The 70,279-nt window shown below is 46.8% G+C and overlaps 4 protein-coding genes across 15 annotated transcripts; all 4 read left to right on the top strand.

Annotated features, from left to right (window-relative positions):
* Positions 1-19,437: 19,437 nt before the first annotated feature.
* LOC135249807 (hepatitis A virus cellular receptor 1 homolog) lies at positions 19,438-22,057 on the top strand. Of its 2 annotated transcripts, XM_064325388.1 has the most exons (6): positions 19,438-19,582; positions 19,763-20,104; positions 20,584-20,652; positions 21,086-21,156; positions 21,338-21,422; positions 21,737-22,057. In XM_064325388.1, exons 1-6 carry the CDS (start codon positions 19,531-19,533, stop codon positions 21,817-21,819), a joined length of 702 nt encoding a protein of 233 aa, XP_064181458.1. In that variant the 5' UTR covers positions 19,438-19,530; the 3' UTR covers positions 21,820-22,057. The 2 variants fall into 2 exon arrangements, with proteins under 2 accessions (XP_064181458.1, XP_064181459.1); XM_064325389.1 differs by lacking the exon at positions 20,584-20,652.
* A 798-nt stretch (positions 22,058-22,855) lies between these two features.
* LOC135249808 (T-cell immunoglobulin and mucin domain-containing protein 4-like) lies at positions 22,856-29,213 on the top strand. 3 transcript variants are annotated; one of them, XM_064325390.1, is made up of 6 exons: positions 23,325-23,483; positions 24,101-24,442; positions 24,946-25,005; positions 26,678-26,736; positions 26,916-27,000; positions 27,552-29,213. In XM_064325390.1, exons 1-6 carry the CDS (start codon positions 23,426-23,428, stop codon positions 27,632-27,634), a joined length of 687 nt encoding a protein of 228 aa, XP_064181460.1. In that variant the 5' UTR covers positions 23,325-23,425; the 3' UTR covers positions 27,635-29,213. The 3 variants fall into 3 exon arrangements, with proteins under 3 accessions (XP_064181462.1, XP_064181460.1, XP_064181461.1); XM_064325391.1 differs by lacking the exon at positions 24,946-25,005 and having other exon boundaries at positions 23,326-23,483; XM_064325392.1 differs by lacking the exons at positions 26,678-26,736; positions 26,916-27,000; positions 27,552-29,213 and adding an exon at positions 25,285-25,371 and having other exon boundaries at positions 22,856-23,483.
* Positions 29,214-29,990: 777 nt separating this feature from the next.
* Positions 29,991-32,638, top strand: LOC135252008 (hepatitis A virus cellular receptor 1 homolog). The gene is made up of 4 exons (XM_064329910.1): positions 29,991-30,141; positions 30,823-31,164; positions 31,592-31,651; positions 32,487-32,638. Exons 1-4 carry the CDS (start codon positions 30,084-30,086, stop codon positions 32,636-32,638), a joined length of 612 nt encoding a protein of 203 aa, XP_064185980.1. The 5' UTR covers positions 29,991-30,083.
* A 3,789-nt stretch (positions 32,639-36,427) lies between these two features.
* Positions 36,428-47,480, top strand: LOC135249805 (hepatitis A virus cellular receptor 1 homolog). 9 transcript variants are annotated; one of them, XM_064325378.1, is made up of 14 exons: positions 36,428-36,603; positions 37,557-37,730; positions 38,441-38,779; positions 39,186-39,248; positions 39,820-39,882; positions 40,451-40,513; positions 41,037-41,102; positions 42,356-42,430; positions 42,950-43,024; positions 43,647-43,760; positions 44,404-44,477; positions 45,094-45,184; positions 45,387-45,417; positions 45,864-47,480. In XM_064325378.1, the coding sequence occupies exons 2-14, from the start codon at positions 37,637-37,639 to the stop codon at positions 45,988-45,990; spliced, it is 1,275 nt and encodes a 424-aa protein (XP_064181448.1). In that variant the 5' UTR covers positions 36,428-36,603; positions 37,557-37,636; the 3' UTR covers positions 45,991-47,480. The 9 variants fall into 9 exon arrangements, with proteins under 9 accessions (XP_064181448.1, XP_064181454.1, XP_064181453.1 ...); XM_064325379.1 differs by lacking the exon at positions 36,428-36,603 and having other exon boundaries at positions 37,449-37,730; positions 45,100-45,184; XM_064325384.1 differs by lacking the exons at positions 36,428-36,603; positions 43,647-43,760 and having other exon boundaries at positions 37,436-37,730; positions 45,100-45,184.
* Positions 47,481-70,279: the final 22,799 nt, after the last annotated feature.

Below are 70,279 nucleotides of genomic sequence, written 5' to 3'. Positions count from 1 at the left end.
ACAATAATCCATCTTATTTATGCAATGCTTTGCTCGTGAGCAAAGAGCTACATTTGAAAGCAAGCATGAAGTACATAACTCACAATTTTAAAAAAAACGTCTAACTGCACCACCCCACCCCTCTGGATCTGCATATTAATATACATTCCTTTGGTGGGAAATTGAATTTCATCAGCCAGTTTAACACATACGGCCATAATCTGTCCAACCACTCAGTCTCTTTACTCCAATCCCATTACCTGTCTATTGCCATGTAGTTTATCCTTTGACTGTTGACTGACTAACTGCTGACAACTGACACACAGCCAGCGGAAAATGAACTCTGTCACGTTAATTTACAGGCATGTAGCAGATGTTATCCAGTGCGAGTTACACAACGTCTTGCATTTTACACGGTAGTCATTTATGCACACTGAAGCAGTTCACGTTAAGCATCTTGCTCAAGGGTACAAAGACCCGGCTGGGAATCGAACCTGCAACCTTCAGGTTACCACCCTCGGTTTTCTAACCATTACAACCTCGAGGGGGGTGGGTTGCGGGTACAGGCTTGATCTTGCTTAATACTTCCTATTTCAATATGTTCATATGTAATGGAACCGGATTTATAAAGTTTCGTATGGTAAAGTTTATGACCTGTTCATTGACTATGAAGATGTCCTGTGCTACCTAGAATTCTCCTGGCATTTACAAGAATACAAGCAAATAATCAGTCAGTGTAAGGAAATGTAAATGTATTCTGTTTGAACATCAAGCCTGGGATTTGTTCCCTGAGCTCTATAATATTGACAGAGCCTGATGTGAGTTCTGAACGAATCCCAGAATCAATTACGCCACGTGCGGCGCGATCGCCCAATCGGTTCGCAGGTAATCGTCAAATCTGTCTGTGCTCCGCAGATAAAGACTACGTTATCTTCCCTACTCCCCCACTTTTGCTCTGGTTATAATTTTAGCTGGAAATCAACACACTGGCCTGTTTCAAGAACAACATCAAACACAACGTGTTGCCTGTGTAGGACACTCATTTCTCCTTTCCGGTGTAATGGAGCGCTTTCAAGTAAACGCAGCCGGGGCAGGTTCTCTGAAACAACATAACGAGATTCACCCCGGGTCTTGGGAACACGGATAATGTGCAAAAACCCCCCAGCGCGAGGAGAACATTCGGTTAATGTACTCCGAGTTAAGCTTCGCTTCAGATCTACGTGCGTCAAGAAAAATACACAATGCACAGGCACAGCTTGAGTAAATGGAATAAACGGCTGGTTTCTACTGTGGCCATCTCATTATCAAAAAGAAAGAAATAAATAACAGGAGACCAAACTGAATGCCAGTTAGCTGAGGAGCATTTCTTTTTATAATGGGAGCTGCTATACGTACGTTTTGCATTAGCTCAGGTTAGGCGTTTTTATTAAATAAAAATTTAAACATTTTTTTAGGCTTTCAGATTTTTCTTTTTGGGGATTGTTGTGGACTTAATATGGATTGTTTTTTTGTTATTGCTTAGCCATACTTCACTTGAACCTGTGCTTTACTGAAGCAGAATCTTTTCTCGCGTGACTGGGTATGCTGTTATCCAGGTCTGGTACGGATTGCTCATACTAATCAGGTGGCTGCACTCACGTTTTGTCCCGCACTGTAAATCAGTCTGGATATGAGAGTCTGCCAAACGAATGTAAGGTAATGTAATATATGCTGTGTTAGCTCTTAAGACGTACGTCCTTTCGTTTTTTGTCTGTGGTTTGGTTCAAAAAGAACATTTTTTAAGAAAAGATCGGTTTTCGTGAAAGTCTAAGTAAGGGTTAGCCGTGGCCTGGGATATCCACACAGTGAGTGGGCTAAAAACAACAGCCAAGACTATCACTGAACCCAATAGAGCTACGAAGCAGAAAGCATAAGTAGATTTTTATAAGTCTCATAAAAGGCACTTTTTCTCTCTCTCTCTCTCCGCAAAGGTTTACAAGCTCCCGAAACACAGCCTCTGCTGTATCAGGCCAGTGTGGAAATCCGTTACTGTTGTACATGGACTTTCATCACACAAATTTTACGAGACAGGACCATAAAATCGCGCCCCTCCCCTCTCATTTTCCTCCGTCTGGCACTCTGAACCTTATCTACTATTCCAACAGAAAGGTCCCGCAAGCCAAACCGTTTGCAGCTTGTGACAGTTAACGTCTGACAGGCTTATTTAAAAGACGGCTCGCGGACGTTATCGCATTAAATGCAATGCTGCCTCCACGCACAGAGTACGATGGCGGGGTCATAACTGTGTTATGACAGTAAAATGACAGTCGATTTCTCAATGATGAATCTACTGATACTTTGAACGCACTGCTTCCCATTTTAGCAAATACACGAGCCGTGTGATTTTTGTTGAAATATATAATAACTGAGGGACATATTTTTAGAGAGCCCTCTTGGGGTCGATTGCTTGTTTGTGGCTAGAATGTTATTAGAATATTATGAAAATGTGCTCCGGCAGTTTCTTACGTTCATTGTAAATTGCTCTGAATATGAGTGTCTGTTAAATTAAAGTAATGGAAAATAGAATAACGGCAAGCTAGTGGGTGGGCTCGTGCCATTAAGAGACCTGTGTGAATGGGCCCCATGGTTCCAAGTATCAAACGCACTGTGCTAGCGCTAACTGTACTAGTGTTGTCTGAGCCAGTGCAAACTGTGCTACCTCTTGTTGTGCCAATGCTAACTGTGCTAGCTCTAGCTGTGTCTGTGCTGGCTGTGGTACTGTGGACTGTGCTAGCACTGACTGTACTAGCCTTGTCTGTGCTAGTGGTAATTTTACTGGTGCTGGCTATGCTAGCACTAACTGTACTAGCACTGACTGTGCTAATGCTAAATGTAACAGAACTGTCTGTGCTAGCGCTAACTGTACTAGTTATGGCTGTGCTGGCACTGACTGTGCTAATGCTAACTGTGATATCACGGATGGTGCTACAGCTAACTGTACTAATGCTGACTGTGCTAGTGTGCTGGCTCCGCTGGTGCTAACTGGACTAGCGCTGACTGTTGCCAGAACCTCCACGGTGTGATACAGGGAGGGCGGGATCCAGTCAGCTGGGATGACCGTTTCACCACTCACTAATGACCCCTACTGGCCAACCTGACGTCCGCGGAAGCAACGATGAGCAGAGCTGATTAATAGCGGGGCGGGCAGTGTAGGATAGTTTAGGGATCTGGGCTGGTGCAGCTGTATAAATGGATTGCAGTGTGATCCATTAGAAAAATCACACACACACACACACACACACACACACACAATAACTAGATGCACTAAACAACTAAGCAATACAACAAAACAAAATTAAACGGTAGGCGGGCACATTCCGTGAGGTGTTCCACCTGTCACCTGTCGGCCGCCCTGCTTGCCATCTCTGTTCCGTCGTCAGGATGCAGTCGTTCGCTGTGAGGACCGACGTTCCCCACGGGAAAACCTTCCCTGGCTCGGTGAATGAAGATGCTGGCACAGCCGCCGGGCCTGGCAGGAGCTGGAGACACCACAGGCCTGGGGACGGCTCCCCCGAATGCTAAACACTGTGCAGGAGAACCGGCCTCTTTCTGCCGAAGAACAGGAGCCCAGAATACCACATCACTGCACCGCTGTGCGTGTGTGTGTCCGTGTGTCTGCGTGTGTGTGTGCGTGCGTTTGTGTGTGTATGTGTGTGCATGTGTGTGTGCGTGCGTGCATGCTTGTGTGTGTGTGTGTCCGTGCGTGTGTCTGTGTGTATGCGTGTGTGTGTCTGCATATATATTTGTGTGTGTGGGTGTGTGTGTGAATATATGTGTGTGTGTTTGTGTGCCTGTGCATGCGTCTGTGAGTGTGTGCGTGTGTGTGTGTGTTTCTCTTTTTCTTTGTTTATTTTGGGAGGGGGGTGCTTATGAACAATATATACAAGAAACACAAAAGCACAGAAAGAAAATCAAATTTTAAAAAGACATTTTCATTCCGATTCGGCGCTGGCCTTGCAGTCCCTCTCCCTTGAATGGATTAATTGCACCGGGTGCGCGGGGGGGCGCGCACCAGCGTGCCACAGCGCCACAAAGCACCGTTCAGCCTCTGCCAGGCTCGCTCACTCAAAAGGCGAGAAAACACAAAAACCCCCCGAAGGCGAGAGGAACATTATTCACTAAAAAACACGCCTCAGTCCCCTGGGCTGCGTCTGTTTACTGTACTTTCAGAAGTAGAATTAATCAGCGAGACTGAACCGATCAGGAGCAGGGTCTGCGAGCAGCAGCCAGACTCCCTCATCAGGAAGTACTCGTTCACTGGCACACCCTGGCCGTGCAGACACGTAAATGGTAAATGGTAAATGGACTGCATTTATATAGCGCTTTTATCCAATTTCTTTACAATTGATGCCTCTCATTCACCCATTCACACAAACACCAACGGTGAAAGGCTGCCATGCAAGGTACCAATCAGCTCGTTGGGAGCAATTAGGGGTTAGGTGTCTTGCTCAGGGACACTTCGACACACCCAGGGCAGGGACTCGAACCGGCAACCCTCCGACTGCCAGACAACCGCTCTTACCTCCTGAGCTGTCGCCCCATACGTGATGTGAACGAACATTCATTTTGAAACATCTCAATTACTGGAGGAGACTTCAACAAGTCAGACATAAAACTGTTGACACACTTTCTCTCCCCCCCCCACCCCCCTTGAGATTATGTTTAATAAACAACAGGGAACAACTCCACTGTGTCCTTGGAGACAGAATGAAGCTTGAAATCTGTCCAAGGAATGACAGCATCTCACTGCAATGACCTCATGTACTATCCCACAATCCACGTGCTTCAATACCATTTTTAATAGTATGGGATTTGGCGTATAAGGTACTCAAGCTATGTACATTTACCGTTTGACCTTTACAGCCTACAGATTTGTTAAATATATAAGCGGTTTCCATCGAACTGTAGATGGACAGCATTTTTTACTTGATTTTTTGTTTTATTAGATTTTGGGTTGCAGACGTCCCGTGGCAGACCAACGAATAAAAGATGTCTTTTGTGCTGTGTGTAAAGATAACTCAATATCGACATCGTACGCTAAAGCTGGGGTCTCAGACGCTGGTCCTGGAGGGACGCAGCATCTGCTGGTTTCTGTGGTTTCCTTTCAATCAGCAGCCAATCAGCAGCCTCAGAAAACAGGGTGTGCAGACTCTTCAGCCAATCAGTTACTTAGATCAAGCACTTAAGTGCAGGAACACATCAGAAACCAGGAAACACAGTGGCCCTCCAGGATTTGAGACGGCAACCCCTGCCCTAAAGAGGAAACTGTGGTAAACCGGCACTCAGTGAGCAGCAAGGAGGCTGAGTGTGGTACAGCCACCAAACCCAGCGCTCCCAAAGACAACCTCACATCATCTCATCATCTCATTTTACACATTTAAAATATAATAACAAAAACAGAAACAATAACAACAACAATAATAACAACTCTACTACTACTACTAATGATAATAATAGTAAATAGAGCACCTTTCATACAACCATGGAACAACTGGAGATATAGGTCTAGAACTGCTGCATGCCACTAATACATAGTATATAAAGATCGATTTATTGGCAGACTGATGCTGTATTTCATAGAAACGTAAGTGTTTTCATGCAGAAGTTTAATCATAGCTGGTATGCAATTAGACCAGCAGTAATCAGCTCCTTTACACCTGTCCACACACAGAGAGCTGTGCCGCAGGTGTGCAGACGGCTCTGTTCCCCTGTGCAAACGTGAGGCACACTGCGTAAACACGCACAGCTACGCACTGCTGGGGGGCCCGAGAAGGAGCGCTAGCGCTAGCCCTAACGCTAACACACCTGGCCCCCGGATTACAGACGGCCAGCTTCAACCTGGACGACATCCAAACAGGACAGAATCGTGACTAATACTAAGCTGAGCCCAGACTGTTCCCTCCCTCTCTCCCTCTCTCCTTCCCTCCTTCTCTCCCTCTCTCTTTCCCTCTCCCTCGCTCCCTCTGGTCTCAGCGGTGTGAAGATATCGAGTTCCCCCGCGGTCGCTGTGCGCTGTGAGAGCTGGCTGAAGAGCCCTCTTGTTCTGCAGGAGGAAATGATTGTAGACAAATGGTAACAAAAAAAATATCAAATTTCCCCCCCCCCCCCAAAAAAAAGCCAATAAACCCGGGCGTCCCGCTGCACGGGGTTCAAAGCGGAGAGTGTTCCCAGACAGGAGGGAAAACAGCCGCGGCGGCCATCGCTGTGCGGGCGCAGACGCGCTCCACGGGCGGGAACCCGCGCCCCCTGATATTTTGGGAAGTGAGTCGTGGTTCTGCGGTTTCAGCCCGTGGCCAGCGGCTGACCCCCCCCCCACCCCACCCCACCCCACCCCCAAGGAGGGGGGCGGGGGCGGTACATTGTGTGCAACCAGTGTCCCCTTTGCCTTAGAGATGGACAAAAGCCTGTTTGCCATGACAACGGGGGCCCGGAAAGCCAGGGGCGGAGAGGCTGGTGGGCGGTGGGGGAGGGGGGGGGTGGTTGGGTTGGGGGATCGGGGTGGTGAGGTTCATTGCCCCAAATTCAAAAAAGGAGGTAACCGCGCATCAGCCAGTCAAAAGGCCAGGCCGGTTCTTTTCAGATACAGGACAAAAAATGAGCCCTTCAATGGTGCAAAATAAAACTGATGATTTTCAACGCAACTGCGTCTTCATCAAAGTCATTGTCCAGAATTGGGAGGGGGGGAGTAGAATAGTTTGGGGTCTCAAGCCCCTTTTCTCATTGCTGCTGCTGGGGGTGGGGGGTGGAGTGGGGCGCTGAGGTTTATTGGGCAGAATTGGGAGGGGGGAGTGGTGGAATAGTTTGGGGTCTCAAACCCCCCTCCTCAATGGTGGTGGAGGAGGGGCAGGCTTGTGGTTGCCAAGACACTGTAGCAGCGATATTAGGCTATTTCCCTCTATTCACTGAAAGTGTATTACGGTGCTCATTCAAAGGGGGGGTCTGTAAATTGGACAACATGACTGATTTATCCCTGGAGGTCCAAAACACAAAAAGACCTCCAGTGGCCCTCTCTGCTCAGGCCCGGGGTGGGGGGGGGGGGGGGGGGCTTGTTCATTACATAAACCGTCAGTAGGCACAGGTCCAACACTCCCCCCTCACAAATTCACCCCCCCCCCCATCTGAGCAGTTTCCCTAAAATTTAGACCATAATTAAACTGAACATAAATTGAAACGATTTAAGGATTTAAAACCTTGTTTCCTACTACAGCTGGTAGAAACTCGTTACTGTCAAGATAAGCCTTTCCCTGCACATTTTCCCCCCCCATGCAAATGTGTTTTACAATTGCGTTTTAGGACCATTAATTGAACTGGGGCCAAATGGACTCAATACTTTTCTTTCGGGAAATTTGACGGGGCTACTGTGGACATCTCAAGGGAACCAGTGACACAAAGGGGGGTGGGGTAGGGGGGCAACGAGGGGGGGGGGGGTTGGTGGTATAAAAGCTACATTGCAGCAAACGTTTTTCATAATGAATGCTATACAGAGTGCCCATAAAGCTAATTAAATAATAAGGCTAGCAGGCCATAACTAGATTGCCTCGATGTGTCCGGACGGAGTGCATCCCATTTGGCGCTAGTTTGATTACCCAGAATTCTATTCCTCGTCATTCGAGCATCAGTGGCCTTCTGGCTGCCATGGTGACCACTCCTACTTTGAAGGCAACCGCAAGGTAAAGAAGATGTGCGGGTAGGAATGGAAACATTAGTCTGTGACTGGCCCCTAACAGGTCACACAGTATCACCTTAACACTGGACTTGCAAATGAATTAAATTTAAAAATAATTTTTTAAAAATTCAGTCTATTGAGTTCTGAAATGATGAGGAAAACAGGAGGATGTGTTGCACTGAAACATCTGCAAGCAAGGTGCTCAACTTGAGTTCCATTTCATCCATTCCCTTTTTATTTTCATTTTGCAGGAATAAAAACGGTGTTTCAAAAAGACAAAAAAAAAAAACGCGGTCTGATTTTCCACTGCGTTCCTCTCCAGAAAGAGCGAGGAAAAGGGAAGACGTGGAGTAGGAACAAGAAGGGATGAATAAGAAAGAAGAAAGAGAGAAAATTAAGTAAAAAAAAGAGAAGAGGGGGAGTGAAGAAGAGTGCGTGTGAGAGAGAGAGAAAAAGACTTTCAGCCGAGAGGTGCATTTGAGTTCATCAACCGGCCCTTTCCTGGCTCTCCGTTTCCAACGCCGTCTTCACACCCATCTGCTTTCAGGCCTCTCTTTAGTGGCAATTTCTCCCGCTTTCATAGCCAGCTGAGGTCTCCAGTTTACCTGCTCTCCCCCTCCTCCTCCCCCTCCTCCTCCTCCTCTCTGCGCGTGAACGCTCTATGGAGCCGAGGACACTTAGCGATAAATTCACTCGCTAATCAAGGGAGGCTCTGATTGGTCCTCTATGAGTATTTTCTGCGAGGGCCTCTCTCTCTCTGCCGCTGGCGCGCCATTATTCAGATTGTATCTCGATATCTCACACTGATTGAATCTGATTGGCCGCTCAATGCATTTCAGCTGCCTGCTATTGGCGGACAATAATAATTTGGGGGGGGGGGGGAGGGGGGTAATGAGGGGGTGATTTCAGGTTACCGTAATGAAGGCGATACAGTCCTGATCCAACCATTTTTGACAGGTGACATCACAGCGAGCGTGTGCTATGGGTGCGGCCAGTTTAGGCATGTGCTCATAATTAAACCAATCAGCTTTCAGCTCTCAGATCCAAGTGGGAGGGGCTTCAATCGGAAGCCCTGTCCGAGTGTCGTGGCTTAGATATTTCTTCGTTTTCTTATGCAGAGTGACGTAGATTTGTCACCTCTGGCATGTTCTCCATTCATAATACACCTGAACACGCGCTGAAGAGAGTGAGATTAAAATCACTGCTCACAGGAACGTCTGCTCGACCTCACGGCTACAAGTCAAATCGCCTCAGGAAACAAGCGCAGCGCCCACTATAGTACCCAGCCACCACCGCTTTGCCTGGAAACCATGGCGATCCCACAGGAAGGGTCGGCCGGCAGGGCCCAATCGGTGCATGAATCAGCTCAGCTGCCCCATAACCGTGTTTGGAGCGATCGAGGCGGTCGGGACGTGTCTAAACCCTCGCCTTTCGGCCAGCACCGAAAGCGAAGGGGAAATGACGAGCGTCTGTGAGCCCGCCCGGGGGGGGGGGGGGGGGTGGAGGGGGGCGGCGGTGAGACCTGACCTCGCGAACAGAAAAGCATTTAGGGCTCATTTCGCATTGAACGGCAGGTCAAGCCCGGTCTTTTGTGCAAGGTGTTGACGCAGATTTTTCACTCTAATAAAAACTAGATTTGTGTTCAAAATACAGAACTGAACTCATCGGCAGCGCTGTAGAACTGGCACGCTAGACTTGACTTCTCCCATTCTCCCTCATCCAAATGATCTTTTAAAACACTTCTCTGTGTCTTTAACATCCATTTTACTGTATTAAATGAAGCATAAGGATCATTAAAGGATCAGGTCAACAAATGCAACTGTCCCCGGTCACTCAGTAGCTTGGCTCAGGTAACAGACACAAAAAATATGCCTATAGATCCATCAGTACATTTTGGTTGCCATTCTATCTCTCTTTACTATTACAGCAAAGTACTGAGCTCCCCCTCTATAGCCAGGTTCTTCCCAAGATTTCTTCCCACTGGGGGAGTTTTTGGCCACGATTACAGAGTGTTTTACTTCACACTGAGGAGTTTTTTTTTTACCTCAACAGCTCACATTTTCGGAAGGGGTGGGGGAAGGGGGGGTGGGTTGCCCAGTTGTCTTGTCCATTTCCCCAAAAAAAGCATCTTTGTGACAGTGCTGCTGTAGGAACCACCATACAAATAAAACAAAATGGAGAACCTTCTTATTTCCTGGAAATCTCAGTTTGTGATGAGTGTCATTAACGGAGGCTCTCTCTTCTCTCGCCGTCTCTGCTGGTTTTTTAACATTTAATTTCAATCAGCAGCCAATTCAAGCCTTGGAAACGAGGCGCGCAGAGACTCATTAACCAATCAAAGAGCTGAATGAACCGCTCTAAGTGCGGGAACGAATCAGAAACCAGCAGACGACCCCCCCGGGATCAGAGTTTGAGATTCCCGCCTTACGTAACCTCTTCCACTTCCTGACTTGTTTTTTGGCAAACGCGGCCAATAATGATGGACAAAGAAAAAAAAAATTGGCAAATTTGTTTAAGCGAGTCAAGAAAACATCTATAAATCACTGACACAAGTTGTTTACAGTCTTAGGGGACAGATGCTTGTTAAATCACGATGCAAAACAGTTCTACATTTTTATTAACAGCTTGTCCCTGATTAAAAGGGGGGGGGGCTCTGAACCGTGGTCACGGTGGGAAGTTCATACCACCAGGACAGGACATCGCAGCTGGGAAGAGAAACCATGTGGGGGGGGGGGGGATTTGAGCTCCAATGATGTGGTTAACGGTGGCTGCTGTCACACAAACGGAGTGAAAACCGTTGGGAAGAGGACAGGAGGAACCAGCATGAAGCTGGCTGGCCTGGATGGACGAAATTTTTCATTTCTGAATCCTGAACAGGAAAGAGAAACAGGCAGCGGAGTTACACTAAGGTCAAATCAACAGGAAGATACTCTGAAAGCCAAATTAGACAGAGGAGCACACACGCAGATTTCACGTTACTGACACAAGAGTTGTGTGAAACACACTTTGGAGGGACTTTTTTTTGCCCCATTGGTCATTAAACAAAAAACAGCAGCGCATAGTATTTAGTCGCTAAAAAACGGATTCCTGGGGCCGCTGGTGCTGGGGGCCATCATGTCCGCCTGTACGTAGTGACTAGTGTCCAGGGTTTCGTCAGGTCCAGCGCCTCCCTGATAAACGGAGATGCCTGTTTCACTGCACGAGGGCTGCTTGCCTGTTGCGCGGTTCATAATTACGTGCCTCTTCGCACAAGCAAGCCGTGGCCGGTTTCAGCTGAAGGATCTTCAATAAATAATAAATAAAACGTGTTTATGTTTTATGTTTACAGGACAGACTGGGTCGGAGGCACTGAGAAGCAGTTCAGCTCGTGAGAGTTCAGAGGCAGAAAGTGCATCCCAGTTCATTCCCACCATCGCGCGTTCGAGTGCGCTTCTTAAGCCTCAGCCTTCTGAGGTCACTTCCTGTCTGAATTTTGACCCCCCTGGGTACACAGCCTCAGGTTCTGTCATCTAGCCGGGGGCCACCGCACGCCCTCCTCGCTCCCTGATGGAGTAACCCCCCTGGCTGAGGGTTCGACTGCACTCCTCATATCAATAACACTAAATATTCCATCAATATTTGTCCTCAAATTTATCTCCCATTTACACGTTTAGTTTTTTTGGTAGTAAAGGAGTTCGAGGAGTTGCAATGACCCAAATTAATTTTATTTAGCATATTTTCTCCACATTTGACTCATGATAGAGAAAAACACAACTATAATTAACTGCACTTTCTACCTGACCTCACGTAACTTCCCTCTTTTCACATACTTGCTTCATTTAAAACTATGCCACAAAAAGACAATTAATTGCAGGTGAGTGTGCATGTGTGTGTGTGTGTGTGTGTGTGTGTGTGTGTGTGTGTGTGTGTGTGTGTGTGTGTGTGTGTTTGTGTAACACTGGCACAATGTCTGTGCACATACCTGTGGGCTCCATGTGACCCCACCCAGTCGACTCCAGGTGACTCCGCCCTGTGGGCCGCAGGTGACCCCGCCCAGTCGACTCCAGGTGACCCCGCCCAGTCGACTCCAGGTGACCCCGCCCTGTGGCCCCAGGTGACCCCGTCCTGGCGGTGAAGGCCGCAGGTGACCCCGCCCAGTCGACCCCAGGTGACCCTGCCCATTCCACCCCAGGTGACCCCGCCCTGTGGTCCCCAGGTGACCCCGCCCAGTCGACCCCAGGTGACCCCGTCCTGGCGGTGAAGGCCGCAGTGTGCGCGTGGAATGCGTCTGGACGGGACGTCCAGACTTTTGCCACAGTGACTGTGTGAGAAACAGGGATCTGGGTCTGTTCCCAGCGGAAAACAGGCCCGAATCGGATCTGGAGCGCTCTCTCCCACCCGTCCTCGTTATCCAGCTTGTTTTGAGACCTTGTTTACTTTACCACATTTTTTCCCGTCCGATAATCACAGGCAGGAGGCTGACCCTCTGAGAACATCTCATTTGTCAAGGGTTTTTTTTTTTTTTTTTTACATGTCTTTATTTATTTATTTATTAATTTTTATTTTTGGTTGCTCGGTTTGTGGATGTATGCATTTTGTAATATTCACAGAGCTCTAAAATTGGTCCAAAGATGCCCCTTTATTTAGACTGTCAAACTCCAGCTGAGATTTGATGAGCAAACCAGGTCCTGCTGGCGACGTGACCTTGCTGCTGAAACATCAGCATGTCTCACAGACCAGACCACATCCTACAGGTACAACCGGCCTACAGGTACAGCAGCTCTACAGGTACAACCGGCCTACAGGTACAGCAGGTCTACAGGTACAGCAACCCTACAGGTACAGCAGCTCCTCAGGTACAACCGGCCTACAGGTACAGCAACTCTACAGGTACACCAGCGCTACAAGTGCAGCAGCTCTACAGGTACAGGAGCTCTACAGGTCATGACTCCCCTGCCCTGTTTAAATCTCCTGGTGACCAGATGGCGGAGCAGAGACACAGATCATGGTCTGCAGAGAGAGGGCCCTGAACCTCACTGGCCAGCCAATCAGAATGCCCCCTGCTCCTGAGACGATGCCCCCTGTGAATCCCTCTCTTTCTCCTGCTGTCCTACGTATTATCCCCTCTCCCAAAAAAACCTGTTCCCCGCCCGTCAGAAACCCCTCGCCCCCCCCTCCCCCCCCCCACCATGTGCTAATAACAGAACCCAGGCTGTGTGTTCCATCTCTGGGGGGAACCTGGCAAACAAGGGAAAGAGGAACACGCAAACCTTCACGTAGAGCCCTGCCCCCCCATCCCATCCCATCCCATCCCATCCCATCCCATCCCATCCCATAAATGCTCATTCAGACACAGATAAGCACCCCCCCCCGACTCTTTTCCGGGGTCTCGTGCGTGAGACAGGGTGCCGCGCAACCACAGGGGGAATGGGGGACGCTGAATATTCATGTTGGGGCGTGTGGGAGGGGGTCCATTCAGGCGAAGGCTGTCGGGGTCCATTGTGAGCACCTCTCTAACACACTGAGTCATTACAATAGAACAGTGAACGCTTTGTAATCAGCGGTCTTGACATTTCATGAAGCAAATGGAGGTTGTTTTTTTTTCTTCTTAGCCTCACTGCAAACATATTAGGATGTGCAAGCATGAAGAATAACCTCCAGGAGCGTTGCTTTAAGATCTCAACTAAGAACAAAGACAAAAACAATAACAACAACAAAAAACATCTTATGTTCTTTTTTTCTACTTTTTCCCCCATTTAAGCAACACATTTGAGTTTCTTCTTAAAAAAAAAAAAGAAGAACTATACACTGTATTGAGGAAGATGACACGCTAATGATTGTGTTGATTCGATTGGCCGTCCTCACAACTACGTTTCCCAAGAAGCAGATGCTTCCCGTACCACGAGGGCTGAGCTGTCCACGTGGAATGTTCTGGAAGCCAAGGTCAACAAAGAGATTTAAAAAATAATAAAAAAATCTGTCAGGATACATTTTATAATGGGCCGATTCAGGCCAAAATTCTGAGCTGCACGTGTTCTCCATTCATATCACGTGAACCTGCTTTTCTTCCTCAGGCCCGGTCCGATTTCAAATACGAATTTCACCTTCAGCGTTTCCAATATTTTCATTATTTCTTAATTTCGTTCATACCCAGGTCAGATGTTGTCCTTAAAGAGCTGCACTCATCAACACCCACAGCCCAGAACGATCTCGAAATCTTGATTTGTTTTTGTGTGAAAGGTTAAAGATGAATCTATCAGACCTACAGCTCTCCCATTTAGAAATGACAATATTTGCCACAAAAAGACATTTTACCTTTTTCCTGTTTGGAAAATTTGCATTTTCACCGTTTGGTGTAATGAACATTGGAAATACAAGAGGACAGATTAAGAGAGTAGGTTTCCAGTATGATTTCCCTACAGGTGCACAGTATGAAGTGTCTTATGAGAACAGACATATTTAGACTCAGTATGGTCCACTACAGTTCCAAAGGTGTTGTAGAATTATTATTTCCCTGTAAGTAATAGTGTCCTGAACAGAGGTATACCCAAGGTTGCCAGATGCAAATTATTTGTGCAGGTCTGGTCTTGTGGTCTCGACCGGACGGTATAAATGTACGGACTGAATAACTTATTGAAATGCAACCTCTAGTCTGCAATGAATCCTTCCATTTGCACTGTTAAAGTTTTTTCCTTCTTGAACACCTCCCAGGTTCGCAAATGGTTTCAACGGCATCCAAAAAAAAAACCCAAACCCCTGGCAGTTCTTTTGAGAGGCTGACCACCAATGAAGTTGGTAAAGTTTCAGACAGATTTAGTTTGGGAATGTTGGTCCATTTCTTTTCCTGCATTAAAAGCTTTTAATTCACAACGTAGGCATTTAGCAGATTATCTAACCCAAATTGGTTTACGCACTGAACATGCTCTAAAAAACCTCTAGAGCTAGGCTTTAGAATGGCATTGGTCCGTTTCTATAGTAACAACATTTTTAACTGCCCGACAAATATGATCATATTTCTGTTATGTTAAAGGTTAAAGTCCAATTTATCCCATTCTGCTGCATGAAAAACCTTCTCCAACCAACCCACGTCACACAACCACGTCACATAATGAAATTCATGGTTGCTTTGGACAATCATTTCTTCCAAATCTTACAAATACGCAGAAGACTTCATTTGGAGAGTCGGGCCAACAGTGACTTCAGCGTCCTGACCGCTAACCCCGACCGCTAACCCGGCCGCTGCCTGTGATCGCTGCCACAAAGTAGCCTAACATGAAATTACTCTTTCCCCATCTATATTTAATTTATTTATTTATTTATTTTTACAGTTCCTGTCAGATAGAAAACAACAACCACTAATCTCTCCCTGTCCCCACCCCCAAATAATCTTGAGTCCTGCCTGTTCTCAAACACTGGATGCTTCATCACAACGGTGGTCTCACAACCCCAGTGTCCGACAGCTTATCTCCCCGGGCTTCTCCGAAGGACGCTGAGAACAAACGGAGGAAAGGTTGGCCGAACATCGGGGAAATGTTGAGCAAGCATTCTGATACGGGTGTAAAATCCTCTGTGGGGGAAGTCTGTTCTCGACGAATAATGCCAAAACGGCAAAAATAAAAAAAGTTATTTAAAAAAACAGGAGAAGCAAAATAGATTAAGCTGCCAGACAAGTGTCGACGACAGCTCCAGTAGTGAACTCTCTGCAGAGTTTTAATGAATTAAATACGGACTTCATTGTATCCTGGAAAACAAGGAGTAAGAAGAGGGACGTCTCCTTACACTCCAACTCTCTGCTAATCAAATTGCGCCCTCTCCTGTGCCAAGGTGATAATGCCGTGTGCATAAAAAAGTAACACTCTCCATTTCGTTTTACTATACACAGAGCCCAAACCTATTCAAACGGTCTTAAATAATAATAAAATAATAATAATAATAATATTGAGGACAACCACATAGAGGATATCATAGAGGCCACCTGAGTACCAACATTTAAAAACCGCCTTAAACAATTATGACAGAAATGGATTTGGGATGAGTATACTGAAATTATGGAGGCATCTACGCCGCCACTCTTACACCACCAGAAACATCCGCCACATTTAAACCTACAACATATGGAGACGAAAAAAACCTTGGCTAAATGAACATACCTCCACGCAAACAAACGAGCCAATGCAAGGAGAGATGCCACAAAGAACAACCAGCTCACTGGCATTGGGCTAGACATCATCACAGTGAATGCGATGCAAAACAACCTCCCACCTGTCAGAGAGAGCTTTAGCACCTGCACGAGAAGACCAAAATACTGATAACACCTGGGACATTACACCTGAAAGCACGGACCCGACCCAAAAGAGATCGCAGACCCGCACCGGAGTGCTAACAGTGAACACTGGAAAACAGAGAAAATGGGAACTGGTGAAAGAACAGCAAACAGCCGAGCGGTCATTCTGGCCAAAGATGAAGAAAGGACATCGCCATGCCTGTGATGCAACTGACACTGTTAGCAAAACTATTTTAAAAAACTTGCCCTCGCACCACTGAGCTCACTAATAAACGAAGCACCTACGGTTATGAAAATCTGGGTAAAGAAAAGTTCCACGTGGATAACTCAGAAACCTGTGCCAAAAAAAGGCAATACACAGACTGGCTTAATTAATTCATAAATTTAGCAACAACATCAAAATGGAGTTTGGGTTCGACAAGTGTGCCAAAGCAACATTGAAAGGAGGAAGGAAGAGAGACGGAGGACTAAAAGCAGAACCAGAAGGGTTTTTATAATCGCTGCCGGACGCCAAAGTCTGGCTGTTAGATCGTATCACGCCACAACTATCAAAGATGGCACTTACCCATGAAGCAGGACATGCAACACACACACACACACACACAAAAGAAGTTGACCATATTTTGTCATTGTGGTTGCCCCAGACTTCCCAAAATAGAACACAGAAAATATATTTTTTAAATGCCCTGGAGCTAAATACTCTTCTGGTGTGGCTCAACTTTCTCATTATTATTGTCCACACCTTGTGCTGGCCCTGCGATAGATTGGCGGCCTGTCCAGGGTGTATTTCTGCCTCTCGCGCAATGCATGCTGGGATAGGCTCCAGCACCCCCTGCGACCCTGCCCAGGATAAGCGGGCATAGATAATGGATGGACTCTGGCCAGGATAAGCAGTTATAGATAATGGATGGACTCTGGCCAGGATAAGCAGTTATAGATAATGGATGGACTCTGGCCAGGATAAGCAGGTATAGATAATGGATGGACCCTGCCCAGGATAAGCGGGTATAGATAATGGATGGATGGGTGGACATCTTGTGCTGCAGACTCAGTCACCCATCAGAAGCAGCCTCTAAATTGTGGAAGTAAGTATTAGTTACGCATTACACAACTTGTTCAGCTCAAATTATAGCATTTTCCAAATCTTCCCCTAAATGAAAAATCCACTTTCAGCTTCTGCTTTTCTGCATATTACTCCTACACAGTAACTGTGGTTTATGCCTGCGTCTTTGCCGGTAAGACCAACAAAACCCAAAAGACGTAAGCGTTTCTGGAGAAGACAAAGTGGTCTTCAAATTCCCTGGTGCAAGGGAAATGTATTTCTGGCCATATATAGAGATTTATTGCCATTCTTCATTTGTCTTTTTTTGTTGCAGTAGAAGGCTCTTTCATCATTTAACCACACATACCAATGGTCTCAATATGCAACAAAGACTTTATTTAGGAAATGAGACTACCCCAAGCTATTGTCATTTTTACCCAGAAATATTTTTAACAATACATGGAAATATATTGCAAAATATCCCAAATTATTTCCACTGTGTTCTCATTGGCATATATCTGAATGTGGCCATAAATATTCAAATGTAATGTAGTATATATTGCAGAACATTCCTCACTATATGGCAATGAATGTTTCTTGCATTAGGCTTCCATGGGCTAAGAGAGCAGCAGCTTCAGCAGCAGTGGCCAAGCGTCTGATCATAAGCAAGCCCGAAAGCCGCTTACTCAACCAGTTCTCCGGTCTGTACCTCGGCAAGTCTGTCGTCATTCAGACTAACATTCAGCCACAGGCTGGAAGCCACAATAAACTTCTTTCAAGCGCAGGGAACACGCGGAGTCTGTGTGTCACTCTTTCCGCATGCTACAAAAACCCACTGCAAAGGAAAAGAAAAAAGAGTTGAGAATGGTGGGACTGAATGACTTAGAGCAGCGGTAACCAACCCTGTTCCTGGAGATCCACCATCCTCTGCAGGTTTTCGCTCCAGCCCTGACAAAGCACACACACCTAGTCAACAGCCAGAGATCTTGTTGAGCCAGTAATTAGTAGTAGTAGTCGGGTGTGCCAAATTTGGGTTAAAATGAAAACCCCCAGGACAGTAGATTTCCAAGAACAAAGCTGGTTACCACTTTTTGCAGTTTAATAAAATAAAAAATAAAAAAATATATTTAAAAAAAGATTTTTAAAAGATACAATTTTAAAAGATACTGGAAAGTGTGTCTGTATATGCTATACACACAGACTGGGGGAGAGTTTTACAATTTAGCTCTTTAGCAAACACTTTCAGTGGAAGAGACTTACAGACGGTGGTTTTAGCACACATAGAAAACCACCATCTGACCTACAAATAAGTAGAGCTACAGTTCAACTGGCGCTATCATTGAGACCTAAATAAGGAGAAACAAAGGTGGGGGTTGTTTCCAAAATAAAACATGAACTCAGCTGTAGTCTGCAACGGTGGGTTTTTTAGCCTCTTGAGTAAAATACAAAATTAGAAGCCCCCAAACACTGCTTTTGACAGCTGCAGTCTTGTGGAGACAGGAAGTGGGCGCCATGTCCACAGGAAGTGTGCGAATGTCCACAGGAAATATGACCGTGTGTCTGTACCCATGTTTACATAGGCCTATACGTGGTCTGGCACCCACGCCCTGTCAGTGAGGCACAGGACATATTCAGATTCAGATTCAGATTCAGATTCAGATTCAGATTCAGATTCAGCCAAGGCTGGTGGAATTTGTGAGCGGTACAGAATCATATAAACAGCAGGGTCCCAACATTTAATGCCAACATCACAGTAATTTCTAACACAATACAACATGGGACATCCCAGACAATTTAACACAATACAATATGAGACATCGTAGACACAGAGCAGGACAGACAGCAGACAGGGGAACAGGTGATCAGCAGGAGTTCAGAGTTCTCATGGGATAGAAACTTTTTGAAACGGGTTGTTTTTGTGGGCAATGTTCAGGTGCCTTCCTGAGGGCAACAACTGAAAGGCGCCATAGACCATTGCCCACAAAAAAGCCGTTTGAAAAAATAAAAATTATCTTCAAGTGGTCAGTTCTGTACAGTTGCCCATCTATGGAGTTGTGTTGCAGTATCTTGTTAATATATTTGCAGCACATTCCTTACGAAGGGCAGTAAATGTCCATTGAATGCCACACATAAAATAATGACTTGATACAGTATCAAGTTTTTAAGCTTTAAACTTCGAGATATGTCCGTCTTGACCATACGGCACTTGCATTCCGTTGTTTTTTGGCCTTCCGTCAAACACATTATCAACTTTCAGGTTAGAACGTAAAACCGGGATGTGAGCCACCGTCGATTTCAGTAATCTCCCACAAAGTGTAGTTCCATTTCACGTTTTCTGATTAGACTATGTTCGACATTAAGTTTTGCACTTTAATGGAGCCCATTTGGAATATGCTCATACCTAACGAAAAGAGGAAGTGTTTAAAAAACAAAGCATTGCTGCTTCTGTTTTTTTTTTTTTTTGGTTAGAAGAACTTACCGTGGGCAGTAGTTAAAGACATCTCTGCCTTTGTCTACCTCTGCATTTGACTACTGGGGAGAATGCGTCGTCTGTGCGCAGTATTTTATTGTACTACTTTGTCCGTATTGTCAGGTAAGTCCTAACACTGAAAAACTCGTCTGTTACACGTGCAGGGTTTGCGAATAATCAAAGACGAATCTGAAAACTGCAGTGGGGGGAATAGTCAAACTGTGATTTTTTTTTTTATTGAATTATTACTATTTTTATTAAATATGAGCCACTAAGCGTCTGCTACCCTGCTTGTTTTTCCAGTGTGCGCGGGATCGATGCTGACGCTGATCGGTAAAACCGGAGAGTCGGTTACTCTGCCCTGCTGCTATGACATCATAGCTAACGGGCTCACGGACATGTGCTGGGGGAGAGGCGAGGTTCCCACGTCCAAATGCAGCAACACAATCGTTTCAACCGACGGAGAAAAAGTGACCTTCAGCGAATCGGACAGATACCGGTTACAGAGCGGGGTTCAGGAGGGAAACGTGTCGCTGACCATCATCAACTTGACGGAGAACGACTCCGGGATCTACGGGTGCAGGGTGGAGATTCCAGGCTGGTTCAACGACCTGAAACTCAACTTTTATTTGATTACTGTGAAAGGTAAGGGCGCTACAGGGTACCGTTTCCCTTATAGCAGGATGAAAGTATGCTTGTACTGTTTTTAAGTAATTTCAGAGCTGTGGTAAGTGAATAGGCTGTGTTTTAACCCAGGACATTGCTGGAACTTTAAAGCAATGTAAAAATAAACAACAATCAATATATATTATTCTCATCTTAATTCCAAGCAAAACAGCACATATAGTTAATGGTTGCAATTTATCTATGCTTGATCACTCTGAACAACTGAAGGATCGTTCATTTTTTGTGAATATAAAAAAATTACTATAATGAAGGCACACGGGGGCAAAATTTTAAAACAATGTGTAAATATTAAAATAAAACAAAGGACGTTTAGTTCCTTAACCTTTCCATCTGAAAACATTTCCGTAACATTTCATTGCATTACATTTATTTGGCAGGTGAGAGGTTTGGGATTTAAGAGGTACAGGTGTAAAAACTGACAGGAGCATGTTTTCCAGGTGTACCTGAATCCAACACACCCCTAAACACCACCGAACTACCTGTGTTTTATTCTGATGCTCAACGAGGTCAGTTCCTCCAGCAGTGCTTGTGTGTGTATGTGTGTGTGTGTGTGCGTGCGTGTGTGTGCGTGTGCATGCGTGTGTGTGCGTGCAGTGCAGTTCATATATATTTGGCCAGCGTCACAATTATTGCTGTTTTCCAGCTGTACTCCAGCATATTGGACTTGAACTGAAACAATGAATATGAGGTCAAAGTGTCTGTCAGTTTTAATTTAAGGGCATTTACAGCCACATCCTGTGATACGCAGTGTTTTTTATGCATAGTCCCCCCACTTCAGAAACATTCCACACAGTGATGGAATTACTGCACACCTGAGAACGTGCCTTTCAGGCTTTGAGCATGCTGTACTGTGCTGTACTGGTGATACAGATACTACATGGTTTCCTGCACCTGTAGGCTTTCATTCACCCAGAGCACTCAATTGCTTGTATTGAACAGGGGAGAGGACAACTCCACCTGCAGACACGGGGAACTCGGACGTCCCGGTGCTGGTTTCGGTCCAAGCTGAGGTAAGGGTTGTGCCCAGAGAACGCAGCTTTACCTAGTCAGCAGGAACGTCTCACCTGAGACCGAGCAACAAAAGTTATGCTTGTCATTTCAGTTTCGCTTACCATTTAATATCTCCAAAAACTGAGAATTTCAGTTGGTCTCCTGTACATTTACACTCCCCATTTTTCTGTGTGATTTCAGGAGATTTCTCAAACGTTCAGCGGAAACGTCATTCGAATAGGAGCAGCGATATTCATCCCAGGCCTGATAATCATTGTAATTCTTGGTAGGTACTGAGGAAATGTATTAAATATCAGCAAATACCCAACGGGTCGGACTGCACACTGCCTGAAGCCAACATGGCTGCTAATGTGACCAATGGCTTGCGGGTTTTAGGAACGCTCGTTTAGGATTTCAGTGTAATCCTATGATTTCTTCCTCCCGATTGCGGTTGAATCCACCCCTCTGTCCTCAGCGTATTTTCAAAATGGGGAAGCAGACTGTTGGTTGTGGGTGACTCAGAGTCTCAGGGATCGTGGAGTGGAAGTTAAGCTCTATAAATTCCTGTACCTCCTTTTTTTTTTTGTTTTGTGCGCACAGAACTGAGGTCCCGTCAGGAGAAGCGGCGCAGAAGTGCCAAGCAGTTGGACCACAGCGCCCCCACTGTCCAGATCAGAAACTGAGCCTCCCGTGGGTGTGGGAAGTCCCCATATCTCAGCATCAACAGAAAGTGTGAAAGGGAACCGACCCAAAAAAAAAAGAACAATAAACAGGAGAGTTGCAAACTTTCCCCAAACCCCTCAGCGCCCCCGCTCCTCAGCCGGGGCCGTTCCCCTCTGAGTTTAGGGTTATAAACAGGCCCTGAGCCACGCTGGCGTCTGCCCCCCCAGAGGGAGGAATTCGGTCAGCTGCAACACGACTGCAGCCTGGCTCGGCTCCCTGCTGGTCGTCGGGTGAACTGGACTGAGGCTGCTTCCTCAGTCCGGGCAGCGCCGCCCTCATACGGACGGGTGTGTGCGGCGGGAGCGCTCGACGGCCGCGGCGTCACAGGAAGTGGCGGTTTGACGTCGCGCGTGTCAAAGGAGAGCGAGCGCACGACCGCACTCTCCCAATCTGAGGACGGTCGGTGAATATGATTGGACGCTCCAAATTGGGAGGGAAAAAAAAACAATGGCAAGCAGGACACAAAATGGCGTGGCATTCGCCATCCCGTGGGCATCCGTCACAGTGGGAACCCCGAGTCAGAGCTGCCCCAGAAGCACACCCCCCAAGCCACGAGACCCGTTTCTCTGACCCCAGTGCCTGTTGCCATGGAGACAGCAAACTGTATATTCTGTAAATACTGTAGAGGTGTACGATACCCTTTGTAAGCTGTAAATTTGTTCAATGCAAACATTAAAATATGACACAAAACTGCTGCGTGCTCCTGCTGGTGTGTCTGTACTGTGCTGGCTTGTCAGAAACAGCATCGGCTTTGGACAAGAGAAAATAGACAAAGCTGCATGTTCCCTGAAATTTACCAAATACAGTTAAAATGTAAATGTAAAATACCAGTATAGTAAAATGCCTATATCAAACTGTATGTATATAAAGAGAAGAAATCACTCATTTGTAGATATAGCGTTCTAGTCAATTATAATAGGAGCCATTTCTAGGTTACAGTCTAACAACTTATTTTAATTGCATTTAGCAACAAACACCAGGATCCAAATGTAATGCCATTGCAGACATAATAATGACATCCTGCTAGCTCTGGATTTAGTAATTATCCGGGCAGATTGGTTTACAGTGCGGTCCCATATGAACCCTTTCCACGCACGGCACAGCGGTTCAGAGTGGCCTAGTCGCCTCGCAGCAAGAAGGCACAGAGTTTGAGTCCTGGCCGAGAGCCTTTCTGTGTCTTTGCATGAAATAAATAAAGTCAGGCAAAGAACTCAAGCAGCGGTCTACTGCGCAGTGGAAACCAAGCAGTAAAGGTCCCACCGCACCCTGTTCTGAGTGTGTGAGAGGCCAAAACAAAATACCCCCACAGGCCCGAGGCCTTGTCAAAAATCAGTGGTTCAGAGATGCTGAGTCAAAGTTAATGTTAAATAAAGATTAATCAAAAAAAGAAAGAAAATAGCATCATGGTTTTAGCACTGAACACAGAACACAAAAAGGAAGTTATGTCACTGAAAGAGGAAGGGTCCACAGCAGACCACAGGGCTAGCGTACAGCTCATTGTGCGCTTGCATCCGTGTTCTCACGCCTAGCTGCGAGCGCAGCGTCTCCGCGATCACTCACGCCGCCATGAACGCACTCTACAGCTCTATCCTCCTGAACCAGATGCTCTTCCACCTGGTCCCAGGTAAGCTCTCAAACACGCCCTGAAGTGCGAAGACACGCTCCGTGTGCAGCAAGCGCTCGAGCAACGTAGCGATTCCTGTAATGCAACTGTATTCCTTTCCAATCGAGCAGGGCACCATTACAAACCGCCCTGTTTAATTAAATCCAACAGCACAGTCATACTGATTAAGCCTGCAGAAATGCCTAAAAGTAAAAAACAGGAATATTCAACTGACGTGCTGTATGAGATGACTCATCGTGCACCCCTGCTACCTACATCGGCCTGTTATTGGTCTAAATACTGAATTTTAAAAAATAGAATTCTACTGTGAGCACATCCCAAAGCCTCATCTGACAAACGGCAATCAAAAGTTAGCGATAAACTCTTCAGATGTTCCTGTAAGTTAAGGTAATGACAAGGAACTGATTGCACAAAACAAAAATGGGATTGTATTCAACTTCACAATATTGTAATAGATGCAAAAAGGGAAAAAATTAAAACAATTCTTTCAGATGTTAGTTTAAAAAAAAATCTCTGTTCACAACCAATGGAAGAAATTTGTAAGAAAGTATTTGCAGAAAGAACACTTTATAAAGCTGAGCTCCTGTTTGTTCTCCCTCCTCTCCTCACATCTCCAGTGTGCGAGGGCTCGATGCAGACGCTGATCGGTAAAACCGGAGAGTCGGTTACTCTGCCCTGCCGCTATGACATCATAGCTAACGGGCCCACGCACATGTGCTGGGGGAGAGGCGAGGTTCCCTGGTCCAAATGCAGCAACACAATCGTTTCCACCGACGGAGAAAAAGTGACCTTCAGCGAATCGGACAGATACCGGTTACAGAGCGGGGTTCAGGAGGGAGACGTGTCGCTGACCATCATCAACGTGACGGAGAACGACTCCGGGATCTACGGGTGCAGGGTGAAGATTCCAGGCCAGTTCAACGACCTGAAACACAACATCTATTTGAATATTGTGAAAGGTAGGCAGATCTTTGGATATGAGTTTTTATTTTATAAATAATGCTACACAGGCAATTCATCAGAATTTAAAATTATAATTTTTTAATTTTTTATCTTAATCTTTTTCATATCATAGGAAAACATTTGTCAGATGAATTACATTCACCCTTTACTCTGTGTGCATTGTGTGTGTGTGTGTGGACATGTATTAATATCTTTGTGAGAGCCAATTTCCCCACATGAATAGAAAGATGAGGAAAATTATGCAAGGTGGGGACCTTTAGCTGATCCCCACAAGTTCATGAGGCTGTTTTAGGGTTAGGACTTAGGTTGGGTTAGTTAGAATTAGTGTTAGGGTTGGATTAGACTGTTAGCGCTATGCTAGTGTGCTTGGGGTTAGGGTTAGGGTTAGTGCTTGCCAGGAACTGAATGGTGAAGCAATGCTGCAACAGTCCTCCTACTATGGGTTTATAAGTGCAATAACCAATGTAGCTACAATGTGTGTGTGTCAATCATGTTACAGGAAATCAAGGGACAATTCAGTTTACAACCACTGAGAATGCTCCTGACAGGACAACAGCAGGTACAGCCATTTTAGTACTGTGTGTGTCTCTTCACTGACAATATAACACTGCGTTAACACTCTAAAAATAATAATAAAAAGGTTTTCCCCAAATGCATCGATACCACAATGGCATCGTTATATTTCTCAGGGTAATTATGTCAGAAAGGATGTATGAATATTTTGTGGATGTGTTACCCATTAAAAAGTAAACACAAAGATTACATTCTGTATTTCCAAAATAAACCAATCAGCACTTGTGTGACTCCCCTGTGTTCAGATTTTCCGTTTGCCCTCCAGGACCGGAGTTCCACACCTGTGCTACGTTTGAGCCTTCTCCGTGACAGTTACATAGTTTTGTGTTATGTAGTATTACTGGGATAATGGGTTCGGGTACAGGTTGGGCATACGGTAGCAGTTTAAGTCTGATCCCAGAAAGCCAGGGGTGTATAACTCCGGTCCTTGGGGGGGGGGGGGGTTTGTTCCAACCGATTACCTTAGCTTCAGTTTTCTGACAGCTCTATAAACGATGCTGCTTCGCTCCTGTACTTGAGCTCAGTAAAATCTTTAGGATGCACCTGCAGTCTGCATAGTCTAGCTCCCTGCTACTCAAATCATGGCCCTCGAGGTCCAAGAACTGCTGGCTTTCCACCCTCCCTTTACCTGGGAGTCAGGTGTGAACAGTCTGGCCAATCAGTGGCACTAAATGTTCAGTTAATTGCCTGTGGGAAAGGAAAACCAGGGCTGGATTTGGATTCGAGGTCCAGATTTGAGTACCCATGGGACTCTAGCTTGTTCAACAACCTTTAATTTGACTATTCTAAAAGGTAAGGGCGCTACAGGGTGCCGTTTTCCTCATAGCAGGATGAAAGTATGCTTGTACTGTTTTTAAGTAATTTCAGAGCTGTGGTAAGTGAATAGGCTGTGTTTTAACCCAGGACATTGCTGGAACTTTAAAGCAATATAAAAATAAATTTTAAGCAAAAACAATCAATATATGTCATCCTCACCTTAATTCCAAGCAAAACAGCACATGTAGTTAATGACTGCAATTTACCTATGCTTGATCACTTTGAACAATTAATTGAAGTATCGTTCATTTTTTGTGAAGATGTAATTTATATTAAAAAATTACTATAATGAAGGCACACGGGGCAAAATTAAAATAAAACAAAGGACGTTCATTTCCTTAACCTTTCCATCTGAAAACATTTCCGTAACATTTCATTACATTACATTTATTTGGCAGGTGAGAGGTATTTGGCATAAAAACTGACAGGAGCATGTTTTCTCCAGCAGTGCTTGTGTGTGTGTGTGTGTGTGTGTGTGTGTGTGTGTGCGTGCAGTGCAGTTCATATATATCTGGCCAGCGTCACAATTATTGCTGTTTTCCAGCTGTACTCCAGCACATTGGACTTGAAATGAAACAGTGAATATGAGGTCAAGGTGCAGACTGTCAGTTTTAATTTAAGGGCATTTACAGCTACATCCTGTGATACACGGTGTTTTCATACATAGTCCCCCCACTTCAGAAACATTCCACACAGTGATGGAATTACTGCACACCTGGGAACGTGCGTTTCAGGCTTTGAGCATGCTGTACTGTGCTGTACTGGTGATACAGATACTACATGGTTTCCTGCACCTGTAGGCTTTCATTCACCCCGAAAACTCAATTACTTCTATTTAACAGGGGAGGGGACAACTCCACCTGCAGACACGGGGAACTCAGACGTCCCGGTCCAAGCTCAGGTAAGGGTTGTGCCGAGAGAACGCAGCTTTACTAAGTCAGCAAGAACATCTCGCTTGAGACCGAGCAACAAGTTATGCTTGTTATTTCAGTTTCGCTTATCATTTAATATCTCCAAAAACTGAGAATTTCAGTTGGTCTCCTCTACATTTACACTCCCCATTTTTCTGTTTGATTTCAGGATATTTCTCAAACATTCAACGGAAATGTCATTCGAATTGGAGCAGTGATATTCATCCCAGGCCTGATCGTCATTGTAATTCTTGGTAGGTACTGAGGAAATGTATTAAATATCAGCAAATACCAAACGGGTCGGACTGCACACTGCCTGAAGCCAACATGGCTGCTAATTTGACCAATGGCTTGCGGGTTTTAGGAAAGCTCGTTTAGGGTTTCAGTTTAATCCTATGAATTCTTCCTGCCGACTGCGATTGAATCCGCCCCTCTGTCCTCAGTGTATTTAAAAAATGCGGAAGCAGACTGTTGGTTGTGGGTGACTCAAGCCGGACACCCACCGCACGCGTAGCGGCCGCGAGCGCACGACGCGCGTACGTGAAGCGTAGTTGAAGTACTGTTATTACACCAGCTGCGAACGCGGCGCGAACCGGGTGCGAAACTTGTGCAACACAAGCGAACTGAAGCGTAGTTCAGTTATATTTTTCTGCTTGCCGCGCATCATGATGACCTGTTTATACACAGAAATATGCTCTAAAATGCTAGGTATACATGCTCTGATTCATATTTCATCCTTAGAGTCGGGATCGTGGAGTGGAAGTTAAGCTCTAATTCCTGTATCTCCTTTTTTTTGTGCGCACAGTACTGAGGTCCCGTCAGCAGAAGCAGCGCAGAAGTGTTGTGCAGTATGACCACAGCGCCCCCACTGTCCAGATCAGAAACTGAGCCTCCCGTGGGTGTGGGAAGTCCCCATATCTCAGCATCAACAGAAAGTGTTAAAGGAGTAACATGGTGGTTGAACGTGACACTTCCCAGTTGTCTTTAGGCAACAACAAAACAAATGTGCATATTTTTTTTATTATTCAGTCATTTCAATGTACTTTAAAACGTATTTTTCTAAGCCTAAATTTCCCACTATAAAAGTACACCCGAACGGTCTGGGCGTGGTAATGAGAACTGTCAGTTAGCTATGATTGACAGACCGTGCCCCGTTTCCATAGCTACCCCCATGATACGCTCTCTTTTTGAGACACTCATCACAAGCTAGCTAGCTTAGCAGTATATCAAGTATCGATAGATAGCTAAGGTAAGGACGTTGACTTATATCCAATTATAATTTTTGCTATCTAGCTAGCCAAGTTAAGATAAACGCACAACTATAATGTCCTCATAAAAGCAAACTAGCTAGCTAACGTTATCGATAACATTGCCTTATGAAAGCAAACTACCTAGCTAGCTAACGTTAGCTAGCTAGCTAAATGAATATAACCAGAAATAATCTAATAGTCCTTAAAAGGCACTCTAATTTAAGTGAACCTAACGTTAGCCAAATATTTGCATTGTCTTGCCTGTAAGCCAGCGGCGCAAACTATGGGTCTCGACTTATCCATGGGTTTACGGGGCGTGGAAAGGGGAGTGGTTACTGTGTTCGTGACGCACCAAGTTGACAACTTTCTCAACCGGTTGAAAATAGGACGATAAATTTAAAACGCATATTTCTCCAAAAATACAGAACGGACATATTTAATACTTTACTCATTGTGTTTCTTCAATGCCTCTTGTGCAAATAGCACATAAAACCGAGAAAGTGTGAAAATCACTATGGTACTCCTTTAAGGGGAACCGACCCCAAAAAAAAGAACAATAAACAGGAGAGTTGCAAACTTTCCCCAAACCCCTCAGCGCCCCCGCTCCACAGCCCCCTGTCCCCCTCTGAGTTTAGGGTTATAAACAGGCCCTGAGCCACGCTGGCGTCTGCCCCCCCCCAGAGGGAGGAATTCGGTCAGCTGCAACACGACTGCGGCTCTCGGCTCCCCCTGCTGGTCGGTCGGGTGAACTTCTGAGACTGAGGCTGCTTCCTCAGTCTGCGCGGGCAGCGCCGCCCACAGACGGACGCGTGTGTGCGGCGGGAGCGCTCGACGGCCGCGGCGTCACAGGAAGTGGCGGTTTGACGGCGCGCGTGTCAAAGGAGAGCGAGCGCACGACCGCGCTCTCTCAATCTGAGGGCGGTCGGTGAATACGATTGGACGCTCCAAATTGGGAGGGAAAAAAAAACGACTGCAAGCATGACACAAAATGGCGTGGGCATTCGCCATCCCGTGGGCATCCGTCACAGTGGGAACCCCGAGTCAGAGCTGCCCCAGAAACACACCCCCTACACCCCAGAGACCCTTTTCTCTGACCCCGGTGCCTGTTGCCATGAAGACAGCAAACTGTATATTCTGTAAATACTGTAGAGGTGTACCATACCCTTTGTAAGCTGTAAATTTGTTCAATGCAAACATTAAAATATGACACAAAACTGCTGCGTGCTCCTGCTGGTGTGTCTGTACTGTACTGGCGTGTCAGAAACAGCATCAGTTTCAGACAAGAGAAAATAGACAAAGCTGCATGTTCCCTGAAATTTACCAAATACAGTTAAAATGTAAATGTAAAATGTGAAATACCAGTATAGTAAAATGCCTATATCAAACTGTATGTATGTAAAGAGAAGAAATCACTCATTTGTAGATATAGCGTTCTAGTCAATTATAATAGGAGCCATTTCTAGGTTACAGTCTAACAACTTATTTTAATTGCATTTAGCAACAAACACCAGGATCATGCCATTGCAGACATAATAATGACATCTCGCTAGCTTTGGATTTTGTAATTATCTGGGCAGATTGGTTTACAGTGCGGTCCCATATGAACCCTTTCCACGCACGGCACAGCGGTTCAGAGTGGCCTAGTCGCCTCGCAGCAAGAAGGCACAGAGTTTGAGTCCTGGCCGAGAGCCTTTCTGTGTGTCTGCATGAAATAAATAAAGCCAGGCAAAGAACTCAAGCAGCGGTCTACTGCGCAGTGGAAAACAAGCAGTAAAGGTCCCACCGCACCCTGTTCTGAGTGTGTGAGGCCAAAAATAAATACCCCCACAGGCCCAAGGCCTTGTCAAACCTCAGTGTTTCAGAGATGCTGAGTCAAAGTGAAAGTTAAATAAAGATTAATTCGGAAAGAAAAAAAAAACATCATGGTTTTAGCACTGAGAACACAGAACACAAAAAGGAAGTCATGTGACTGACAGAGGAAGGGTCCACAGCAGACCACAGGGCGAGCGTGCAGCTCATTGTGCGCTTGCATCCGTGTTCGTGCGCCTAGCTGCGAGCGCAGCGTCTCCGCGATCACTCACGCCGCCATGAACGCACTCTACAGCTCTATCCTCCTGAACCAGATGCTCTTCCACCTGGTCCCAGGTAAGCTCTCAAACACGCCCTGAAGTGCGAAGACACGCTCCGTGTGCAGCAAGCGCTCGAGATTCTGTGATCGGAGGCTGACTGATGTATGAGAAGGGAGGAGGGGCCTTCGCAAGCACGAGTATCTGTATGACGTCTCCAATCGAGAGGGCACCATTACAAACCGCCCTGTTTAATTAAATCCAACAGCACAGTCATACTGATTAAGCCTGCAGAAATGCCTAAAAGTAAAAAACAGGAATATTCAACTGACGTGCTGTATGAGATGACTCATCGTGCACCCCTGCTACCTACATCGGCCTGTTATTGGTCTAAAATTTAGACTTTTTTAGACTCTAAATACTGAATTTAAAAAAATAGAATTCTACTGTGAGCACCTCCCAAAGCCTCATCTGACAAACGGCAATCAAAAGTTAGCGATAAACTCTTCAGATGTTCCTGTAAGTTAAGGTAATGACAAGGAACTGATTGCACAAAACAAAAATGCGAGTGTATTCAACCTACAATATTGTAATAGATGCAAAACGGGAAAAAATGAAAACAATTCTTTCAGATATATATTTTTTTAAACTGACCTCTGTTCACAACCAATGGAAGAAATTTGTAAGAAAGTATTTGCAGAAAGAACATTTTTTAAAGCTGAGCTCCTGTTTGTTCTCCCTCCTCTCCTCACATCTCCAGTGTGCGAGGGATCGATGCCGACGCTGATCGGTAAAACTGGGGAGTCGGTTACTCTGCCCTGCCGCTATGACATCATAGCTAACGGGCCCACGGAAATGTGCTGGGGGAGAGGCGAGGTTCCCACGTCCAAATGCAGCAACACAATCGTTTCCACCGACGGAGAAAAAGTGACCTTCAGCGAATCGGACAGATACCGGTTACAGAGCGGGGTTCAGGAGGGAAACGTGTCGCTGACCATCATCAACGTGACGGAGAACGACTCCGGGATCTACGGGTGCAGGGTGGAGATTTCAGGCTTGTTCAACGACCTGAAACTCAACTTTAATTTGACTATTCTAAAAGGTAGGCAGATCTTTGGATATGAGATTTTATTTCATAAATGCTACACAGGCAATTCATCAGAATTTAAAATTATACATTTTTTATTTTATATCTTAATCTTTTTCATATCATAGGTAAACATTTGTCAGATGAATTACATTCACCATTTACTGTGTGTGTGTGGGCATGTATTACTATCTTTGTGAGAGCCAATTGTCCCCACATGGATAGAAAGATGAAGAAAATTATTATTACCTTTTGCTGGTCCCCACAAGTTCATGAGGCTGTTTTATGGTTAGGGTTAGGATTAGGGTTAGAATTAGGTTAGGGTTACTGTTAGGCATGTAGTGGTTGGGGTTAGGGTTAGGGGTGACGGAATGAATGTAAGTCAATGCGAAGTCCTCACATGTATAGCAATACAACCGTGTGTGTGTCAATCATGTTACAGGAAATCAAGGGACAATTCAGTTTACAACCACTGAGAATGCTCCTGACAGGACAACAGCAGGTACAGCCATTTTAGCAGTGTGTGTGTGTGTCTCTTCACTGACAATATAACACTGCGTTAACACCTTAAAAATAATAATAAAAAGGTTTTCCCCAAATGTACACAATAGTATTGTTATATTACTCAGGGTACATTCTGTATTTCCAAAATAAACCAATCAGCACTTGTGACTCCCATGTTCAAATTTTCCGTTTGCCCTCCAGGACCGGAGTTCCACATCTGTGCTACGTTTGAGCCTTCTCTGTGACAGTTACATAGTTTTGTGTTACGTAGTATTACTGGGATAATGGGTTTGGGTACAGGTTGGGCATACGGTAGCAGTTTGACTCTGATCCCAGAAAGCCAGGGGTGTACAACTCCGGTCCTGTGGGGGGGGGGTTGTTCCAACCGATTACCTTAGCTTCAGTTTTCTGACAGCTCTATAAACGATGCTGCTTCGCTCCTGTACTTGAGCACAGTAAAATCTTTAGGATGCAGCTGCAGTCTGCATAGTCTAGCTCCCCGCTACTCAAATCATGGCCCTCGAGGTCCCAAGACCTGCTGGTTTTCCACCCTCCCTTTGCCTGGGAGTCAGGTGTGAATAGAGTCTGGCCAATCAGTAGCACTAATTGTTCAGTTAATTGCCTGTGGGAATGGAAAACCAGGGCTGGATTTGGATTCGAGGTCCAGATTTGAGTACCCACGGGACTCTAGTTGGTGCTTGTACAAACGACAGTTCAAGAAATGACCGAGCCAATAAAATAAGTGCAGAAGAGTTGGCACGAAGTCCTGAAACAGATCAGGCCTTGCTGCACAGCTCCTGCTGTAAGCTGCTGCACGTTTTTTGTTGTTGTAGGGATCGGGAGCTCTGCCTCAGCTCACTCCACCGAGTCTCCACAGCGGAGAGCGGATCAGTCCAGCCAAACTCAGCGGCCCGCAGGCGATTCATATCAGACAGTTCCACAGAGCCAAGAGGTGAGCACCAGGTTCAGGTTCAGGTTCAGGTGACTTTATTTGTACCCATAGGTAGATTTGGTTTGCAGTAAAGTCATCCATCTTGACACAATTTAAAAACAACACAGACAGTAGATAAACATAATAAGATAAATAAAATAGATAAATAAATAAACAAAAGTACTAAAAATTCCAATCATTACTAAAACCATTAAAACTAAAGATAAAATAAATAAATAATTTAGTAGTTATATTAAAACTTACTCTTAGTGGTTTAATGGCAGAGGGGGAAAGTCTAGCGGGTCAGAAAGTGAAAGTCCTGCCGTGTGTTTCTTCCACCCATGAACTCAGCCGGCTGATTTCACTAATTCGTTCTACCTTCTGACTGAAGAAGAATTGTGCTGATTAGCAAATCCAGGTGAGGGGAACAGAATACTATGGAGGACTTTTACTCGCTAAACCTGGATTTTTTTCACCTCTGTGGAAAGCAACAATGGTCTTACACTGCCCTCTGAAGTTTGGTTTTTTTTTTTTTGAAGCCACAATTTTTACATCTTATCCAATATAACAGTTAAGCAAAAAACAAACCTGAAGTGAATATCTTCACAGAACGAACAGCGCTCATTTGCTTTGAAATAAAATTTCACTTTGTGCCAAAACAGGGTTTTCAAAATTATGTCCTTGTTTATAAATGTGGAAAAGGTAAATGTACATCTTCAACAAGTCTTTGAATGCAATAAAAAGTGATTGCACAGTGTCTCTCACCTGTAAGAAATACTGTGTGATCTTTGCTGGCATTCAGCTGACACTCTCATCCAGAGTAATTTACATAATTTGACGCAGCATCCATTCATACAGCTGGACACAGTACACGAAAGAAATTCAGGTTAAGTGTTAAGGGAATTGAACCTGCAACCTCTGGGTACAATCCCAGCTTCCTAACCACACCCACCCTACTCTCCACTGTTCTGCCATTGCACAGGAAGCCAACAGGCGCCACCTCCTTGTGGTCATTTTAGTGCCTCTTCTCTTAGTGCTCCTTCTAGTGGCCATTTTCCTCTTCATGATGCGTGAGTATATGCAAACACACGCACGCACACAAACACACGTACAAATAACTGCATGCACGCAAACACACGCGCACACACACACAATGTGCACACATGCACGCACACACACACACACACACACACACTCACACTCGCGCGCGCCCATACGCATGCACAAGTACACACACGGCTTCTGAATGTGCTTTGTGTATTTTGGGGAAGTGACAAACTAAGCACAAAACATGAGACCACAAATTAAAAAAACTGAAGTGTTTATTCACATTAACATCTGTCTTTCTGTTTAGGACTTAAAAAGCAAAACAAAGGTCCGCTCTTTTGGATGTAAGTACTTCAATGGGGGGAGACTGGGGCACCTGCACTGAGTTCTACGTGCACTTCACTGTGTACACTGTGTGTTCTCTTAAATACTGCTCTACATACACAGTATAACCAGCCAAGAGCATTTTTACACAACACCCATGTAAAGAAATGACACTTCACACCGAAGTTCATAAATCCGAAAAGTACATACATCTGAGAATAAACCTTCACCATGTGCTACACTGTACACTTTAAATGCAAGAAAAAAAGCGATGGCAGAACATGTAGCTTTTTGCCCATCTTACCCATAGTTAGACGATAAGATTGAGACCAGTTTCATCCTGGGCCGTCCAGTATAAAAATGAGATGATATCTATGGGCTGCATGCTAACTGTGCTAGCTCTATCGATGCCTGCAGACGGAAACAAGCGTTAGCTAAAGAAAGTGATGGCATAACCATCGTAATAATGGTGTTTGTATGACATAACAATGGTGAGTCTATGACATGATAATGGTTGTTTGCTTCCTCTCACACGCAGCATGGTCTTCCTCTCTCTCTAGGGCACAGAGAAGCGCCCCCTCCTCTGTCTTCTATGTGAACTCCGACTCGACTCACCCAACTCCAGAGAGTGAGAAGGCTGTGGAGAACATCTACCAGTGTGACGATGCGAACGCCTCGGAACCACCTGCTGATCCATCTCCAGTTCGCACACACACACACACACACATGCACACACACACATGCACGCTCTCACAGGCACGCACACACACACATGCACACACACACGCTCTCACAGGCACGCACACACACACACACACACGTGCACACACATGCACACGCACGTATGCACACACACACACAATTAATGGCACTGAATTACATTATCCCGCAACAGTGTCATCTGACACGGTCCAGAACTATTATTAGTCTCCTGGAAACAGTGGAGGTAGCTTCCTTATCTGATGTTTTAATGTGCTGTTGCCAGTTCACACAGTGGCGTGAAGCATGCTGGGATTTGTATGAAAGCTAGACGAAGGAGGTCAGAATATTTCAAAATGTTTTCTGTTTTGCTAAAGCAAGTGATGGACTCCGCTGCTGTAGGTACAGAGATAAAGGTCAGGGCTAGATCGGCACACCGAAGGTGAAATCTGTGGGTTTATAAATTGCGTTGCCATGTCAACAGAATGCCACTTCCTGCTTCTCCACGGTCAATAGAACATAATGCACAGCAGGGAAGTCAGAGTGCAGTCGTGGAGGGCCGCAGTGCCTGCTGGTTTCTGTAGTTTCCACGCCCGAGACTTGGTCCTCAAGGCCTGAACTGGCCGCTCACAAATACCTGGAGGAACTGCGGCCCTTCCGTACCTGAGTTTGCCACACCTGGCCTGCGTATAAATCACAGGAAGCTGATACGTGTGCCCCCTGTGTGTCCTCTGCCTCAGATTTATAATGTATTTCAAAGCAACACGTTTGTGAGTCTTTCTGAGTATTAAAAAACTTACATTTTTAATCATGAAAAACTGTTGGCTCTGTGTACTTTTGGAAAGCATAATATTTCTGCACATCTTGATATTTATGCAAAACATATCTATATCATGAACTTGGGTTTCTTTATTAAAATGTAAAATTGCAAGTTTGATCATCCCCGTTGGCAAATGCATACACTAGATGATTTATTAACGAACAGTCTTGATTTTTCCTTTTATTATTTTTTTCCCTGTTTTTAATGCTGAAAACGTTCTACAGAGTATTCCAGAAGCGGAGCGTCTTTTATCAGGGGACTGTTAGCTTATTGCCGCAAGCAAAACATCTCAAAGTTCTGCGAGTCGAAAGTACGATAACAGACCCCCACAGTGGCTGTTTCAGCTGTGTCCCATATCACAAGACGACACTGCGTCTCCTCCAGAACCGACTGAAATCTGTCACACATCAGGGGTCTGCACAAAATGGAAGAAAATGGATTTTGGCTGATCACAAGGAGTGCAAAATCACATCAAAGGATATTTTTTGTTTTTAATTCCCGGTAAAAATTGGACCTTCCTTGCTATCGTTTCTGAAATCGGGAACGATGTTATAATATTAAGAGTGTTCGTGCAGTTCAAGGACCCACAATCTCAAACGGGGCCAATGCACCCTGTGCCCACATATGTATGTGTGTGTGTGTGTGTGTGTGTGCGCGTGTGTGTGTGAATGTGTGTGTGTGTGTGGCTTGTGTGTGCGTGGGGAGAAGGCAGATGTTTGGTGTTCTAAGGGAACACGTCGTTTTAGTTTGGAAGTCAGGTCAGCCTCCTTGAAAAGACATAACAAAATGACAAACAGCTCCGTCTGTCTGCCTGAACGCGATACGGTGTGAGGACTGTGACTCCGGGTTCAGCCTCCCCCCCACCCCGTCCCATCCCCGGGGGGGGGGGGGACATATGCGGTGTATATAAGGCAGCCCCAGGACGCCGGGCTCTGGACAACAGCAGCTGTAGTTCTCATTAAACTGAATAATCAGCCTACCCTGCTGACAACACTTCACTCCCTGGAATTTCCTTAAACAATTTGGTGGAAACAATTTTGAAATCCGAGGCGGCTGTGAATGACTGGACCCCCCCCCCCACCTCCCGCCTCCCGCCTCCCTCCTCCCTGGCAGACCCGCGGCTCTTGAGGTGAGTCTGTCTTCAGCGAGACCTCTGGCCAAAAGAGCTCAGAGATTAAGATGCCCCAGAATTGTGTGCCAGATCAGAGAGGCCTGTGCTAACCATAACGACGTGTGCGGGGGGGGGGGGGGTGGTTAGGGTTATATACCACATATATAATATATAATTCCTGAGAAAGTTTTTCTTCAATGTACACTCATGCCTGTGTGTGTTCACACTTGTGTGTGTGTGTGTGTGTAACCGTTCCACCATAAGGACTCCACAGGAGATCTACGCATTCTGGCTCCTCCCATACGCTAAAAGCACCATGCTCTCTGGAACGCCCCGCTGAAATGCAGTTCATGATCCTGCCACATGGTGGTGCCCACGAGCAAGAAACTTAACGAGTTCACTGGCCAGTGACGCCGCCCCTGTTTGGCAGGCATGAAGCTGAACCTCATAAATACCATTCAGGGAAAGTATCATATTTGGGGTACTTGACTGAGTATCGCTTTGACTCGGACATTTAACGTGAAACAGTCCATATGGGCGAATTGTTCTGGACAGATGGCCATGATTTAACCCAACGTGTTGCTGTGCTTCTCTCTCACGTATTTTCGAACCTTTTTATTACAGTATCTAGAGGTCAGTGGTAACCAACCCTGTTTGTGGGGTTCTACCGTGCTGTAGATTTTCATTACAACCCTAATTTGGCACACCTATTTCTATTAATTAGCAGCTCAATGAGATCTCCAGCTGTTGAATGAGGTGTGCTTTGTTAGGGTTGGAGTGAAACCCCACTGGGCATTAAGACTTCCTGGAACAGGGTCGGTTACCACTGACCTAGATGATTAGCAGATGATCAGATTCACTTCTAGGTAAAGTGGTAGTTATGTTACCACTTCTGTGGAACCAAAAACAGGAAATTAATGTGACCCCAACTTGATCACTCAGGGTACTAATGATGATTTATTTGGGTACAGATGGGGAAGCGGAAGTCTTGTGACCTAAGGAAATAAACAGGGAGCAGTGTGTGTGTGTGTGTGTGCGCGCACATACATATATGTGTACTTGTGGGTGCGTCTTTGAGCACTTCACCATGAGCGCACTCTATGGGCACATCTTCCTGACTGGACTCCTGTTCTACCTGTTCCCAGGTAAGCTCTCACTGGATTAAAACTCCATAAACATAAAATTTGTGTTAAATGTTACATTTAAGTTCAGTTCATATTTCTTTTAGTTTGACGATCTAAATACCAGTTTTATTATTGCTAGTGGGTGTACAGGTATAAGTCTTTCCTTACAGTTATGGAATATATTGTAATATATATTGAAATAAATATATTATCACCATCCTGCAATACTAAAGAGGATATTGGCAAATATGCAACCTATTGCCGTTGTCAGTTATTGCAGTGCAATGCATTGCTTTTCGATTATATTCATATTTTTTCAAATGTCCACATATTTCTAACATATTGTACTACGTGACTAAGATGATATTTCAGTAGTGAGAGATTAGTATTAACAGGATGTATATGGACGTTAGGGATGGGCGATAAATCGCGACGATAATTACCGAATGCAACAATGGTCATACCCACAATACGGTGCATTACCTTTCCTTTCGTTTAAAAAAATATATTTATACCTGAAGCGGGTAGTAAACAGCCGAACGGAAGAGGCTGCGTGCAACGCATCACACTGTGGCCACGACCGTTACTGCATTCACTTATTAGCATTGCGATAACCCGTCCATCCCTTGAATGTTACACTGGCGGACATTACAGTCCATTACAGCTTCGCTTTTCAGTGCGATCCATTTCTTCTTCTCCTCCCCTCATGTTTTTCCTTGTCACTTTCGCAGTCGGCGAATGCACGCGAGTAGTTTACGGATATTTGGGACACAGCGTCACCCTCCCCTGCAGATACAACGCAGGTTACTACGGCGGGCTGCACATGTGCTGGGGGCGGGGCTACATCCCTAACAGCGGCTGTAACAATGAAATTATTTCTACCGACGGCAACAAAGTGACCTGGAGGAAATTGGACAGATACAATTTACTGGGGCGCGTGAAGGCCGGAGACGTGTCTCTGACCATCAGGAACACCGTAGGAAGCGACGCGGGCATCTACGGCTGCCGCGTGCATATCCCGGGATGGTTCAACGATCAGAAGGACACGGTCCACCTGATCCTGACCACCGGTGAGCGATCGCCGCACCAGGACGCACATCTGCTCAGTACGCGCCGCGTCACGCGTCCGCGGAACGCTCACTGAGACACGTGCCCAAATTCAAACTGCAACGCACCTCTGCACGACTCGGGCAATGCTGCACGTGCGCTAAACACTGAGCTAAAAGGCACTGACTGTGATGTCAGCAAGTTTAAGTGTTGATTCCATTTCAGTTCAGGCAATTCAAGAGATCAATCAATAAAATAAAAAAAGTTAATTAACTGAAATCGCCGTTCTGTTTTCTCCAGTTCATGGACTGAATTTCAGTTTATTTCCTGAGCTGACTGAACTAAATCAGAACTGTCCCCAGCACCGGGGGCGCTTAGCGTATTCTTCTCCATGTTTAACTGGTTGAATTGCGTCAATATGTTTCCCAGCACCTACTACAACACAAAAACCTAGGACTACAGAGAGAGAGACCACTCCAAGTACAACTACAGGTATGGCGTCAAGCACAAGACTGACGGTCAACAATAAATCTGGTTTGAGAAGTCAAGCTTTAAGACCTTGCATATCCCAAATTCCCCTTATATTGCATGTATTTAAATACGTTTCAGTTACTTTTGGTACTGAAATTAAATAGAATCGATTTTGTATTGTATATAACCATACACAGGAAAGAGAACTCCCACTGCCACACACGCCTGCTAAAGTTTCCACTAAAAAGCCCTTACTCTTGCTAAATTTACCGCCCACTCAGACAGGTACATATTGAATGACTCGGGCAATGCTGCACGTGCGGTAAACACTGCGCTAAAAGTCACTGACTGTGATGTCAGCAAGTTTAAGTGTTGATTCCATTTCAGTTCAGGCAATTCAAGAGATCAATCAATAAAATAAAAAAAAGTTAATTAACTGAAATCGCCGTTCTGTTTTCTCCAGTTCATGGACTGAATTTCAGTTTATTTCCTGAGCTGACAGAACTAAATCAGAACTGGCCCCAGCACCGGGGGTGCTTGATGTATTCTTCTCTATGTTTAACTGGTTGAATTGCGTCAATATGTTTCCCAGCACCTACTACAACACAACCACCTGGGACTACAGAGAGAGAGACCACTCCAAGTACAACTACAGGTATGGCGTCAAGCACAAGACTGACGGTCAACAATAAATCTGGTTTGAGAAGTCAAGCTTTAAGACCTTGCATATCCCAAATTCCCCTTATATTGCATGTATTTAAATACGTTTCAGTTACTTTTGGTACTGAAATTAAATATAATCGATTTGGTATTGTATATAACCATACACAGGGAAGAGAACTCCCACTGCCACACACGCCTGCTAAAGTTTCCACGGAAAAGCCCTTACTCTTGCTAAATTTACCGCCCACTCACAGGTACATACTGAATGACTCGGGCAATGCTGCACGTGCGGTAAACACTGCGCTAAAAGTCACTGACTGTGATGTCAGCAAGTTTAAGTGTTGATTCCATTTCAGTTCAGGCAATTCAAGAGATCAATCAATAAAATAAAAAAAGTTAATTAACTGAAATCGCCGTTCTGTTTTCTCCAGTTCATGGACTGAATTTCAGTTTATTTCCTGAGCTGACGGAACTAAATCAGAACTGGCCCCAGCACCGGGGGTGCTTGATGTATTCTTCTCTATGTTTAACTGGTTGAATTGCGTCAATATGTTTCCCAGCACCTACTACAACACAAACACCTGGGACTACAGAAAGAGAGACCACTCCAAGTACAACTACAGGTATGGCGTCAAGCACAAGACTGACGGTCAACAATAAATCTGGTTTGAGAAGTCAAGCTTTAAGACCTTGCATATCCCAAATTCCCCTTATATTGCATGTATTTAAATACGTTTCAGTTACTTTTGGTACTGAAATTAAATATAATCTATTTGGTATTGTATATAACCATACACAGGAAAGAGAACTCCCACTGCCACACACGCCTGCTAAAGTTTCCACTGAAAAGCCCTTACTCTTGCTAAATTTACCGCCCACTCAAAGACAGGTACATACTGAATGACAACGGCTAATCGGAGCGGGGGGAGGCTTCGGTGTCAATGCGTCAAGTCCCACTGGCTTGCTGGACCTCCAGTACATTTTCAGGACAGTGACTGACAGCGAATTGTAGCTATTTTCCATTATGGTGTTCAAAGAACCTCACTGTCTCTCCACCACAATATACCGTATAGCAGATATGAGCAAAGATTCGTTGCCGTGGTATTCAGTACTCTGATTTCCCGTACTGTGTGAATTCCTCTCCAGCACCTGTTACGACGACGCAGATACCTGCCACTACTAATCAGGAGAGGACAAGCAGTCCAACGCAAGGTACGGATTAGCGCATCTATTAAAATGACTACCCCATTAATGCCAATACTGTACTCGTGGGATATTGCCAGGGTTAACCAGCAGACACCCACCTGTACGAAAGCTTTGATATAGTGCACACTGCACGCGCAGTCACAAACTCAACCAGATTAACGTTTAGCAAAGGGGTAAGGTCGAACAAGTGTGTGCGTGTGTGTGTGTCTGTAGCTAACCAGAGCGAGGCAACTTCCACAATTCAAATTAGGAAACGGATGGACTCACCCCAGCCGTAGGAGGCCGTCTTCAGATCCACGCCAGCCCAACCTTCAGCCCATTGCACAGGCGTTTTCCCCGGTTCTTCCTTTTAATTTTGAGCCGTTAGTTTGGTTATGTTAAAACGTTTTTAACAAACGCAAAACGTGCAATTGCGCGCACATCAAAACGGGATTAAAGCAAAGATTATAAACAACGAAAAATAAATTAATCGGAGATGAGGTTTTCCGCTTGTGCAAGGCCACCAGAAGCGTTTCAGTGGTTTGTTGGTCTCGACCAGATGCTACAGCGTCCACAAAATGGTTATGAAAAACGCTACCCTCGAGTCGAGTGGAGGATAACCATTTACCCTTTTCCGTCGTCGTAAAATAACCCATTTATAATATTAGCCTCTGGGTCAAACCTTCATTCCCACGCACAAAAGGTACGCCAACAAAACTTCGAATTTTAAAACAGCCGCCACTTCGGTCCATCTGCAAATTTCTTCCTCGCGGGTAGTTGCGTCATGACGTTAGCAACAGTGAAGTGCGCAAAAGAAATAAAAAATGGGTGTGTTTGTGTGAAACGCGTTAGAAAACTCTGACCGTCACAGCGGGGAGACAGATTAAAACAACCAACAACTAAAAATCATATTGCATTTTTTTGTTATGTCAATAAAAACCCTGACAACTAATAGTGTTGCTGCTGTGATCCCCATCCCCCTGAATGTTAATCGCCGTTCAAAGGAAGTGAATCACAAATGTTTTTCAATCAATCGATCAATAAATCATAGAACCTGTCTTTATATAGGACATATCCTATTCCTGCATAGGCCTGCAATGTGTTTCACAATAAAATTTCACAAAGGTGATTTAAATAATAATATTTTAAGAAACAAAACACACGAATGTACAAACATTTTAAGACGTGGTAGAGAATGTGGTAAAAAATGAGAATAAAATATTTAAACTTGACTTGATCTTTATCCTGCTGTTTGTGCGCGATATGTTTCCCATTTCCAGGGCCTGTTATAACGACAGAAGGACCTCTTTCATCTCCCCTTCCTACTGGCGCCAAAACTACACGGACCACACAAAGTAAAACATCCTGGACGCTTCATGCGTTTCATTTTAAGGATAAATTATCGGCAAAGGCAGTTGGCAATTGGCTGAGACGCATAAAACAAGAATAGAAAAACTCACGTTGCCCGGAATGTTTTTGTTTTTTTTTTGATACAAAATATTCAATTATGTTTTATTGGTCTCTGAATACAACCCTAAAAAAAATGAAATGCTGGACTTGCATAACCCAGGAAGGTCAACATGTTCACGTAGCTGAGTTGAGTGGCATCAGAAATATTCTTAATAACTGTCAGTTTAACTACATAATATAATTTGGATGCTATTTCAACTCAGGTACATGGAACCTGGTGACAAAACTGGGTAATCAAAGTCCAACATTTAATTTTTTTTAGTGAATGTAATAAAATGGCCAATTTTTATTAAATACTGGACAAAATGTACACTGCGAACATGAAATGTAGACATATCTGAGCTTTGTGCATTTCGTGTGTCTGGTTTGTTTGACTCCTGTGTTTCCATGGATACTAATGACAGACACGCCTGTTCCTTCCGATTGGCCCACTGACGCAGAGGCTATAGGCAAACTGGCCACTGATACTTCCACACAAGGTACAGTATCCCATCAAACAACAACAACAACAACAATAATATATTTATATAGAATTTTTCACCTCATGATCTCCAAACGCTTTGCAGAGAAGGGGGAAACTCACCTGAACCAGGTGAACTCACCTGAGGTGTACCCCTCCCACCTGTTGATGCACAACACTGAGAAAAATGTTTCGGTGAATAAACCTAAAATATTTTTACACCAATTTGTTATACCTGTTTTTTTTTTTTTTTAGATTAATTCATTCAAAAGAATAAAAAAAAAATTCCACTGAGAACCTAAAAAATGTATTGGCGCAATAACAAATTAAAGTGAAATTTCATGTTTATGAAATGAAGCATTTTTTCAGTGCAGCCGTTCTGCAGCAGAAAGCTGGGACTCTACCAACATTTGTGCTCAAATTTGACATAAAAATGAAAAGCAAGATGTTTTTTCTTCACAAACACAGTTTGGAGAGTTCAGCAATCACTGAAATGGACTCATTAAGTTGAGCGTAAAGGGAGAATGTCGATTGAACACAGGTCAAATGTGCTGCAGAATTCCATGAACAGTTGACACAGACCATGCCGTCTAAAGGGACTAAATCAGTTAAAATAAAATAACTACATCTATCATTTTCAGTTCTGCCACATGCAGGACAGAGTACTCCTGTGACGACAGAGGCAACTCCATTATCCTATTGGCTGACTAACCCTGGGACCAAACAGAAAGGGACTGATAACATTCATGCACAAGGTATGACATAACCATAATAAAAAAACGTATTATTGTTGCAATAGAAAACAATGCGATGTTAGCGTAACATAAAAATTCTGAAACTTGGTATCTCAAAACTACATTACCTCCAGACAGAACCCCATGACTCTACGCACTTTAATTCAATAGCCTAGAATGCATAAATTAGTGATCTGTGCTGAATTAATAGATGTGCATTTATATTGTTCTCACACATTGGCATAGGCATGACTGGGCCAGGGTGGGTCATAGCTACAAATAGTATCCTGGCCCTGCCCACTTATCTTGGCCGAACCACCACACACTCAACTGAGAAAGCCCACTTAGGTAATTCTGGCTCACCTGGTTCTAGGCAGGCCCAGCTACCTGAATTTGTAATGGCTACCCTGCAGTTCTCGTATGACGATGGTAAATGGTAAATGGTAAATGGTAAATGGACCGCATTTATATAGCGCTTTTATCCAAAGCGCTTTACAATTGATGCCTCTCATTCGCCAGAGCAGTTAGGGGTTAGGTGTCTTGCTCAAGGACACTTCGACACGCCCAGGACGGGGTTTGAACCGGCAACCCTCCGACTGCCAGACAATCGGTCTTACCTCCTGAGCTATGTCGCCCACGATAAATTATATTACTCCGTGTGCAGGTGACTGGGAGCATTTGACAGCGAGGCCTACTTTGGGACAGACATCTGAGAGCTCCATCCCATTGGCTGAGAAGGTACGGACCAGGGCTTGTAACTTAAATGCCGTAGGTTCAGTTACTAGCTCTTGCGCCTCTGTGCCAAGCTACTTCAGCTAACTTTGCTTCAGTAAATACCCAGCTGTATAAATGGACTGTATGTAAAATGCGTGGATAAGATGTGATAGGGCGGCACGATGGTAGGGTGGCTAGCACTGTCGCCTCACAGCAAGAAGGTCCTGGGTTCGAATTCCGGTTTGCATGTTCATGTCCAAAGACATGCAGGTAGGCTAATTGGAGACTTTAAGTTGCCCAGACGTATGAGAGTGTGAGTGAATGGTGTGTGTGTGTGCTGTGGTAGATTGGTGGCCTGTGCTGGGACAGCAGCATCCTGGGCATAGATAACGGATGGATGGATAAGATGTGATGAAAAATACAATGTAATAAATGAAAAGGTGATCTTACAGCTGCACGCTCACACCCTCTGTAGGACCCTATAACCTGTGCTCATCAAGTATGTTATAGACAGCTTATAAACACACTCTGTAGGGCATTTAAAATCAGGCCCTATGACCTGTGCTCATCAACTGTGTTATAAACCACTTGTAAACAGCTTATAACACGCTTATAATGTGATCGTAACTGTATTCTTCAGGCACAGATGCTCAGGCCCCATCTGCTTTGGATTTTGGTTCCGGCCCTACCCTTGGTCGCTGTACTGGTGACTGCAATCGTTTTCCGAATGCGTGAGTCTGTACTGTCCTGCTTACTTTCTTTGATTGTTAGAAAAATCAGATCAGGAAAAAATCAGGCTATAAAATCCTGCATAGTATGTCTTTAAATACTTAATTCCTAGCTCTCCTTGAACAGATCTGAAAGAAACTGAGATTTTTGATTTTCAGAAATCCATGGCTGAAAGTATTGCTTTGTTTCTCTTCTGTGCCACAGGACAGCAGCATAAAACGGGCTATTTTCACGTGTGAGTACTCCTTGGGCAAATAATATTCAGCTACACTGACGATAAATGCGACGCCCCCCCCCCCCCACCCCCCACCCTCACCATGTCTGTAAATTACGTTACATTTAGATTTATCCAGAGAGACCCACATAAGTGCATATTGCAAATGTTTCGGTAACGAGCGTAGCTGCTGCGAAACAAGCTATAAATAGACGAATCGAGACCTGAGAATTACAGGGTTCTCTCTCATTCTTCACGTTCATGGCTGTGGAGAACTGATACTTAATCAGAACTGCATTTTATCAGACCAGTGTCTCGTAGTTGTTCCAGTGACCTTCGGTATGCACATGCTGTACGTCATGTAATCTAATACAATGACTGAAATTCCCATCCACTGATTGATGTTCTTAGGGAAAAGATAACCGTGTGAGTTCTGCACATGCTTCACACACCGTCTCTGTTTTAAGAGGAAGCACAGGCGAGGTAAGAGGCGTCACGACCCCTGACCCCACCCTGGAGCTGGAAACCAGGAAGCCGGAGATGAAGGACATGGTCACCCTGCAGGAAGGAGAGAACGCTGAAAGATGCCCTTGATGGGACCACATGAGACGTGGATTTCGAGGGGTTATTCTTCTGCCCCCGGCCCCATTTAATCTACCTTCTGTACCAAAAAACGTAGGACTTACTGGGACAGGCCACGCTTACATACACTATGTGACCAAAAGTATCTGGACACCCCTTGGTCTCTGGGGATTTTTTTTTTCACGGTTTGGGCTAGGCCCCTTAGTTCCAGTGAAGGCTAATCTTAATGCAGTGACATTCCAGAGGATTCTGTGCCTCCAACTTTGTGGGGAGCAGTTTTGGGGGAAGATCCTTTCCTGTTTCAGCATAACAGTGCCCCTGGGCACACGGCGAGGTCCATATAGAAATGGTTTTGTCGAGAACGGTGTAGAATAACTTCACTGGCCTGCACAGAGCCGACCTCAGCCGCATCCAAAACCTCTGGGATCAATTGGAAAGCCAACTGTGAGCCAGGCCTAATCGCCCAATCTGTGCCCAACTTCACTAATGCTCTTCTGGCTGAACGGAAGTAAATCCCCGCAGAAATTCTCCAACATATAGTAGAAAGCTTTCGCAGACAAGTGGAGGTTGTTACAGCAGCAAAGGGAGGATCAACAACTCCATATTAACGTCCATCATTTTGGATGGGATGTTGGATGTCAGGTGTCCACATACTTTTGGCCACGTAGTGTATTTGCTGAAGTACACCATGAGGCACAAATTCACCACAAGTTCTGAAAAGTTCAGCAAACCTAAAGGGGAACTGATCCCGATCCCTCATGCACTCTAACCTGGTTGAGTTTTTTGGCGTAAACGAAACTGCTTCTACGGTATTTTGCAATTACAAGCAACTGAAGTACTGAAATTTGGTTTCAATTTCACCCATAATGCCTCAGCCTTGGACTTATGTAATGGTTGGCATTAGCCCCTATGTTTGTTATACAAGTCTACTCACTAATGAACAGTGATTATTTTGATATGATTATACATTCATGCAAATGTAACATGATTATGATGCAGGGTGCTGAAGCAAAAACATGGGCTGTACTTACTGTGGCAGAATAAGTGCAGTCCATCTCACTTTAAGGTCATGTTCAGTGGTTTGAACATAAAATCAGCTGTAAAAGAGTTGAGAAATATGCTTCTGATGTAGATGAGAGCTTTGAAAACTGCGTTTTCTCTTAAGCAAAATGAAGAAATCCCAGTCCTATTGACCACATCACAGCAAGACATTAATTGTGGTCTTAATCCCTGCCACAGATCTCTTAATGACATTTTATAAGCTTTTCTTCCAATCAAATGGAATCACATAATTTATTTACAATTACAATGATTACATTTCATTTAATCATTTAATTTAATCCACACAACCTGTGCAGAAACATAAAAATATGTTGTCCCTGTGAATCATTCAGATTGCAAATGTAGGATGATTTTGATGGCTAAGCAGTTGGTAAAGGGTCTTCTTTTGTATGCAGACCTTAAATCTCTAAAAGCCCTATTAAAACTACTCTAAAAATGCAGGTGTCAGTTCCTCTTTTATTGTTTATCCAGAAATAAAACTGAAAGTATTTCAGTATTTCTGTGGACACTGGTATCAATCAAGGACCTACATAAGGATTGTTTGATATGGTAAACAACAAAAAAAGTTTGCATACAATAAAATTTTTTCAAGTTTTACAAGTGAGGAAAACTCGTCAAATTAAAAGCGTAAAAATGCACACGAAACAAGCACACATAGTCTGCAGTCACAGACAGTGAAGTAGAAAAGAGGTGCTGTTGTGGGCTGTGGGTTGTTTTTGTATGGGGAAATGTGGTCACTGATGGGGTTGGGGTCAACTAATGTAACATTCACTTCATTCTGTCAGTGAAAGCTATTCAGCCAAATGTTTAAAAGGACTGATGTCAAGCCAAGTCATTAGCCGATCTGCTGACTAGGGCAGCGTTTTTGCTGGTGGGTTCTTTTAAGAGGAACAGAAAAATGTTTTGTTTTCCTGTTCAAAAGGCCGCTTATCCGCCTGAGATTTGTTTTTCCAACCATCAGTTATTTACTTCAGTCTTTCTCTCTCTCACCCTCTCTCTCTCTCTCTCTCTCACCCTCTCTCTCTCTGTCCCTCTCTCTCACCCTCACCCTCTCTGTCCCTCTCTCTCACCCTCACCCTCACCCTCTCTCTCTCTCTCTCTCTCACCCTCATCCTCTCTCTCTCACCCTCATCCTCTCTCTCTCTCTTACCCTCACCCTCTCCCTCTTTTACCCTCACCCTCTCCCTCTCTCTCACCCTCACCCTCGCTCTCTCTCTCACCCTCATCCTCTCTCTCTCTTACCCTCTCCCTCTCTTTTTAAGACCTGAATTTCCCCTCTCTGGATATGACCGGTTCTATCCAGTTCAGAGTATTTATATACATATATTTCTTTTACCATGCTGATGGCTCAACGCTAGCGGAGGCTAACTTCATTTAGGAAGCAGAGTGCAATTCTGGAAGTGGAAGCCACTCTACCTCTGATAAACGTGGACTTGAAATGAACACCAACACTGCCCTCCATTACCGGAGGTGCCACAGAGGCGGCCGAATACACAGGTGAGCACACAAACCTGTCGGCCAATGAGCCCTTTCATCAACCAATCACTTCACAAATAACTCAATCAACTGAAGAGTGAATCGATAAATACACGGCTAGTATTTATATCACATAAATGGTAAATGGACTGCATTCGTATAGCGCTTTTATCCAAAGCGCTTTACAATTGATGCCTCGCATTCGCCAGAGCAGTTAGGGGTTAGGTGTCTTGCTCAGGGACACTTCGACACGCCCAGGGCGGGGAACGAACTGGCAACCCTCCGACTGCTAGACAGCTCGCTCTTACCTCCTGAGCTATGTCTCCCCTCACATGACACCTACGGGGTTATCTGTGGCCAAGTGATCAATATAAGGAACTGTTCTTCCCCCGGACGTTTATAAACCTCAGGAAACGCATGCACCCCTATAACCCCACGCAGCTCCTAAGAGGCTTTCGCCCAATCTGGGGCCGATTTCCCTTTTCTCTCGTTGGGAAAGAGGAAGGGGACGGTGCGTGCTCGGTAAGTGAAAGTGCACGCCATCAGCGCTGAGTTCTGCAGAACCGAGAAGTCGCTCTCTTGGAGGGAAATTGCCGTTCGCGTCCATAACGTGAGGGTCAATGATTCAGCAGTTTTTCAGTTACCATCAGAACGTCTACTGGCAGCCACAAAAAGTCATAATATTACTGACCAAGATCGCTGACAGTTCTCACGGCATTATGACCCCTCAGTTTCACACCAGGCTTGGCGTTTCGTTTTTTTTTAGCGGTTATGTTGGCCCGTTGGTTAGTGTTTTACGTTTCTGGTCGGCCGCAGCAAAATGCAACTTAAAGGAGTACCATGGTGATTTTCACACTTTCTCTGTTTTATGTGCTATTTGCACAAGAGGCATTGAAGAAACACAACGAGCAAAGTAATAAATATGTCCGTTCTGTATTTTTGGAGAAATATGCGTTTTAAATTCATCGTCCCATTTTCAACCGGTTGAGAAAGTTGTCATTTTTCTACGTCACGATTACAGTAACCACTCCTATTTCCACGCCCCGTAAAGAAATCTGACAGGACACACCATCCTGCTGTTCAGACAATGCAAATATTTGACTAACGTTAGGTTCACTTAAATTAGAGTTCCTTTAGATTATTTCTGGTTATATTCATTGAGCTAGCTAGCTAACGTTAGCTAGCTAGGAGGGTTTGCTTTCATAAGGCAATGTTATCGATAACGTTAGCTTGCTAGTTCGCTTTTATGAGGACGTTATAGTTGTGCTTTTATCTTAACTTGGCTAGCTAGATAGCAAAAATTGTAACTGGATACAAGTCAACGTCCTTACCTTAGCTATCTATCGATACTTGATATACTACTAAGCTAGCTAGCTTGTGAAAATTCAGTCTCCCAAAGAGAGCGCGTATCATGGGGGTAGCTATGGTAACGGGGAACGGTCTGTCAATCATAGCTAACTGACAGTTCTCATTACCACGCCCAGACGGTTCGGGTGAATTTTTATAGTGGGAAATTTAGGCTTAGAAAAATACGTTTTAAAGTACATTGAAATGACTGAAGAATAAAAAAATTATGCACATTTGTTTTGTTGTTGCCTGAAGACAACTGGGAAGTGTCACGTTCAACCACCATGGTACTCCTTTAAACACTGATCAGGGATTTAAAGCTGGGTCAGACAGGCACTGTGTTTCTGTGTAGAATATAAACCTTCTGCGTACAATGAAGTGTGAAACATTTACACACACAAAAAAACTGGAAAAAGTGACACACTCCTCTGTCTGGACCAAACATGCCCATGTCACATTAGGGCATTAATTAGTCATTGCGCAACACCATTATTCATAAACACCTCTGAACCTCGTCGCCGTGACAATATCGACTCGCTGTGCTGGGTGTAACTATTCCGTTCGTTCCATCGCCCATCCCAGCGAGGCGCAGCTGAATTGTAAACGCTCAAAAAAGCTTCGCATATTTATTCCGGTATTTTACGGTGCGTCGTTCTCATTTTCAGCGTAGCGACCACCTCTGAGCGAACCGCGGAGGTCCCGTGGGCCCTGAGCCCGTTACCGTCACCGCTCCAACAACACTGTCATTAAAGAAAAAACAAAAAACAAAAGAGAAACTCGGGGGAGTAATAACGCCGCCATTGTTTCCGCGCGTGCGCTAGGCGCCACGGAATATTACCGCTATTATGCGCCCGCGTTTCTCTCGGTCGCGGCTAATAGCGAGCGGCACGCTAAAATTTCGCGGGTGGCCCGCGGACCCCGACTGGAGGGACGTGGAACCCCCCGGGGCGTAATGAGGTCCGCCGGTATTAAACAGTATTAAACTGTCCAGCTGATAAACAGAAACATTTGGAAAAACAACATGGGTTTAACATGAATGCACATTTACATCTGTACAACTGAGCAGTATATACACATACTGTAGTAGTGGAGGGAAAACAGGGGAATCACTTGAGAAGAACCTCTATTTAGGAAGCTCTACTTTCACTTGCAATCCCCTATTACAGACACTAGGGGGCAGCACCACCACATCGGTGAGTCCGCTGGACTCTCAGGACCAATTCAACCCGGATCAGCGGCCTCCCCCTGGGGTTTCAGCTCTTCCAGGATTCCAGTCCATCTGTCCTCTAAATCGCTTAATTGGCCTAATTAATTACCCAATCGGAGAGACTCGATACCTTGCTGGGGATGTGAAACAGCTGTTCGTCAGGGAGCATTAATGAGCCAGGCCGCCCTACCGCGACACTACCCGTGTCCTTTGCCTGTCTCTCGGCTTCCACCAATCACAGACTGTACTGGTCACCCCGCAAATACTGTCCCTCGCTGTGGCTGTGAGCTCCGAAAAAGGCTGAGCAAAGCGGGGACTTCTGCTGGTAATTTATTTCATTTTCTTTTTTTTAGGTGGGATTGTTATGTTTTTATACGACTTTTAGAACAAATTTGAACGATCACAGAAAAAACATGTAGTGGAATACGGCGGCCTCAGTGGCCAATGAGAGCGCGTTTAAGAATCAACGGATGGTGTGTGTCCCCCGTGTGTCTGCGCGTAACCGTGCGTCTATGTATAGCTCTGCGCGGTAATGAACGAGGTTTAAGGTTAGCATGCAGCTCTCGCCTAGCAGATGGAGCTCTTCTCTGGTCCGTGTGAACGCGGCCGGTTCTCCGGGGATAATTCATCAGTTTCCATCGACTTTCTTCAGTCTTTACCCCACGGTTTCTCTCGCACCAGGAGAAGGGGCAGCAGGAGGCCCGGTCTCTCCACCAGGCAACCTGCTCCCAGTATGTGTTTATATTGTGCGTCTCTGACGTCTGATGTTGGGTCATTTATTGTATTGGTTATTTTTTCCAGTCCTTTTGGTCGGGTCTCCCTTAGTAAAATATGTCAGTGGAATTTCTTGGTTAATAAAATGTTTCGCAAATACGTTATGAAAGAATGCCCGGCCAGAAAGTCTCTTTTTTACTGTAACACACAGCCTGTGCGCTACTGTCTCAATTCTGCTCAAACTAATCTCTTGCTGTAGTTGGGGGGGGGGGGGGGGGGGGGGGGGCTGGGGGCAGGCGGGTGGGAAGATTACAGAAACTGAAAAAAAACAAAGTGACTCTTAAATACACCAGAGCCAGCCACTGACATAAGTCCGTTCAAACACACACGCGCACACGCACGCACAAACACAAGGAGGGAATAAAACCTCATAACTGGGATATGACCATGGAAAGAAAGTGAGCAGGGCCAAACCCTACCACCGGACCTCTTTCATTACTTACAGTGTGTATTGTTTCAGTGCGTGCGTGTGTGCGTGCATGTGTGCGTGTGTGTGCGTGTGTGTGCGTCCGTGTGTGTGTGTGCGTGTGTGTGTGTGAGAAAGAGAGTGAGAGTGTGCTTAAGCTGCCTGTTCAGTACAGGTGGAAAATGAGGTTCTAGCTGGTCTACATCAAGTAAACAGAGAAAAAGGAAGACAAGTAATTCAAGCAAATTCAGGCACAACACTACCCCAAAATTGAACCACATCTGCCTCGAGTTTCAAAGATGAAAAACAAGTCCTCTTTTTATTAAGGAGCGACTGTGTGGCGTAAGAAACACAATATGCGGCTTCGTGGCATAATCTGAGGGCCGGTGTGTGACCGCGACCGACCCAGTCTCCCTTATTTTCTATTCATTGCATCATCGGTTCATTCCGGTTATTTCACAGAATCATAGATTTATTACGGGCGGCATCCTTTCTTTTTGCGATGGTATTTTTCCCCTCTAAGTCCGTGAACGCATTTTACAACAGCGGCAACAGCTCTCGTGTCATATCAACAAAACTATTGGAACGCCAGTTTCAATTTGAAATGAAACGGAGTGAAAAGGGAGAGAGAACAAGGGAGGTTGAGAGAGACAAAGGGAGAGGAGAGGAGAGGAGGGGAGAGAGAGAGGAGGAGGAGGTAGACAGAGAGGGTCTAGAGGCACATCTAAGCGCGTCTGTATTTTTCACACTAAAATGCGCTTTGAAACGGCAGTTTGCATTCGCTGTGTAGAGCGCCTGCCCTGACGCCGGATGGCTGCAGGGTCAAATCCCGAAAAGCTTCAGAAATATTTGAAAGGAAACTCAAAGCCTCCGTCTGTCAAACACGTCAGCTGTCACAGACGAACAATGAATATGACAGGAGGAAAAAAAGGAATTTCATTAAAAGAAAACACACACGCACATGCGCACAACCACACACACACACACACACACACACACACATAGCCACACACACACAGCCTAAAACATCGCTCCTTTTGGAAGACATTTTTAAAACGCTATTCCCGAGAGACAGACCCAGACGGTTCATTTCCCCGCTCTTTCGTCAACAGGCAGCCGCCTACTGGGGGAGCTAGAGAGGAGTGAGTGGGTGGTGGGGAGTCTGTTGTGTGTGTGTTGTGTGTGTGTGTGTGGTGTGTTGTGTGTTGTGTGTGTGTCTTTTGTGCTGTCGTCTGTGGGTGAGCGTTGTTGTGTGTGTGTGTGTGTGTGTGTGTGTGAGTGTGTCTGTGTGTGATTGGAGAGCTGGAAATATGTTTCCTTATATCACTAGTAATAACTGAGAGCACAACTGTATAATAACAGGCTCGTTCCTGTCTCTTATTCCGTCTGTCCTTGCTTCCTTTTCCTTTTTGTTTCCTTTTGTCTCTTTTCCTAGTATGGAAGGTCAAACGGGTCAAAGATACTTCAAATCGAGTCAACGTGTGATTCCAGATGTCAATTTCATGCATTTTTGACCAGTCTGCCCTTCCATACTTCCATTAGGGGGCAAGGAAAGGAAGCAAGGACAGCTGAAATAAGCGATCGAAATGAGCCCCAGGCCTCTCACTTCCTTGTCCCTTTCCCCTTAACCTTTGACCTTTGACCTTTAACTCCCTTAAGCATGCACTCCTCAGAGCTCCCCTCTATTGGCCTCCATTGTACTACCCTGAACTCCACAGGGAGTGGGAGTGCAAGACAACCTTCTTCAAGCAAGGTTGTGGGCTTGTAGTTTTACCCCAGGGATGGTTCCTTTCCCACAACGCACCTGCAGCTCACCTGGCGGACACACCTGAAGCCCAGCAACACCTTTGGTCTGGCACCCCGATTCAACACCTCTGCAGTCTCCACAGAAGAGCTTCTGACACTCAGGAAACGGAACTCTAAGATCATCAGCAGGATTACATTACATTTCGTCATTTACCAGAAGCTCTTATCCAGAGCGAGTTACACAGATTATATTTATACCTACAATCCGGTTACAAAGCTGGATGTTTTCACGGAAGCAACTCAGGTTAAGTACCTTTCCTCAATGGTACAACTGCAATGCCAACTAGGAATCAAATCACCCTGTGTTAAATGCCAAGACAAGGCTAAGCATTTCGACCTCATTCATTATCACTGCGGGAAACAGCGTGTCTTTAGGAAATGCTGATCTGGGTAAAAGCAAAAAACTATTGAATATTTTTCCAATATCATGCTGATGCTGAAACATGTCAGCATGAGATTTATATTAACATGTCACCACCAGCCACTACACAAGCAGAGAGAGCTAATGGCAGAAATTAATCAGCCTTATCAGAGGAAAGCATAACTCCACTACACCAGGGCTGCATAACTCCACTACATAAGGGCTGCATAACTCCACTACACCAGGGCTGCATAACTCCACTACACCAGGGCTGCATAACTCCACTACACCAGGGCTGCATAACTCCACTACACCAGGGCTGCATAACTCCACTACACCAGGGCTGCATAACTCCACTACACCAGGGCTGCATAACTCCACTACACCAGGGCTGCATAACTCCACTACACCAGGGCTGCATATCTCCACTACACCAGGGCTGCATAACTCCACTACACCAGGGCTGCATAACTCCACTACACCAGGGCTGCATAACTCACACACACCTGCGATGTCTGCAGGCATTTGCTTGGCGCTATATGAAGCGAAGGAGAGAGCAGAGCTGCGTTTCCTGTGTAGCTGTCGGGGCGTACGCACACTGATGGAGGACCGAGCACTCGAGCGGTGAAATGCGATGAGCCCGTTTCTACAGACGAGAAGCGCGTGAGCAGGGAGCTATTTAACATTTCGAGTGCGCTGTTTTCTGCGTTACGTAACCGCCCCTCCGTCCGTATCGCGCGAGCGCGAGAGAGAGGAAACGCGAAACCCCGCTCGTCGCTGCAAGGACGACCATGAGCCGGCCTCTGACGGGTCGCGCCGAACCCCCCCCCCTCCCCCGGCCTGCTCTGGGGAAGAACGCGCGGACTGGGAACGAGCCGCCACCCCAAACGCCGGGGAAGGGGAGCGGCCGCTAAGAGCATCGTACCGCCAAAATGGAACCGAACGGTTCGCTCGCCCCGATTCGCTGTTTCATCATCAGACTCAACCCCCCCCCCCCCACCCACCCACCCAGGCCCTGCCCTCCCCCCCCCCCCCCAGTCATGACACGGAGTGGCTCTACCGGAGACCCATACAGGACGTGATTAACGAACGACGGAACACCGGCCAGATGGAGGCACTCACAAGATGGCTGAAGGTCAGGACTAACCGTTGCCATGGAGACGTCCGGCACGAGAGCCGGATCTCGCCAGAAGAGAATCTGCTCGGTGCCCTCTGCACCTGAGGACCCCAGCTAAACAGGTAACACCGATTTTGGGGGGGTTGTTGAGTGAAAAATGATGTGACAGTTGGGGAGTGGGGGGCATTTGAATGAGCAAGCCAAACAAAACCCAAGCAACAACCCAAACAGACAAATCTGGCGAAGCATCGTCAGTTTTTGGGGTCGTTGCCGCGTCCCCGAGTACATTGGGGCTGTGGTACTGCGCAGCTGGGGAGCCGTGTGTGAGGCGTGAGGTGGACACAGCCGCCTTAGGGCTCCTGCCGTTCACTTTTTAACATAATCTGATAAGGGTAATTACAGTCCACACAGCAGCGATAACATCTCCACACAACCAGCTCCAGGGTACAGCACCTTCAATGGAATTCAAGCTCGGCGCCCTCTTGTGGCCAGCAGCGGGAATACCTTTTTTTTTTTTTTTTGACCTAAGAGAAAGGGACAAGATCTACGCTGCGTTTGCCAAACCCTGTTCTGACTTATTTCTGAACGAGCGGCAGTTGCGGCGCGTTTGCTGCTGTTAGTCCGCCATTAGCCTGCCTCTGCAATTCACGCCGAAAAAAAAAAAGTGAAAATAGATCACGTCTCCCCTTTTCCAGCCTTCTGCTGGGGCGCGGCAGGCAGCGGGAGCGCCGGTTTGGGGTGCGTGTTCCTGTCCGAAGCCCTCGTTATCCATCCGTCATCCGCCCGCCATCCGCCCGCCACGGCCGGGACAGGAATGTAGGGAAGGCAGAACTGTCAAAGCCCAGCATTTTCATCCCCTCCACACACACACACTTCAGACCGAATCACAGTGGAAATCCAAAATTATCTATCTGAAAAAAATACAAAATTTTTCTTTTTTTTTTTTTTTAAAGCTGAAAGGGAGATGCTGCTGCTGTTAAGTGGGGTCGGGTGGAAAACGCAGGGCTTGTTTTTAAGGACCCCCCCATCTGGGGTGAAGACGTCAGCAGTCTGCCCCCCCCCCTCCCAGACTGCCCCACACAGAGTCAACTTTCAGCTAACGAGCCCACACTGAGAGACGCGACAGCCCGGAATGTTCTTCCAGCAAATAAGCAGGTATGTGTGTGTGTGTGTGTGTGTGTGTGTGTGTGTGTAAATGCCACAGGTGGAGAGTCTGGATTCCAGCGCTGTCACGGGGACACACAGGGACAAATCTGCCGACACTCCTGCCACACACAGTCACGCAGCGTGCGGTGAGGGACGGACTGGCTGTCAGGCCCCAGCGAACACGTGGGGAGGGGGGGAGGGGGGGGGAGGAGAGAGAGATTTTCCCCATGTTCCTGTCTTTTCGTTATTTTCCTGTAAAGATTCTCGGCGGCGTCTCGCAGTGCAACACCGAGCCCAAGGTCCCCCGCGAAATACCGGCGGTCGTCGTCGCCCGTCCATCATTCGCCCCTCCGGAACGATCTCCAGCTCCAGCGTCCGTCTGAAAAGCACGGAACAGGCCCTCATCCTAACTCTGAGGTTCGGGCCTGCGGCTGTGCGGGGATACCTTTAACAGGACAGTCGCGAAACGACGCTCCACCGTCGAGCTGTGCAGCGCCCCTAGAGCACAGCTCCAGGTACGTGGCCCTTAAGCTGTATAATTAAGCACAAGATCCATGACATATTTAATGAGAGTGATTCTGTATAACGGACAGGTGAGATGTAAGGTGAGTAACTTCCCAAACTTTCAGAAGCACGTCCCACGGGGGGGATACTGGGGCTGTCAAGTGGCATGACCCGCTAAAGCACTGTTTTTGGCATTCTCGGCACCCCCTGACCAAACTGAAGAAGAGAACAGTCACGGGGTTCTCAGTCTGGTGAAAAACTGCCACTGATTTTGCCTTCCTTACTCGGGTGCTTGTCTTGTATGGGGGGAGGGGGGGGGTGCATTGGGGGGGTACAGACCAGCTCTTCGCTATTGGGGGTGGCCAGACAGGACTGCACACGGTGAGGAATTCTGGAGCGGTCGTGCTGGAAAAACCGGATTGGCTCCCCCCCCAGAGGAAAAAAAAGAGGAAGAAGAGGAAGCAGCTCCCCCCTTTCTTCTCTATCTCCCTCCATTGTGTTCCTTTCTTTCTCTCTCTCACTCCATTGTGTCATGCTTTTCTCTCTCTCTCTCACAGAAGGACACACGGCGGGGCGACGAGCGGACAGAGCGTTGCGCCGCGAGCGAAGGTTAGCGGGTTCAGAGTGAGTGTGTGTGAGTGATTGCGTGTGCGTCTTTGTGTGTGTGTGTGTGCGCACCTGTGTGAGTGCTTCTGGGCACCATAACCTTCTCACGGCTCTGAGTTTCCATAGAAACAGATGAGAATTTTATTGATGTAGTTAGTCAAATTTATGACAGTTTTTTTTCTTTCTTTCTGACAGTCTCAGACGCTCAGATACAGAAATAGGAACACGGACCTGAAATGACACGACATTCCCTCTACCGACAACCGTGAATTTCTCTTCCAACGAGCTATCCAAACGGCCCGAGGGAATCTTGACCTTACCTATCCCAATCCATGACAGTCTCCCTCACAGATCCCCCTCCTTTCTTAAGTCCCTACGGTAATCCTGAACATTTAAAATATATATATATATATAATTCCTTTATTCTTTGTAATTTCTCTCCACCAATCCATCACGCGCTCCTCTGTCCTCCCACCGTAGTCAGGGAACGCTAAGACACGCTAATAGCAGGGCTCTGATAATAACTGGGCTGGTAAGTAGCTAAGGGCTGAAAGAAAAAGCTGTTAATCAGCGCGCGGACTGGCGAGGGCTTTTTTTTTACGTTTCAGCCCCGGAATAGTCAGGCGCGGCGCAATAACCAGAGAGCGCCGTAATCCCATTAGCGGATTAGCGCCAGTGATTAATGTGCGGCAGCTAACTCTGCGGGCGCTCTCTCTCTCGCTTTTTCTTGCTCTCTCTCTCTCTCGCTCTCTCTCTCTCGCTCCACGAACGCCTGGCGCACGGCAATTCCGATGCGCAGCTGGCTCTGTTCTGCATTTCCACACGCACAACTCGCCCCGCGGCTAGGCTTGATTTTCAGCGATGTGTTTTTTCTTTTTTTAAATATCCTCGCCGCATTTCAAAAGCGTCTTTTTTTATAGGCGGAGAGAAATGTTTTCACGACTCACTTGTCACTTTCAGCTTCTACTCTGCCGCGCATTTGGATATGGTCTGGACCACCAGCGCTTGTTCTAACTTGCAAAAGTAATGGGGAGGGTTAACATTTTTTTAAATTCTTCTTGAAATTCGCTCCTTTAAATCTAGCTCTTTATAACCCTCATATCAAGTACTAACGTTACAGATGGGCTTCAGACTATAAACAGCCTGTCACATTTAACGACAGTCTGTTCTAAATCACAGGTCTTTAAACGCGTGAAACGATTTCTTTTCCGTTTTGAAAATTCGTCTGTGACCGCAAAATGGGAGCAAACGGGCAGCGTACTGTTGGGTTCGGAACGCGGTCCTGTTAAAGCAGTGAAGCATGCGCGCGCGTGCGTAAGAAACGGTTTCGTGCGGCAGGGGAGGGCGGGTGCAGGTGCACGGGCTGTAAAGCATATGTAGGAAACCCTGAAAAGTGGCAAACTCTCGGTGCTGTATAGGTATGGGGCATGCCGCCCCACCAAGGCGTAACTTGGCGGGACGGCATCCGTGCCATCCAGGTGTGCTGAGCTAAAGGAGACAGAGGAGGCCGTTCGTCCTCCCGGACATAGGCCTGTGGGCACCATAAAGTACTGGGCAAGAGAAGAACATAAGATACCCTTTACTTAACCCCTGTGGGGTATTTTGCCCTCTGTATTTAACCCGTCCCAGTTGCTTAGGAACAGTGGGCAGCCACAGTGCTGCACCCGGGGACCAGCTCCAGCTCTGAGGCCAGTGCCCTGGAGAAGGGCAATCGCAGGAGGGCAATCGCAGGAGGGCAATCCCCCCCCCCCCTACAGAATGTCTATGATACACATGATGTTATGTGTAAGTTGATCATGAATAACATGACCCCCCCCTCCCCCACACACAAATATAAATACACATGGAAGAGGATTACAGGAAAACCAGGACAACCAAATCATTTACCTTATGATTACTCGCACCCTATGCTGTCAAACTCCAGTTTTTGGCTAAAAGATGAAGCCTGAGGTGTCATTTCGGTGACAAGACCGTCCAGATCTTAAGTATCTCAGCAGCGCTCAATTATATGGGGCAACATAGCTCAGGAGGTAAGAGCGGTTGTCTGGCAGTCGGAGGGTTGCCGGTTCAATCCCCTGATCCCCTTGGGCGTGTCGAAATGTCCCCGAGCAAGACACCTAACCCCTAATTGCTCCCAACGAGCTGATTGGTACCTTGCATGGCAGCCTTTCACCATTGGTGTGTGTGTGTGAATGGGTGAATGAGAGGCATCGATTGTAAAGCGCTTTGGATAAAAGCGCTGTATAAATGCAGCCCATTTTCCATTTAATCGGTAAATAAATGAACATGCCAGTGTTGCTGTCAACGCTCAAAACGTTCACGCGATGCGAGACGCGTGAGGTCAGCCGCATAATTGAGGCGGACCGAGCTCTGACATAAAACTCTGGCATAATCATCGCAGGCCTCATCCTAAATGGTTAATGAGCTTAATTAGCGCGGCGGTGGTGGAGCAGGGCTCCAGCTGAGAGGCAGGAAGGGTAACAAGGACAAGTTTACACCTCCTTTGAATTTAGGGTAATAACTGCGCAGCTGCACGCTGAAACTCGGCTGAAATTTGCCCAATGTATCACCACCACTTTATAAATATTTAAATATTTGCAAGCATGTTTATTTAAATTCTTTAAAAAAAAATTTTTTTAGTTATGTTCTGGGTGTTGCATTGATATATTTTCAGTTACTTACAAATTGTTTTTATTTTTGAATAAGATTTAATTACTGACATATGTATTTCACTTATGTGAAAAAAACAGAACAGATGGAGAAGGGCGGGGGTAGTTTGGGGAAGGTGCGGGTAGTTTGGGGAGGGTGAAGGTAGTTTGGAGATGATAGGGGTGTAGTTTTGGTAGTGTAGGGGTGGTTTGGAGAGGGCAAGGGGGTAGTTTTGGGAGGGTAGGGGCTGTTTCAGGAGGGTGGAGAGGTGATCAGGAGAGGGTGGGGGTAGTTTGAGGAGGGTGGAGGGGACGTTTGGGGAGCATAAGGGTGGTTTGGGGAGGGTGGTGGGGTAGTTAGCAGAGGTTAGGTTTGAGAGCAGAGGTTAGCAGAGTTAGCAGAGTAGCGGGTTAGCAGAGTTAGCAGAGGTGGTTTGGAGAGGGTGGTTTGGGGTAGTTTGGAGAGGCTAAGTGTGGACATGGTAAAAGGGTACGAACATTAGCAGGGATTACATGGAAAAAATTAAACATCGGAAATAAAATGTCACATTTGCAGTCGAATGCAATAATGGCGGCTCAACCTTTCTTTAAAAGGGATTTTTAGATTCCGCCGCGAGATTGACCCCCCCCGGGAGCGGGCGTCCCGGTATTTATCTAAAATGGAGCTCCGTCGTTAATGGTCCTCGATGGCGTCTTACGTAAGGCCGTTTCATTGATATGCAGCGATCGGCAGTGAGAGTGCTTCTCGCCGCTCGGGCTCGTTCTGCTGGGTGATCCTCTCCAGCGGCACTCACGCCCCGGGCTGGAGAGAGCGCCGCACCACTTCACTGCCATTAGGAGCGCCATTTGCATAAAGCCAGGCTGCACGTGTTCAACGTGTTACAATATGACACCCGCGCGGCGCGTCTGTAAGAACGTGTACCGCGCACCTGGGGGGCGATGATTTGGGTCGAGTCAAATTCCACGGACCGGTACCCACCCTGCTGTCAATTATAATTATTTATTTATCCTGTCCTTTTTTTTGGGGGTGGGGGGGGGGGGCTCTTATTGGCCGAAGCTCTCGCACATGAACCAGCGACTATTTATCTCTCTGTAGTGCTGCAGACATGGATACTCCAAACCGGCCCTCAAATCAAAATCCGGTCCTGGTTTTCTTTTCGTCCAGGTAATTAACTGGACAATTAACGCTACTGACTGGCGAAGGCTGCCGTCACACCCGACTGCCAGGTGAAGGGAGGGCGGCGAACCTGCAGTTCTCTGCCCTCGAGTAACAGGTTCGGGAGTCGAGGAGACTAGTCATTCTGGCAACTTTTTATTTTTTCAGAATAAGAAGGATATCAACAATCTGACACCGCCACCAAGGGAGATGTGCTCAGGAAGATTAACAATCTCCCGAAACTCGCTGGAAATAAGAGTTTTTCAAAGCGCCTCGCTTTAACGTTAGTCGGCTGTCACCTGTCAGTCAGTCAGCCTGAGGCCACGCCCCAGGATGAAGAGCGCTATATGTGCGCTGTCTTCCTCCCTTCCACCCACCCCCGAACTGGGAACAAAAAAAAACAAATCAATCAAAACAACAAAAACAAATCCAAGTTGAGAGTCCTCTGATGGACCATTTATGATCCGTCAGTCACAGTCTAAGTGCTGTGGGTAATACTTTACTTGAACTAAATTCCGTAAAGCTGATATTACACTGTTATAAGCGGAGCATAACACCTGTCATAACCAGTTATAACAGCATGATGCAGCTTGCGAAAGGTGTCTTTGCACACAAGCATAAACAAGCACAGCAATCGCATTCTGACAGATATTTTGAAATAACACACACATACACAAACATATTCACACCCACACACACTCACACACAACCACACCCACCCACACACACACACACACACCAGTGCCTAAGGTTTACCTCTCAGTTTACAAATACTTTGTCACATTCAAGCCTTATCTGGACAGATTACTGACATTTCAAAGGTTTCAAAGACAAAACAAGGCCAGTGTTTCCTACGGCAGAAAAAGCCAGATGCCATAACCATTTCAGATCAGCTTGCAGATGTCCCAGACATATGGTTATAAACGTGTAGTAATTATATTAAACTGCTGGTCCCCTGTCTATTACTTGCTTATTAAGCATTAACAAAGCATTAATAGAATATGTTTTGAAGACATGTTCCAAGCTGCCAAGACTGTCATTGTCTAAACACAAAAACTGAAACAAAACTGATGTTAAAAGTGGAAAATATCTTTCAAACACACACGATAACACGCCTGCTCCCAAATATGTATGCACAAGCACTAATACACATATGCAAGCACTGACATACATGCATTCTCTCTCATACTGTCACACACACACACACAGACGCACACACACGCGCACACACGCACAGTTACAGAAAGCTTCCTGGTAGACGGCTTTTGTTTGAGAGAAAACCAACATTTACACCAAGTTTCATCACCAAGGCAACACAGCAATCACTCCTGCTCCAGAGAAAGAGAGAGCGAGACATAAGAAAAAGAAAGAAAGAGAGAGAGAGAGACATAGATGTGTTCCCCGCTGTGAACTGGAGGCAATATGAGCTAAAACTGAGCTAAAGTTCAGTTTCTCTTCACAAAAAACGTTATTTCATAAGCAGCAGCAGGCTCACAGAAAAGTATAACGCTATTACCTCACGTCGGGAAAAATGGGAAAACGAGACAAAAAACAACCCACAGAAAAAATGAGTTAATTGCCCAAACAAACAAATTTACAAATATCTGCGAGCAAATTCACGGTATACACGAGCGCCACCGCCGCCAGTCAGGATTTGCGGGCGAGCCACAGGTCCGCCAGTCAGGATTTGCGGGCGAGCCACAGGTACGTCAGTCCTCTACGGCTGAGGGGCTCACGGGCGAAACCAAATATTACTGCCCCGCCCCGCCCCGCCAGAGTAGAGCATCAACAAGGCCTGCGCAGCGGGCACCAGACGCATGAATCATCACACAAGAAAATAAACGGACAAATCACTGCCAGATGTTCCAATGAGTGGGCGGGGCGGGGGGGGGAAGGGGGGGGGGGGTGCAGAGGTTTGACTGCAGTTTAAAAGCAGACCAGACACCCCACTCGTTAACGGAATCCTTCCGTGACACTGATGCATCATGGGAATGAAAAGGGAGAAGAAGGCGTCGGTGCTGACCGTCTGCCTAGGCGAAATAAAAATAAATTAAAGTAAATAAATAAGTCTTCGCGCACGGCTTACGTTCTCCTCAGTGAAGCCTTAGCGGTAGCGCGGGCGGCGCTTCGATTTGGGGGATAAGCAGACACGGCGTAAATTAAACGGGAACGGCTGCAGTCGGACGGCGGGGCTCAGAGCGCGAGACAAAGCGACAGGGCCCGTCTTCATCCTCTCCCTCGTCTTCGCCGCTGTTCATTCGCGATCCTTTAATCCTCCTGTTAAACACGGCGAAGAGCACGAGCTGTTCGCACGAGGAGCTCTGATTAGCTGCTGCATTCGCCCCCCCCCCCCACCCCACCAACGAGAGCACCCCCCACCCCCACCCCACAGTTAAAGTAATACGTTGTGACTGTTGTTGGTGCTCGGCCAGCTGGAAAACCGGATCGCCCACTCCACAGACACGCTGCAGAGGGACATGTCTCCACAGACACGCTGCAGAGGGACATGTCTCCACAGACACGCTGCAGAGGGACATGTCTCCACAGACACGCTGCAGAGGGACATGTCTCCACAGACACGCTGCAGCAGGACAAGTCTCCACAGACACGCTGCAGCTGGACACGTCTCCACAGGCACGCTGCAGCGGGGCATGTCTCCACAGACACGCTGCAGCGGGACATGTCTCCACAGACACGCTGCAGCGGGACATGTCTCCACAGACACGCTGCAGCGGGACATGTCTCCACAGACACGCTGCAGAGGGGCATGTCTCCACAGGACGGGGCGGGACGCTTGTCAAGCAAACGTCACGACCCCCCCGCAGTGGCCGCTGTCAGATTGGGGAGCGCCCCATCGAACCTGAGCCGGCACCCCTCCGATCGCCCCTCTGCCTGCCCCAGCTCATGTCCTCTGTCCTGGGACGGGTGGGGGGAACTGGCTGCTCAGGCTCCAGATTTTCTTATAACATCTTATATATGCCACTGGGCTAAACTCTAGGGAACTACATTCATATTCAGGCGTTCAGTAGAAGCTCTTTTCCAGACCGAACCCCATAGTGCTCACACTGAGGTTCAGGAAATAAACTAGACAGCCAGTCACGCGTGGAGCGGGGAATTCTGATTGGCTGATAACGCCATGGGGCTGCAGAATTCTGATTGGCTGGTGATGCCATGGGCCTGCAAAATTCTGATTGGCTGGTAATGCCATGGGGCTGCATAATTCTGATTGGCTGATAATACCATGAGGGTGAAGTATTCAGATTGGCCGATCATGCCATGAAGCTTCAAAATTCAGACTGATTGATAATCCCCATGAGGCTGCACAATTCTTACTGGCTAATAATGCCATGGGGGGTGAAGTATTCTGATTGGCTGATAATGCCATTGGGGGTGAAGTATTCTGATTGGTTGATAATGGCACGGGGCTGCAGAAGTGTAACTGCCAGAGTAACAGAAGTGTAACAGAAGTGTAACAGAAGCGTAAGTGTCCTTCCTGCCTCTGTGACCTCACATCACACGACTAAAATAATCTCTGCAGCACAAAATAAACCTCAGAGGAGCATTAGTGCTGTTGTTCCTGTGGGAGACCTGCACTGATCTCTCTGAAACGCTGTGTGTGTGTGTGTGTGTGTATGTGTGTGCGCGTGCACACGTGTCTGCCACCGAGTCCCTTCCCTCGTGTATACAGAGCGACCGTCCGCCACTACACTGTGAAACGCCATTTCCATAACGATGTCATGGCGGTGTGCGCATGCAAGGTGCTGACACCCCCCCCCCCCCGCCTACCCAAGAGACCATGTTAAGCACAGTGACCAGGAAAAAATAAAACAAACACCTCCCAGCAGAAAACAGGCAGGTTAGAGAGAGAGAGTGACAGAGAGAGGGAGGAAGACAGAGAGAGAGCGAGAGAGAAGAGGACAGAGAGGGTGAGGGAGATGGGAGAGAAACAGAAAGGGAAGTGAGAGGGAGAAAGAGTGAGAGATGGAGAGAAAGAGAGAGACAGGGGAGAGAGAGAGAGAGAGAGAGAGAGAGAGAGAGAGAGAAAGAGAGAGAAAGGGGGCACCATGGAGAGCCAGCTCCTTTGTTCGGCTGCGTTTATCTCTCTTTTCTTCCAGTCTCTCGCTCACTCGTTTGATCCTCCCTGATCCCCCCGATGATTCATGTTACAGCTGCTGAAATTGAATATATGGGACTGACGACTCGCCCCCCCCCTCCCCCCCCCGTCCCCCCCCCGCCAGATTCCCCCCGAAGGCCCGCGCTCCTCCTCAGATAAGACGCTGAGGGAGCGGAGATCTGTGCTTTATCGCTCCGCTTCTACTTTCTTCTCTCCTTCTCTTCCTTTAATCCCAAACTAGCATTAAATGTGTCACAAATGTAATTCCACTGTTCTGTGTGTTCCTCAGAGATAGATCCCCCCCCCCCCCCCCACACCCCCACACCCCATCCCACACCCCCACCCTGGTACCGAACATAATAATGAGCCTTTAATGATAAAAAGTGAAGAAGAAGAAACAGCGATCGGATGTACGAGAGAAATCTTCCTCTCTTAACAGATTAAACTTGCCTCAGACTTCTAACAGTCATCAGAGAAGTCGACAGCGTCTGCGAGAGGGTCACGACAAACAGACGGCCTTATGGGTAAAAAAGGAACGAAGCGCCAGCCCGCCGGCCCCAGACAGACGTAAACAGCCGGAGACCGACCGCGCGCGGGCCGACCGCCAACACCGCGGGAAACTCGCCCGCGCGGCCGCGGGGCCAGGGGACGAGGGGGGGGGGCGTGGCCGAGCGCGGGGGGGGGAGCAGGGGGGCTGGGGTAGTTCAGAGGTTCTTTTGCCCTCACACCTACTCGCTCACTTTTATCTGTAAAATACACCTCTGAAAATATAAGTCTCTTTAGCTGCAATAAGCCTGCTACTGCTTACTGCACTCAGTATGGGGGAAAACTTACACACAGACACACACACTCACACACACACACTCACGCACACACTCACACACACAGACACACGCAGACACACACACACACACACACTCACGCACACACACGCAGACACACACAGACACACCCACACACACGAGCATACAAATATAGACACGCTTACCACATACCAGGCATACGCAGGCACACACACTATAAACAAACAAATGCTCACCACATTGCACCCACACACACACTCACTTGCAATCACAATTACGATACAAAAAACTATATTTACCCCCGACACTAAAAATACATGCAGACGCACAAACACACAGTCATGCAAGGATGCATGCACATAACACACAGGCATATGTGCACACACACGCACACACACACACACTCACACACACTCACACACACTCACACACACACACCCACACACACACACACACACTTTGGTGTTGACCTGCCGTGACACCGTGGCCCTGTCCCGGTTTGGTAGTTCTGAGAAGTCCTGGCGCGCGTGCGGATCGCATGGGGAGCGTAACGAGGCTCCGGAGCGCGCTGCATGCCTGCGGCGAGATGGAACGCTGCATGCGCCGCATACGGCGCGCCTGGGATCGTCGCGGTTACCGCGCCACATGTGCAGAGCGCCCTGTTCTCCAAACGCGTCTGCTCGAGCGCAGCTGCGCGGAATTCAAACGCCGCGCAGCTCAGAGTTGGGGGGGGGGGGGGGCAGGGGGGGTTTACACGCAGTTCACTACAACAAACCCACCGCCGTTACACCCGACTGTTCCCCTCCTCCTCTCCTCCTTCCCTCCTTCTCTCCGTACTCCTCCTCTCCAGAGGCGGAGCGGGGTGCGCTGCGCTCCCGTTCCCGCCTTTCGGCTCCGGGGTCCCACCGGGCGGAGCCGTCCCTCGTCGTCCCGGGAGACGGAGCGCGGGAGCTTCAAAGACTTTCCCGCTCTTTTCTTCCGCGTCGTCTAGCAGGTGGAGAACGCACCCCCCGTACCCCACCCCCCTGCACCAGGCGAGGGGACGTGGGGGTCCAACCGGAGGACAGCCGCACTGCAAGAGCGGGGTGGGGGGGGGGGGGGCTGTGAATGTTTGCGTAAGAATCTTTAACTTTGAGCTCGTGTGTCAGAAACACAGAACACGGGACTCAGACGCACGCCTCTGATTGGTCGGAATGCAGCGGGGAGAGCAGCGCTCTCCGTAGCAGACTGACAGGTGCAAATTCTGAACAAATGTTCTTAGTTAATTAGGGAGCACTGCTAATAACACCAGAGCCATTATTCATAAAACACAAGAGCCCCGCTCATAAAAGCCATTATTCATAAAACACAAGAGCCCGGCTCATAAAATCAGTAAAAACAAGTCAGTCACACCATGGACCAGGGCTCTAAACGGGTGTGTGGGAGTGAGACAGAGAGAGTGGACCCATGGTGCCTGGGGGTCAAAGGTCACAGCTGTTTCTAAGGCCTAAGTTCAGGAAATTAATTTAATTTGAACTCTAATGAATTGAAAGTAATGTAAAATACTGTCCTGTGAGAGGTGACTCTGAATGTACTTCCTGAACTGGCTGAATTTAAACGTTATGACCCCTACCTGCACCTCTGAGTGCAGCCGCAGACGGGACAGGGCGCCAGCGGATCCGCTTTGCGTGAGACGGGACTGACAGCGCCGCACCACGCAGACGCCCCCCCCCCTCGCCCCCCACCTCGCCCCCCCCCCCCCAGCCCCTTTTCACAGGGAGGTGAGTCGCAGACACTGCCCCGTCACAGCAGGGCCAGGCATCCTTCCCCCTCCTCCTCCTCCTCCCCCCAGAAATCTCCCCCAAACCCAACACCCCTCCACAAATATTGACCCGGGGCCATTAACGCGAAGGCCAGAAGCACAGACCCTGAGAGTGTTCAGAGAGCCAAGCGTCGCCACGGAGACCAGCTGGAACCCACGCGGCGACGCCCGTCAGCTTCCATCACCGGTGAAACGGGGACAGGCGGGAAAGGGGCTCCGGGTAACCCCCCCAAACTCACTCTCTCTCTCTCTCTCACACACACACACACACACACACACACACCAGGCATAGAGCCGTGTCTTTCAGCCACAGGACCGCCGCGGCGCTAACCGGATGTTTATTGTTTACTGCGCCATTCTCTGTAAACACCGGGGACTGTAGACTGCGTAACACTCCCAGGGGGGGGCGCTGTTCCTGAGACGCTGGAACCAGCACGTCTGGCACCGACACTCCCACCGCGGCCAGAGTCACTCAGGGGCACGCGTTTCGCCCATTCTGACGTTTGGTCGAAACAACAACTGATAAATAAACCTCTTCACCATGTCTGCATGCCTGATAAACCGAGGAGCAGCCACACGATTGGCTGTTTGGAGGAGCAGGCTGTTCACGGTAACGAGCAGGTGTACTGAAGAGGCCAGTGACTGTAACTTTCTCATAAGAAAAAAAAAAGTAAAATCACATACTGCTGGGAGACTGCATACAGCCATTCATTTCAGCATCTACAGTACCATGTATCCTCTGGGCCTGGAGATGATGGATTTGGGCGTGCTATGCTAAGACCAGGTTACACATGGTTCCAGGGTTAAGGGAGCCTGTGATACACGCGCTCAGCTGAGCAGTAACACCCACAGGTCCAATTTATCAGCGTCCCGCACTGCAACCCCCTTCATGTTCAGTTACCCCTCTCAGCAGATTTATCCCATCCAGACGCGTTAGGCTTTGTTCCAGTGTGACAGTGACAGGATATCCTGTTCTTTCGCGCTTCCTTGTCTACGCGTAGCACACATTCTCAGGATTCCCGACTTCTCCGAGCTGTTAAAAGCTTTACCACCCCGTTAAAAGAGTCTCTCCTTCCCTCCATTTTTCTTCCTCTTTTCCTGAGAAATGAGGGCAGTGCAAATATTTCCTCTCTGGCGAGTCTGTGGAGTGCTATGGCTCGAGGGGGCCACTGGGGGCAGTGTTGAGCTCAGAGCTGCGTGCGGACGGACCCCACGATCTGTTGGACCCGAGACCGAGCCAGTGCTGACTGTGGCCCGGCGGCTGCGCACGGCGACAGACGGTTGCCGTTAACGACAGCCAGGGACGGGAGGGATTCAGTCGGCCGGGGCGAAAGCATCATTTCCCCGCGCACCAGCGACCCCTGCTGGTGGACCGGCCGCCCGCCAGCCCACCTGTCGAGCTGCTAACCGCGGCGTGATAAGAAGGGGCGGCTGACATCACGCGCCCCGGAGAGGAGCTCACGGCAGTCTGCGCTCTCCTCCATCGACGCGCGAGGCCTCAGCCGCGGACGCCGACACAAAAGAGAACCCGACAGGTTTGGGCTCTCCAGACTGGGGAGGCGGAGGAGGTGAACTCCGGGACTCGTCTCATTCAGGGTTTCGCCCGCTCTCTCGCGACCCTCGGTCGGGGCCCAGATGGAACGGATCGGTCATGTGACCCCCGGGCCGGCTCCGGCTCTAGCTCCGGCGGGCTTCCCCTCGCCGCATCTCCGACTTCCTGCCGCAGACGGACGGAGTTCAGGAGATCGTCTCTCCGACTTCCTGCCGGAGACGGACGGAGTTCAGGAGATCATCTCTCTGACTGACGAACACGAGCCAAGAGTCTCTCACACGGTTACATCACCACAGAGACTCTGACCCGCAACAACCGTTAATCTCTCTCTCTATCTCTCCCAACATTTTTCTTTCTCCTTCCCTCTCTCTCCCTTCCCCACCTTTCTCCCTTTCACTCCTGTCCCTCGCTCTCT

Source organism: Anguilla rostrata, chromosome 3, assembly GCF_018555375.3.
Source record: "Anguilla rostrata isolate EN2019 chromosome 3, ASM1855537v3, whole genome shotgun sequence".
NCBI lineage: Eukaryota > Metazoa > Chordata > Actinopteri > Anguilliformes > Anguillidae > Anguilla > Anguilla rostrata.
Note: the sequence above shows the minus strand (reverse complement) of the source record. Positions and strands in the feature narration are given on the sequence as shown.

What these genes read in the sequence shown, in the direction of transcription:
- LOC135249807 (XM_064325388.1), top strand. Translation starts at nt 19,531, where the DNA reads ATGCGTCGTCTGTGCGCAGTATTTTATTGTACTACTTTGTCCGTATTG. An exon ending in TACTTTGTCCGTATTGTCAG is followed by an intron (nt 19,583 to 19,762) that starts GTAAGTCCTAAC and finishes TTGTTTTTCCAG; the next exon opens with TGTGCGCGGGATCGATGCTG. An exon ending in GATAATCATTGTAATTCTTG is followed by an intron (nt 21,423 to 21,736) that starts GTAGGTACTGAG and finishes TTGTGCGCACAG; the next exon opens with AACTGAGGTCCCGTCAGGAG.
- LOC135249808 (XM_064325390.1), top strand. Translation starts at nt 23,426, where the DNA reads ATGAACGCACTCTACAGCTCTATCCTCCTGAACCAGATGCTCTTCCAC. An exon ending in TCCTGACAGGACAACAGCAG is followed by an intron (nt 25,006 to 26,677) that starts GTACAGCCATTT and finishes TCTATTTAACAG; the next exon opens with GGGAGGGGACAACTCCACCT. An exon ending in GATCGTCATTGTAATTCTTG is followed by an intron (nt 27,001 to 27,551) that starts GTAGGTACTGAG and finishes TTGTGCGCACAG; the next exon opens with TACTGAGGTCCCGTCAGCAG.
- LOC135252008 (XM_064329910.1), top strand. Translation starts at nt 30,084, where the DNA reads ATGAACGCACTCTACAGCTCTATCCTCCTGAACCAGATGCTCTTCCAC. An exon ending in GCTCTTCCACCTGGTCCCAG is followed by an intron (nt 30,142 to 30,822) that starts GTAAGCTCTCAA and finishes TCACATCTCCAG; the next exon opens with TGTGCGAGGGATCGATGCCG. An exon ending in TAATTTGACTATTCTAAAAG is followed by an intron (nt 31,165 to 31,591) that starts GTAGGCAGATCT and finishes ATCATGTTACAG; the next exon opens with GAAATCAAGGGACAATTCAG.
- LOC135249805 (XM_064325378.1), top strand. Translation starts at nt 37,637, where the DNA reads ATGTGTACTTGTGGGTGCGTCTTTGAGCACTTCACCATGAGCGCACTC. An exon ending in CCACCTGATCCTGACCACCG is followed by an intron (nt 38,780 to 39,185) that starts GTGAGCGATCGC and finishes TATGTTTCCCAG; the next exon opens with CACCTACTACAACACAAAAA. An exon ending in TGCAATCGTTTTCCGAATGC is followed by an intron (nt 45,185 to 45,386) that starts GTGAGTCTGTAC and finishes TCTGTGCCACAG; the next exon opens with GACAGCAGCATAAAACGGGC.